The sequence below is a fragment of the Enoplosus armatus genome, chromosome 23, assembly GCF_043641665.1.
Source record: "Enoplosus armatus isolate fEnoArm2 chromosome 23, fEnoArm2.hap1, whole genome shotgun sequence".
In the NCBI taxonomy this organism is placed as follows: domain Eukaryota; kingdom Metazoa; phylum Chordata; class Actinopteri; order Centrarchiformes; family Enoplosidae; genus Enoplosus; species Enoplosus armatus.
This window is the reverse complement of record NC_092202.1, coordinates 2,328,289-2,400,377: the sequence shown is the minus strand read 5'-3', so window position 1 is coordinate 2,400,377 and position 72,089 is coordinate 2,328,289. Positions and strand designations below refer to the sequence as shown.

At 42.5% G+C, this 72,089-nt stretch overlaps 2 protein-coding genes across 4 annotated transcripts in view; both read left to right on the top strand.

Moving 5' to 3' along the window:
- exoc6b (exocyst complex component 6B) overlaps positions 1 to 837 on the top strand; it is a 74,390-nt gene extending 73,553 nt beyond the window's left edge. For both annotated transcript variants that reach the window (XM_070929584.1, XM_070929583.1), the window contains one exon: positions 1 to 837. This exon is cut by the window's left edge and continues 1,292 nt beyond it. The gene's annotated coding sequence lies outside the window, so the exon portion shown is untranslated.
- Positions 838 to 21,949: 21,112 nt separating this feature from the next.
- cyp26b1 (cytochrome P450, family 26, subfamily b, polypeptide 1) lies at positions 21,950 to 49,551 on the top strand. Of its 2 annotated transcripts, XM_070929777.1 has the most exons (7): positions 21,950 to 22,153; positions 37,444 to 37,668; positions 46,018 to 46,136; positions 46,419 to 46,575; positions 46,896 to 47,051; positions 48,513 to 48,797; positions 49,159 to 49,551. In XM_070929777.1, the coding sequence occupies exons 1-7, from the start codon at positions 21,950 to 21,952 to the stop codon at positions 49,549 to 49,551; spliced, it is 1,539 nt and encodes a 512-aa protein (XP_070785878.1). The 2 variants fall into 2 exon arrangements, with proteins under 2 accessions (XP_070785878.1, XP_070785879.1); XM_070929778.1 differs by lacking the exon at positions 37,444 to 37,668.
- The last annotated feature ends 22,538 nt before the right edge of the window (positions 49,552 to 72,089 follow it).

Genomic DNA, 72,089 nt, shown 5'->3' with positions numbered 1-72,089 from the left:
GAACAGTGAGGAAAAGTAGTTAAAAACCACATTATAAATAAATATAAATACCTTGACGTGAATATACGAATGCAGTTTACTCAACTCAGCTGTTGCTATAGTTACTGGATCAATATATTTGTAGGTCTACAGTGTGGGAACATATTAACTGTCAGTAACAGTAGATTTTTTAGAAAGAATCTATGTGAGATTTTATTCTTCAGGAAGGGGAAGTGAGCCCTTCCTGAAATCTAACTGGCTGGTCGGGCAGTTCTTCAATCCCCTTTATGGAGTTTCTCGTCTGTCGCAGACAACCTTTAATGTCTTCCAGGTTGCTCTCGCTCACTGTGGCACAATGACGGAGCGTATTGAATGTACATCAGTGGGGTTTGTCTTCCGTGGCAGAATGTCATTTTCGGTCGAGGCGTTTTAATGTTGCAGCCAGAAAAGCACTGAAATCAAGATCAGGTCTGGGAAAAAAATCACAATCAACAGAATGTTACTCTAGTGTCTACTATTGTCCAATAAAGGTGGATATTCACACAACATGGCAACCCTTTCCCCCTCTCTTAATATACAACCTGCGAACACTTGAATGGGCGACGCTGCTCAGATCTGGCAACCTTATTCACTCTTTAGTATCGTACCTGGAAGCACGGTGAGTGTTTAAAACGGGGGAAGTGGTCTAAACATGGCAACCCACTCCTCCTCTTTCAGCAAGACTTGATCATATTTTCTACTCTTCATGTATAAATAACAGGGTCTTAAAGAGGGGGATAATCCAATCTGGCAACAGCTATATAGTGAATAGTTAGAAAGGAACTAAAACTGTATAGAAACCATTGTACTAACGCTGAGCACACACACTTTTATGTCTTCCATAAATGCCAAACTCTGTGTGTGTGTGTGTGTGTGTAGTATGTGTAGCTACTTGTACACACACAAATGTTTAGTTGAAGCACAGCACGTAATTATAATTATATTTACACTAGATTATTATTATTGTTTTTGTTTTGTTTTTTTACTAATATGGGTCTCTTCGCTCTTTGTGTTGCTTTTTTCTTGAACTTGGGTGCAATAATAGCGTGTGTGTGTGTGTGTGTGTGTGTGTGTGTGTGTGTGTGTGTGTGTGTGTGTGTGTGTGTGTGTGTGTGTGTGTGTGTGTGTGTGTGTGTGTGATTCATGGGGCTTCATAAAGGGATTCAAACCTACAGTGTGTGTCTGAAGGGAATTTAAGGTGACGTTCGATGGGTCGCCATGTTTGATTTACTGAGCGACGTCGTGTGTGTTTCTGTGTATTCACTTGTGCATGTCGGCACTGTGAAGTCATTTATGCAGGTGTGTGTGTGTGTGTGTGTTTTTCCATCCATCCTTAGCTGTGTGTCATTATGTGTTCGTAAGGGAACGGGGCCGTCGTTATTGAATGTGCCTTTGCTGTATTTTGTGTGTTTTCTGGGTTTTTTTTTTCTTCTCCTGCCAATAAAGCAGCAGCAGCACTGTGGTGTTTGGAGTCTGGACACGTTAACTGAACGTCCGCACTGCATTTACATTCATATGATAAACTGCTGGATGTCTGACAAAAAAAAAAGTCTTAAAGCTCCATTTGCCGTCTTCTTCCAGAGCTTTCAGCCACATCTGCCAGTGACCTGGAGGTCTATTTGTGATTTTACCTTTTTCTGTTACACGCTGTTATTAGCTTTTCTCCAGTTAAAGTTAAAGTATCCCAGAATTAGGACTTCTCTTAATTACGAGGAAACTGTCTCATAATTTAAATATGTTTTTTTCTTGTAACTATGAGATCTGTATCTTTTATTTGCACTTTTGTTAAGAAACACACATCAAGAAAGAATTTCTCATATGAGTCGAGTTAACACTAACAAGCTCTCTGATTGGTCTGATTCAGACGTCCTCATAGCTAGCTTAGTTTTAGTTGCAGGATCTCGGATATACTTTTGTCTTACAGCAACAAACTGGCAACCCTCCGGTCACCTGCTCACCGCTCTAACCTGTTTGTCATCGCGCCGCAGATGTTGTTTTGTATTTTGTAATCAGAAGTCTGAGACAGAAGCACTGTACGCGCTGTATTAAACCACTAATGAATGACACTAAAGTAAAAATAGTAATAAAGTTGCAGCAAATGCCAACAGATAAATATGGAATAAAAGTACAACTGTTGAGGATATTTTGTCTTGAGTGTTATTTTCTGAAGTTTCTTTTGTCACTGATGGTTGATGTGCACGTTTAGATTATGTTCTGATCCAGCCGGTGGAGGTTTTTTATGTTGTAAACATTAACTTTAATTATTCTAATACGTTTTTTTTACACTTTTTTTTCCCCTCAGAGTTGATGGTACAGTAATGCCATTTAATGCAGATTTCACTGAATTTTATGTTACTACAGCGCAGATTTCCAGTTATTCGAGTATTTTGAAGTGAACACTGGTGCTAAAGATAAATGACATTTGGAAACAAACAGTGGAAATAATAGAAATAACCAGCCTTTACTATAGTAAAGGTGGCAATAACACAATGTAAAATATATAATACAAGCAAATGTTAAGCATTCAAATGTAAAAACACTCAAGTATCAGTACAACTGTAGTTAATTTCAACATTAAAGGTATCAAATGATATGAAATGAATTCATTAGAGGAACAAAATGTTATTTCTTACGCAGCGCTTTTAGCATAGCTGTTTTAAGTATCAAAAGTAAGTGAATGTACATGTGTATATATATTATATATAATATATATAATAAGGTGAGATTATTAACATGTTAGCAGCATTTTGATATACGTGGAAATGGAGCTGACTTTAACTTGATTAGTTGTCTAATAAATGAATAAATAAATGTAAAAAGTACAGCATTTCCCTCTGAAACCTTGTCTCCTAGATGATGTTGTGTTTTTATTTGTTTACATTTTGAGTTTCAGGTCACTTTGTTTTCAATATTTAAAGGAACAGTTCAGACAGAGCCAGGCTAGCTGTTACCCACTGTTTCCAGTCTTTATGCTAAGCTAAGCTAACCATGAAGTGGAGGCGGGACGTCGCTGACTTCACCTCCTGCAGCCTGCAGAGAAACGACAGACAGTAATATATTTATTACACAGCTAATAAAACAAATTAAAATGTATTCCAAACACTCGCCTCTGTCTCTCTCAGCCGCACTGCCCCGACTCTCATCTTGGTGACCTTTGACCTTTCGGACAGCAGGGGGCGTCTGCCGTGAGGGATGTGATTAACGAGGACTTTATGCGTGTGTGTTTGTGTGTGTTGGCGCTGCAGGTGGGAGGTGTGTGTGTGTGCGCTTGTTCAGTGGAGGGTAGCGACTCGAATCCAAAGCAACACAAACTCTCTGCATGCTCCAGGTTTCAGGTTTTGTGTGTGTGTGTGTGTGTGTGTGTGTGTGTGTGTGTGTGTGTGTGTGTGTGTTCCCAGCAGCCTTTAGAGGAGCGATGGAGCGCTCAAAGCTCAGGGATGCTTCACAAAAACCTCCCTCTCTGAACTTACTGAACTCTCTCTACTTTTGTTCATTTCCAGTTTGAAACATTTTCCGCACTGATTGAGCTGATTTTCTAGAAAGCCTCCTTCCGTCCTCCTGTTCTACGTCAACTTAACAAAATCTCTCAACAGAAAAGAAGAAGCTTTCGTGTGATGGAAGCTGCAGATTTCTCAGAGTTGGTGACGAGCCGCTTTATCACTTGTTAGGAGGAGCTGACTCTACGGATTTTGGTTCCTCGTTCTGGTCTCTTTAGCAGCCGTGTTCGGGTCACAGTCTGGTTGGCAAACACACAAAGCTGATGTCACTACTCTGCATCATCACTCAAAACTATTTTAAAGTCCTTACCTCGGTTTCTGAATTGATTTGAAATGTCTTTGACTTCAGTTAGTTAATGAACCGGTGCGGCTCCTCAGTCTATTTATCTAGTTGTTCCAGAAGTTTCCTCCAAAACTTTTTAAAACAAAATAAAATGCTAATGAGGCACGCTGTTTCCTACAGGACGAAAACAATGCACCCAACGCCAGCGGAGGATTGAAGCGCTGCAATATTTTAGGATGTGGTGGACAAACTTTTCTAAACATCCAAAGCCACTTATTAGTTTATCAGGAAAAAAATCCCTCATTTTTAAACCAAATGTTACTTTTTCCACTCAACTTTTTCAGTGTTACATCTGATAAACTGCATTATTATTATCTTTGAAGGACGAAGTGAAGGAAACAGAAGGATTGGAGGGAAACAAGAGCAGCTTTGGCAGCAAAAGAGAGATGAGAGTTCAAGGCTCTTTCTTCAAGTGCGTAAATGAGCACATTTGTCCGATCTGTCCGAAGTTTCCCTCTCTGCTGCGCACACAGTTTGAGTATAACAAGATGTGTTATAGTACGATAGTGTTTGTGTGTGTTATCTCATTATTATTACTTGTCTGACAGTAGTGTGTCTCAGATTCCTGTGGTCTGGCAAGTGTGAGAAGAAGCAGATCACTCTTTCAAACAAACACACGAGAGCATCCAGACTCCAATAAAACAATCTTCACGTTTCCTCTGCTGTCTTTTGTCCTTTTAAGAAGAGCCAAACACATCAAGAGCCTGGAAAAAGCAGCTGCATATATATAATACATTTATGGGTCTGTGTATGAAAGCTGCTACAGACTTTTGTCCAAAAATATACAATAGATTTGGTCATTACGATCATTAGGATCAGGATATCTCAAAAATCAAGGAAATTTAAATGAAGTTTGGTGTGAAGTTGTACTAAGTGACAACTGAAGGATTTAGAGAATTAAGAACATATTGTTAGTATAGGAAGCGTCTTAAAATGTAGCGTCTTCATTTAATTTAAATACTGGGTGTATTATTTATTACTATTACTATTTATCCGTTCCTTTCTTCTTCCTCTCTCAACATATGAGATCTTAAAAAGTGTAAAACATAACTATGATAAAAAAAAAAAAACATTTGAATACTTTTTATTATTTCATTTTATCTTGAGGTGCTGATCTCACTGTGACCTGCAGAGGTGAAAGGTCGTCAGAGGTCGTTCCTGGGGTTATGAGAGGTCATTGAGGACCACACACACACACACACACACACACACACACACAGCAGCAGCAGATTATCTCACCTCCTATCAGTGTTTCTCTCACACACAAACTATCTGTTCATCTTCTCTTATCAGATCTCTCCCTGTGTTTGTGCTCATGTTTGATCTGTTCCAGCAGACGAGGAAGAGGTGAACAGCTAAGTTTAGAAACAGGAAGTCATTGTATAACATACTAGAATAACTTCCTCTGAACACACAGCAACTACAAGCAGGTGAAAGAAGAGAGGAAGAAGCCTCATGTCCTTCCTTGTTTCCTTTCCTCCTTTACATCCTTGTTTATATTCGTGGCAATGGCAGAAATAAACTGCAGTTACTTTAATTACTTATGTGTATAATTGTACTTAATTATGCTAATTCAAAGCGGTTTAGCAGTTATACATATATCTTAAGTGCCACATAAAATGATTCATACATACCAAATCATTTTTATTAGCTTATTATCATAAAAATAACCTGGTTTTCCTTAAGAAGATAAGTAAAAAGAAAACAAAAATACATGAGTTTGATTACTGTAAACAATGTTAAGACTTATGTTACTCTCTTACTATCAGACTTTGTACGGAAATCAGCTGCTTTACGGCACAAATATCACAAATATCAAGCGTCAAGGGGAAGTGACAAACGATTACAGAAGTGCACTGGAAAATTAGCTAATTGTTTACAGTTTGTACTATATATTAATCTTAATTCATCTTCATAGCATACGGTTTTATTCAGTACAGGAGCCGGATGTTGTCTTGTTTTCTGGAGCTGTTTCACAGTTTATTGTCATTTATTTTATTTCTCATTTATTTGTTGTACATATGATGTTTGTAACGGTGTGTGTTCTTGTTCATGTTACTGTTATTTGTTTTGTTATTTAATATCAGTATTATTATGTATTTTTTGTTTGTTAACTTCCATGTTTTGTGCATCTTCAAATTAAAATTTTGAGAATTTAAATTTTTCTCCTCCATTTCCTTTGTGCATTGCATTGTGGGTAAATTGTGTACATCAACAGCACAAATCAAGCGTTTTCATTTTGTCTCTTTTGTCTCAGCGTGAACAAACTACGGTTTGGATTTGGGACAAAGCTGTTTTGTTGTATTTCTTTACGGCACAAAACAGGAAGCGGGTGTTATTCTTTCAGAGTAAAGTGAGCTAAAAGGAGTGAAATGTTGAAGAAAAAGCTCCCTGTCGTTTTCATCCTCTGCCCAAAAAGTAAAAAACATAAAATTGTTTGATACCATACACCTGCACGTGGCGGTGAAGCTTTCAACTCCGCCGTCACTTCCTGGTTTGCGTCTGGTTTGCATGTTGTCTGGCTCCTGTGAGTGAGATACAGAGTTAAATAATCAGTACATCAGATAAACTTTTCTTCCTCCACAAAGAAAGATAAAAAAAGATATGGAGAGAGAGAGTAAAACAAAACTGCCGCAATATGTGGTTGATCTGTGTGTGTGTTTTTAGTGGATGAACAGTTGGTTAATCTTTGATTTGGGTTTTCAAAAAGCTCAAAAACCACAAAACTAACCAAAAGATCAGTTATATTTTCAAAATAAAAGCTTAATTTATGTTTTTCACTTCTTAACAAACTGTTTCTTTACATGAATGAATCCTGTGTGTGTGTGTGTGTGTGTGTGTGTGTGTGTGTGTGTGTGTGTATAGCAGGGTCGACACACACACACACACACACACACGGAGGTCTAATGAAGATGGATGAGACAGCACACACACTTCTCCTCGCCTCCTGGTTATTGATGAGCCTGAGGGGTCAAAGGTTATAGAAACACCGACTGTGTGTGTAACTTTCACCCTCTCTCTTTCAACATTACTTTTTTTAGGATAAGGAAAAAAAAAACATTTTGGTTTTCTTCTTTTATTTGATTTGTTTCTTAATACTCAACTAAGATGCTGATAAAATAGATTATAATATATATATGTTTTGGTCCCCTCCTCTTTCCATCCAAACTATTAACTCGCACACATTTATTTGCTGTATTTACTGAAAAACAAAAATAAGAAAAAGTAGCCACTAAATCATTCAAACTGAAGACCATCAATTTTGTAGGCTGAAATGAGAACTGTCACTAAAAGCTCCAGCTAGCTAGCTAGTGCAAACTAATGCTAACACTGAAACTCTGTGACTTCTTAATGTTTCCAGCTGACTCGTTTTTAAAATGAGAAACCTGTAAAAGGGTCTTATATATAGATTATGTAATGCTAAAAGACTATAAGGCTAAAGCTGCAGGCTAAACGTTTGCCCTCCACTTAAAGATCCATGTAGGCTACTGTAAAATAATACTATAAGATAACACAGTGGTTATATTTATACTTTTATGTTCTAATTTTCAGACAGTATGCGTTACTTTCTTAACAGGAAAGATTTGAGGATAAGAACTGGCAGATGTGTTTGGCTAACGCAGGTTTAACTGCTAGCAAACCTCCCCAAACCAAACAGCATTAGCCTAAGCTAGCTAAAATTAGCTTCTTGGCCTTCATCTAGTGGATGCTCCAGTCCTGAACAGGCCTTTTTCTAACATAGCTTGTATATATTATATGCCCCAGTTGGAAATAATGTTACACTAGGTGATAACTGTAGCTAGTAAGCTAGTTAGCTTGGCATCCTAATGTTTGACACCACCCTCCAAGCTCTTTAAGGCCTAATTTGCCTAGTTATGGTTGCTAAGCTCTGATTGGACGCAGTTTTCAACATGAACATTATGTGTGCACTTTGCTAAAACTAGTTAGCGCAAAATATCAAGTGGACTTTGGAAGACCCCCCCCCCCCCCAGAAGATATTTGCTACACTAACTTGATTTAAAACTGGAAATGTCTCCTGAGCTACAGGACGACCACATTACTCATCTCTCCATGGATGCCCCTCTATCCTCTCATCTTCATCATCTCTTCATCTCTTTCCACAGTGAGTTTTACTAATATTCCCCCCAAAAATAGCTGCAGCCTGACCAGCCAACGACTACTGTGTGTGTGTGTGTGTGTGTGTGTGTGAAGCCCTGCCAGGTTTTCATTCCTTTTCTGTTCCTGACCACATATGAAGAATGCTGAATTATAATGGAGCCCATTATTAAGGCTTAGCAGAGACCTGATAGCTCTGTGTTTTGGGGATTGTTATGACGTGTGTGTGTGTGTGTGTGTGTGTGTGTGTGTGTGTTTGCTGGATTTTTCCCTGCTGGTATTCACAGTGAATACAAAAACATTAAAGTGTCGGGCGGCATTACTGTAATTGCCGTTTTAGATCTGATTCGATACAGACCTCTCTGGGGAAATTGTCGGAAATGTGTGTGTTTCTGTGTGTGTGTGTGTGTGTGTGTGTGTGTTTGTGTGTGTGTGTGTGTGTGTGTGTGTGAGAGCGGTAGAGAGGGAAACAGTTACCCAGCTGGGAAACTGACTAACTTATTATCGTTATGATTTCTGGGAAATGAGCAGCGTTAGTGAACTTATTGCTAATTTGTTCTTATTTTTTTTTACTACTATGGTCACGTTGTGGTAAATTAAGTTCATTGTGTTTCTTTGCATCATCAGCTGTGTGAATTAAAACGCATTACTTTACTTATTTTAACCCTTTAACACTCACCTAAATTAAATCAAAGTGAATTATTGTTACACGACATGAATCATCAATTATTGGATCGCTTTGAAGGAAGGTAGATGCATTTTTTTTTTAAGGTTTCAGCTGTATACTCTTATATTATTTCCATGTCGTAAATGTACATAACGTTGTTCTAAAAGTCTGTAAAAAGGCTGTAGAAAATTTATTTTTCCTGAAAGTTAATTTTTTGTAAACAATTTCTTATTGTATGTTTTTGTTGACCTTCTAGTTTTTCCTTCCTCAGGTGATGAAGGTGACTTCAGTTTCATTTCACTCATTGGGATCCTCATCGGCTTTATTCTTCCTGTGGTCCTCACAACACACATTATATCCATGATATAATCAGTCTTTTAATAATACAAATAATAATTCTTCTTGCCCTGGATCTATGATAACATAATGGGAACAATTAGCCTCCAAAAACCTGCAGATTCAATGCTTCATTGACTTTTTTCTGACTTTAGATGGATTAATTCTGTTGTTTCATTGTTGTAAGCAAACTTTAGATAATAACAAACAAAATGTTCCATCTTAAACGCGTTGAGTTCTTCCTCTTAACGAGAACGGTCACCTGCAACGCTGTACTTTTCAAAGTAGTCTGGACTTTTTCCCATCATGGATGATAAAACACAACAAGAGTTCGAGACATAAACATTATAAGATGAGTGAAGGAGAAACAAATGCACACACACACACACACACACACACACACACACACACACACACACACAGCTGAGTCATTGAGCCCAGATGTCTTTATTTGCCTCTTCACCTCCGTACAACAGAATGACTGTTGAAGTCAGATACAAACACTCGTAAAAACATGATTTAACACAAACACACACTCATACCAGTCACCAATTAACCATTGAACACACACACACACACACGCATGCTTGCAGTATCATGAACTCACCCTGCAGTGTACACACTCTGTGACACACACGTGACCTGATGAACTGTGTTTTCTAGCTGACGGCGGTGTTTCATCATGGGAAACTGATGCTACATGTGTTATCTATAAACCTCTGATTAACAACAGTGTGTGTGTCACAGAGCAGAAGAGTGTGTGTGGGAAATACGTTGTTGGACGCACACACACACACACACACACACACACACACACACACACACACACACACACTCACTCTGCACCCCCTGTGCAGTGCAGACTAATAGTTTTGGGATGTGTGTATCGCCTTGTTGGCACCGAACAGTGTGGCTGTCAGCAGGAGATCTGACACCCCGAGGACACAGACGTTTTATGGACGAGCCAGTGCGGAGCAGCGGGGTTACGAGCTGTTTGGTGCTGCCCAGTAAAATGCCAGTCTGCGGTCAGACGCTCTGTCAGGCGTAATCCACACCATCCATTAGCGAAAAAGAAAGGGAGACAGAAAAACTACTTTTATGGCAAATTCATACTTATTGCAAGAAAACAAATGTTTGGTTGTTTGCATGATGTGGTAATGTTGGCCACTTTTGGGGCATTTATGTACGCAAAACCATGACCAGAACTTTCCACTGATCTTCAAGACCAGATGAACGCTAGATGAAGCTGTATTGGAGTTATAATATGCGGTCATAATTTCCAATCAGTGACAAATTGATCACAACAAAACCATGGCTGATCTTAACCATGAAAAACCGAACCTGGCGGGTGTGATGGTTATTTCATAGTTGCTGCATCAGCCGCCATCAGAACATGTTGGAGAAAGTGAATAACAGATTTAGGTTACCATGCTAGCAGCTCTGTGATGCTGTAATTACACACAATGGTGCTTTGAGCTGAATGCTAACACGCTCACAGTGACAGCTAACATGCTGCTGTTTAGCAGGTATAATGTTTACCATGTTTATCCTACAAGTTTAGCATGCTAACATTTGCTAATTAGCGCTGAAAGTAGGCTGATGGGAATGGCAATAGTTCAGCAGGTAGTTGGTCAGAACACAAGGTATTTTGACCTGATTATGGTGCTAGTCTGGACCCTATCCCTGCTAGCTTAGCTAAAATTGTACAGAAAAACTCAAAATTTTGTATAGTTGCACAAGATAAGCAAGAAAGAAAAAGAGGAAAAAGCAGGAATGGGACAGAAACAAAGAGACAGAAAGACAGAAACCAAAAAAGATGACTTAAAGAGTAAACAGGGAGAAAGATTAAGTGCTAATTTGAAGGAAGAAGAGTCTGTCTTCCTCCTTTTTTCTGTCTTTTTCCTTCTCGTTCATTGTTGATTGTCTCGTCTGTCCAAGAGCAACCTACAGCACATATTCAGTGTGAACCTGCTCTGTCTTAGGACGTCACTGTCGTCACATTTTCCTCTCCACGCCTCGTTTGTTCTCATTTATCACGTTATTTTGCCCTTTAAACGCGCCGTCGCTCCCTCTCTGCCAGGCATCACTCTTCTTTTTTCACCAGAGGGGTTCATTTGTCACATCAAAAGGAGCGACTTTCATCCCTCAGTTTCGTTGCATCATCGCATGTCGCCGCGACGACCGACGAGGGTGGATTAGGGGCTGTCTCTCGCACTCGAACACAAAGAGATATTTTCTTAATCTAAACCATTCTCCGTCGCCACCAGTAGCGTAGTGGTTCCATGTGGAGCTTTCGACGTCCAAAGTGTCAAAGAGGAACTAAAGTTTGGTTAAATGACTCAGAAATCACAACAAATGGAGTCAGTGGCTCCTCATAAATAATGATAGCTTCATGTTATGTCTGAGTTCTCTGAGTTGAAGTTTCTGTCAAAACATCCCCGTCTCATCATCTTAAATTACAAAGTGTCTCAGCAAAAGATTCCCACGAGCTGAGACACTTCAGATTTGCTAATTTCAGCTAAATTAAATTCAGTTGTCGGGTCATGACTCGACATGGCCTTTGTGGAGTCATCTGGGAACTGCTTGAGCTAAAACAACTACTGTCTTCACCTACAAGATACTGTTCATGTGGTTCTGAACATAGTCTAGGGCTTCAAATTTTGAGATTTGTTGCCCCAGAAACAAATTGTAAATTCTTATCTAGACAGGATTTGAACCCACAACCTCATCAGTTACCAAACCTGCACATTTCTGAGCCGCATCAGCTCTCACGCCGATAATAATTCGACCATCAGGATCACGATAAGTCTGACTCTCTCAAGGGCAGGACTGCTGTAGTCAAGACCACTTAAGTTAAGTCCAAGTCTGATTCGAGGCCGAGTCCAGGTGCATCTTCTATGGAGAACAGACAGCCTCTCCAGTCTGCTACGAGGAGACTGTCATCCCATGAAAAACAAGAGCATCGGTCCAGCAAATGACCAAAAAACAACACGTTTATGCTCAAGCAAAGAGGCCGTAGGAACTATGACTCTTCAGGAGCAAAGGAGGGAGTAGAGTGACGTTATTGTGACAAAACGTCAGACAGGAGACCTTGTCCCCCGTCCTATCGATCTTTCCCTGCTGTTAACCAAACCAAACATGAACTATAGCGGTGTAAGATCAGAAAACGGATTGGTTTTTGACAATAGTGCCGTCAGATCAGAAAACGCTTATATTTGTTGCTCTTGAGGACATGGACTGACGACATGTTTTGTTGTTTAATCTGGAGGACTTGTTGGCTACGAGAGCAGCGAAAGACGTTGGACTGGAAAGGCAAAAAAACAAAGAAGAAGGAAATAGAAAATAAGACTGCGACCTGACTCGAGCACTCCAGCCCTGCTCAAGGGCTCATTAGCAGAGATATTTAAGGGAAGGGACATTACCCAGTCACTTCCCTCAGACAAGACTGAGGGTTTAAAACCCGTCCCCCCCCTGTCTTCCACGGCTGGAAACACACAGTTCTGATCAAATGAGGTCCTAATTAAGTTGTCGCACACCAACTTTGTGGAGCATCATAAAAAACAAACCACATCCTAGTTTTACTCAGAAGTCTTCCCACAAGCCCCGATCCAGAAAATTTGGCGAGGAGGGGGGACGGCCACTTTGTACTTAATTAGTTCAAGGAATCCGCATGCACTGTTTAACCACATTTAGTCACTGACCCCGTATCCTGAGGGCATCAAACCCAGCACAGATAGTTGTCTTCTTCCTACTAAATTTGTCCCTAAAGATGTGTCTTCTGTTCAGTTTGGGTCTTTGTCTTCATGAAGGCGCAGATCTTTAATCACTTTAACCTATCAGATAAATGTAATTATCATTTTGTTTTGATCTCTTCTTAACTTTCAGGTCTGGATCTGCCACCGGCGTTAACGAATCCAACATTCACAAAGTGTTTATTAACAGAAGCATGAGGATATAGTTCATTAGCAGCATGGCGAATGCATTTGAGTCCAAAACAAAGAGCGTAACGTGTAAAACCAACGTCTGCCCATTAAAATGAACCATTAGCCACATCTGTAGCTACTGAGTGACTTTAAAGTTTCAGTTCTTTCAGTTAAAGTTTCTGTTTCCATGTTCTTTCTCTTCATGGTGGCTTTCTTCTTGTTTTCTTGTTGTCCTCCTCGGCTCTGCCAGGTCATTCTTATTGTTTATTCATCACCGTTGGGTCTGCAGCTGCCCAGCTGTTCTACACACAGCTTTTATTTGGTTAATGGAGGTTACCTAAGAGCACAAATGATGATAAAATGTGCAAAGCTAATTGGTGCAGCCTGTGATTACATAGCGAAAAGTTCACTAACCCATTTGAAATTAATATAATAAAAGCCTTTCCGATGACCGTCTTTTTCCACAGTCGCAACGTCCAAAAACACATCACTCTGTGAAGCAAGTCCAAATTGACGTTTATTCCAATTTCATTATTATTTATCTGCCTATTTATCCTCTCAAAACCTGATTTCCCTCTAAGATTCTCCAGCATGTGGCTTTAAATATGAACTGAGTGCTTGTTTCTTGCATTGAAACTGTCTGACGCAACGATTGAGTGAAATATTGAAACTCAAGATCCAAACCTCGACATAAACTGGTGGTAAGTCTGTACTGAATGGTACTTTTTTCAGAGATGTACCATAACAGGAAAAAAATTGGCACTCATAAGAAGAGATTTGTTCCTTTTTGAAGCATCATAAAAGGGAGAAAATAAAGTCTCATGTGACATGTTAGTCTTCTTTCTGAAGGCGCCACGACTGTTTAAAAACAAACTTTTAAAAGGTACAAATAGTAGAGGTACAAAGGTAAAGTTGTTCCTGGTACCTGCTACAGTGACAAACTACTGCGTCCAATGTCAAGAAATAACTACGCTCACGTTTTTGTACACCAAAAGGTACAAATCTACTTTGAGTTAGTTGTACTTTACTGGAGTATTTCAAAGTTATGCCATGTAATACTTTGAGTCCACTGCATTTCAGAAGCAAATATTGTACTCGTTACTCAATTATATTTACAGCTATACTATAAACTTTGCAGATTATACACCCAAAATTTATGATAATCTTGTAAACATGATGCTTTGGTATAGATAAAACTTTATATACCAATACCAATTTATATATATACCAACATTATATGAAGTAGTAAAATACAACATTAAGACTAAAAACCCTTTCTAGGCCCTGAGTATGTGTGCTTTCAGTACATTTAGCTCATAATACACTTAAAACTTGTACTTGTAAAAGAGTTAAGTTACACTTTATTGCTTTAATTTCCTACGTAAAGGATCTGAATACTTCTTCCACCACCGGCCTCTCAGGGTTGAAGAGGTTAAACAACATATTTTGGCACCACCGCATGCCAAACTTGCATAAATTTGTCCTAATTCGTAAATGGCTTGTGCTCCCATCAACAGATAATAGCAACCCTCCGGCGCTGACCGATCGCACCGGCTGTGACTTCCCATAATTCCCTTCCCCTTGTTTTTCTGTTGGAACACCCACAAATCCAAAACACAAAAGCAGCAAACAACGGGCCGATGATGTCTGTTGAGCAGAATCGGTTATTTGACTTGTGAACCCTGCAGACGTCTGACTGCGCTGCCTGTAAATCAGTGTGTTACTGTGAGACTTGTTGTAAATCTGTGATTCGTGTGCGAGGTGAGTCAGTAGGCAGCATGAGATGATGTCGTAGCTCGCTGACCTCATAAGTCAGTGAGTGCTCTAATATAACCCAGGCTGTGGGGTCACCAGGGTGCCACTAATGTACATGAGTATGTATGTGTGTGTGTGTGTGTGTGTGTGTGTGTGTGGTAATGAGGTCATTATTGACTGTAAAATCTCTGTCTTGTTTTTGACTCTCTCAACTTTTTACATCGAGTCAACTTGAAATTTTATGCATCACATCTTGACTGTGTTTCACGCTATTTATTGTTTTTATTTCTTATTTTTTATTGGTTTTTCGATTTTTTTTTTTGTCTTTACATAAAGTTTATTTGTTTGTACTCTGCTTTTGTGTTCCAAGAACTTTTTAAATGAACACCTCGAGCTGCACGTTGCGCTTTAGTTTGATCTATTGTGCAACTTTCTTGGGTGGTTCATTGATCCATCAGTTTTTTTGGGGGATTTATTAGTAAACTGTTAATTCAAATGTATTGTAGATATTCACCGGGATTGTTGATTTATTGTCATGATGAGTATTAATATATTGTCTACAGGTCTTGTGTATGTTCCAGTGCATTACTTTACTACTTTGCGCTTTTGATGATCTGTTTTCTTGATACTCTACATCATGTTTCCCTCCAATGCATCTCAAACATAATAGATAGAGAAATAGATAGGTACTTAATTGATCTTTAGGCATCTACTAGCTTAAACACGCCAAAACACTAAAACACACAAGAATATAAGACTATAAGAAAAAAAAAACCTGCCAGAAGTACTACAGAGAGCTGTCACTATGATAAAGTATGAGGTGATTCAATAACAGTGCAAGAATAACATAAAATACAATTGAAGATAAATATATAAACAAATACAAATGCAGATTGTGCATAAGGCTAACATAGCCAACTGACAGATGCTAAGATATAATAAACAGATAATTCAGGAGGAAGAAACACGTGATCAACAAACATGGAGGCTGTTTCTGCTGGTCAGTGTTGGGCTGTAAGGCAACACTTAACACATTAGACTCTGACATTTTGGGGTCGACTTGTTCGCCGTCAGCTTGTGTTATGTTGCGTGTTCTTAGCCGTCCTGCTGAGCCGGCATTCAGGAAGCAAGCAACTCACTGAATTTACCGTAACTTTGCTACCTTTACTCACCTGTTGAAGCGTCTACAGGTGTGCAAAGATCACGTCCTATAAGACTTGTTTTGTTTATATATTTTGGCAGCTAAGTCATGTATGTATTATGAATAAAGCCGAAGTACTTCTTACCTCCGTTTCTCTTTCTTCTCTCCTGTCATGTGTGTGTGTGTGTGTGTGTGTGTGTGTGTGTGTGTGTGTGTGTGTTAACTTCCTGTGTCCCACTAAGCCCCCTAAAGCCTAAGCTAAACACCTCCGCCGTGAAAGGTCGTTCCAGGGTCATGAGGAAATTGAAAATACGTTCGCTAGCAAAACTCACACGCATCATCATACACTCACTCTCTCCCACACACACTGACACACTCTTTTATTTCCCTTGCCAACTGTCACACACACACACACACACACACACACACACAGTCTCAGCTTGGGCTAACTGAGGTAAGCGAGAGTGTGTGAGTGTGTGTTTAGGTAAAGTGTTAAAAGCTTAAACGGACATAGCTGAGGAATGTAAAGATAAGGCGTCTTTGCTTATACAAAGACACACACACACACGCACACACACACACACTCGCAGCCACGCAAAAGCGGTAATTATCCAACTTACACACATGACGGCGTTAATGGGCTAAGCACCCTCCAAATCTTCCCACCGCTGACCTGGACTGGAAACACTGGAAGTCTGACACATTACACAAGAGGTCGTGACCTTTTAATGGACAGATGAAGTCGCCTAAAGCTCCAGCGGACGGTTTTCAGGAGGGTTTGAACCTCAGTCATCACCTCGCCACAGTCTGTTCAAGCAGCAAGTTTGTGAATCAGCTTTGAATCAGAGCTGCTTTTATCCGCATCATCATCATCTCTCCCACTCGAGGTCTTCTTCCTCCACAAACCGACCCAGAACTTGATCCTTTTCTTTGGGATCAAAACTTTTAAATAAGCAAAAGTTGACGTGATCTACAGACCCAAAGACCTAAACGGTCATAATGAATGTGCAGCAGGTTTATGGAGCTTCAACTGACTTTATTATGTTCATGTAAGGATACCGAATATATATTAATATACATATACATACAGTATTTGTACCCGTGTCAGCCAAGACAGACCAACAACGTCCAGAGCGTTCAGGGCGGATCTCATCCACACCTGGTGCCTTACTGCTGGGGAGCTTCTCCACCATAGAGACAGTTCCCCCTCTAAACTGCTAAGATAGCTTCATCTAAACTTTATGAGGCCTGAAAAGGAAATAAATGTGCAAAATTACAAAACAAACAAACAAAAAAAGTTTGGAGAAAAGCAACAAACAAATGTGTGTGGCAGCACTTTGTCATCCATCATCTCTCAGATCTGTTTCATCTGAAGTTCAGAACCACTGGACTAAACGTCTGAACAGTACGTCGAGCAGTTAAAACCAGTAAAGCGTTGTGTAAGTTTTCCTCTGTGTTCATGGTTGCCAACTGCGTCTATTACGTCACCGTCATGGCCATAATCACGGAGAAGGATTTCTGCTCGGGTATTAGTGATATAATGCATGATCCCGTCTGCAACAAACATCCGGTCCAACACAGCCGCGGGGGGGCACGTGGTCAAGTGAACGACGTTTACCTGATCTGTATGAACCCCTGGCCGCCTCGCCACACGTATTCTCTGTAACAACAAACGTGAACTGACCTTAAGAACACGGTTCGTCCACTAAAACAAAACCGCATTAACGTAAAAACAGTCTCTCGTTATTTAGTTATTTACAGTAGAAAAGATAGAAAGGGCTTGATTCTGTCCATCTGCGGTGCTGTGACGCTATCCATGGTACTGACACTCCCACCGCTCCACTTAAAGCGCACTTTGATGTAGCTCCACAAGCTGAATGTGAGGCCAGGTTTCAGGCTTTTATTGTGAAACCCGAGGGGAAATCATTGGGATGAAAGGTGGCAAACAACCGCAAATGCACACGTCTTAAATTCAAACGTTAAAATAATGTCATAATGACAAACGTGGGCTCTTCATACTCACAGCGAGCGACCTTTTGCACTTTATAAACACAAACGTACACGCAGAGTCTGGCGGAACAGTTCCTTTTGCATAATCCGAGTCTTGTTTTGAAAAACAGGCTCTTCTGTGTATGAATGTGTTGGATTGTACCTTGAGGCTGTTTTGCAGGAGGATTTACATACATTACATTCAGTATCAGGTCACTTGCATGTTATATATGTATATATATATATATAGAAATGATGTGCATCTTTGATTGATGAGTGTGTTTGAATGTATTATTATCATGTTTTTTTTATATGTATTTTATATGTTTTGTAGTTTTTGATGGTTCTGCATTTTTGTTTAGTTTCAATTCAAGTGTGAAAACAGTTTTTCGGGGTGTTTTGTTTTGTTTTTGTCTGCTTGTTATAAATGTACGTACTTACTGCTTCTTAATGACTAAACAAGACACTTACAGAGTACTTGTAAGCATTGCTTTTTCGTGGTTTTAGTGTTTTTTTGGTTTTTTAGTATTTGAGTTTAATGTAATTTAATTTTGAGTTTTTAATGCTTTCAGGCCTGGAAAATGTTTTTATCTACTCTTTAAAAATGTTCAGCTTTTTATTGACTATAACGTGACATTGACGTAGTACATGAAAGGTAGTACTGTACTCTTTGATATTTGTCATCATTTATTTATAATTCATGTACTGAAAATACATTTTCAGCAAGATATGAAGAATGTTTGTGACCAAACATCAAAATTAAAAGGATCTTTCTCACCAATACTATGGTAGTTTTTCTTCTATTGCACATGGTTTCAGATCCACAACAGTAAGGAAGCATTCACTGGTTTTTCCTGTCACAATAAAAGACACTTATTTAAAGGAGATCAAGTATCTTAGTAGTAGTCACCTTCAAATACTGAGTCTTAGAACGTCACATGAAAGCATTTATACGAGTCTCAACTTGTCCTCTCAGACGTGTTTGTGTGTGTTCAGCAGAGTCTTTAAACTTCTAAAACTTAAACAAGGGAAAGACAAAACAACGCTGTCTTTCTGTCCCATCAATGTCCCTCTTTCCTCCTCTCTTTCTGGCCGGCTGCCATGTGTTTTTCCTCCACTAGGCGGCAGCATTGAGCCGCTGTCAGAGAACGAGAGACGCTGAGAAGAAGAGAAGGAACGAGAAAGAGAGAGGAAGACGTGGAGTTATCCAGTGAAGTAGTCGGGGTCAGAAATACCTCTGAGATCTGCTCCTTGTTCTGTGGTGAAAGAGGGAATAAAGGGAGACAGAGAGGAGGAGGAGGAGAGGGATGAAGAGGGATGAAGAGGAGGAGATGTTGTGTACACGAAGAAGCGTAGATTAAAACAAAGAGAAGGAGGGCAGAGCAACAGCAGAGGAGACTAAATAATGAGAGAGAGAAGAAGAGTAGGTGACGACTGAAATGATTTTGGTTCTTCACTCTCGATGTCTGAATGACCTTCTGCAGGTGTGTGTGTGCTGCAGCAGTGGGTCCCCACTCCGTCTCTGTTATATAGCCGGTAATATTCCTGATCACAGTCAGAGGACCTAATTGAAGCCAGTCATTTTCTTTGGAATGGAGGTGGCGCGGCAGCGTGCCGAGAGCAGCCCCGACTTCCCCCGAGCGCCTGCATCTGACTGATCTGATCTGTTTTCTGAAGGCTTAGGAAGGAGACGTGGCCCCCGGGAACGGGAGCCCGGAGTCGAACCCGTGACCTTTCGGTTAAACGGACGCTTGAGTCAGTCGGGTTCAGTTCGCAGGTCATCAGAGTTTAAGTCTTCTTTTGATTCAGAAAGTAGACGCAGGGGAGTGACAGGTAACAGAGGAGAGAGGTGGTGGTGGTGGTGGTGGGGGGGGGGGGGGGGGTGACGACGACGACGACGACGATGATGATGATGTGAAGCCGCTGATCAGGGAATTTAGACAAAGAATTGTTCAAATAAACAGGCTTTTAGAGAATTTAGAGAATAAGCATGAAGAAGAAAACAGACAGAAAAGTGAATGAATGTCTAAGAATGTTGGAAATCTTCAGGAAAGGTTTGGAAAACGAGTTAAAGAAAGAAAGAGAATGAGGGGGACTCTCTTCGTCTCTCTGAGGAAGACTCCTGCACCGCTCCAGTGCTGCGGTGTGAGTAGCCGATGAAGAGAATAAGGCGATAATCCGTAAATGAACTGACCACTGAGGAGTTATGAATCAGCTTGACACTCTGAGACCAACATTTCCACTCCTTCACACACATTTCAGTCACTTTGGCACAGAATCATTTTGGAAGCAAACGATGCCAGTTTCAGCCCGAGGTCCGCGGTTCGTGTCCCATGATGCACCGGGAGAAAGCACGAGGATATTGAGCTGGAGAAGCTGCCGATAAACTACAAATACGCACAAGACTCCGTGCGTAAAGGCGCGTCTTAGTTTGGGGAGAACCCGGATCATTTTACAGCAGGAACTTACTTTTTTTGAACGAACTCGGACGGGATTTGTTATTGATTTGGAGTCTAATGCCTCTACTAGCCGGTAATCATCAGCCCTGATGTGCGCGCGGCGCTGGTTTAGTCTGCAGGTGATTAGTTGGGGGGGGGGGGGGGGGCGCGCGTCCTGCACGGAGACAGAAGTCATAAAAGTAACTGCGAGCCCTGTTTCTCTCGCGCTCGCTCTCATTGGCGCTCTGCCAGCTCCAGCACGCTCCAAGCCTCCTCTCCTCTTGCGCCGCTTGCCGCTCACTTTACACCACCCCTCCTTCTGAGAGGAGAGAGGAGGAAGAGGAGGGGAAAGGGGAGGAGGAGGAGGAGGGGGTCCTCCAGGAGCTGAAAGAGGTGGAGCAGAGGGGAGGGATGGAGGGAGGAAGGGGAGAGGAGGAGGAGGAGGAGGGAGAAGGGGAGGGGAGTCTCTCTCCCTCTCTGGCCGACGCTGGAGTGAGGTGGGGTGGGGTTGGAGGGGGGCGACGGGAGCCCTTGGACGCCTATTCGCCTTCCAGTTGCCTCCGCACTATATAAACACTCATTGGTGCCTCTGGCTTGACGCACATACACACTCTTTACGCACGCATCCGCACACACGTACACACACGTACACACACACACACACACACACACACACACTGAGGGTGACTTGTATAGGCAGCCAGAGAGAGAGAGAGAGAGAGAGAGAGAGAGAGAGGAGCGCTCTCAGAAACAGAAAGGTACACAGAGAAGAGAGTGGACGACAGAAAGTAAGAGAAGTAGAAGGAGGACGGTGGCTCCTGAGCATCTCCTGCGCACCTTTTCAGTCCTGCACGCTCCCGGATCTTAAAGGTCTTCACTTTGCTTCACCTTCCTCGTGTTTGCTCCAGAGAGAGATTAAAACTTCTACAAAAGAGGCTTTTTTTTAAAAAACAAAACCCCCAAAAAAACATTTTGGAGTTTTTGGAGAGACGCGATTCCTGGAAGAGTTTTCGTTCATTTTTTCCCCCCAAACCAAGTATTTCCATCCCTCGAGAAGTTTTAAAAAGTAAAGCCCTTGTTAGTTCCAGGGCTCGGCTTCACTTTTTCCACGTGTCCCACGGTGTCCCAGCTTTTGACATAAACGTGTCACCTTGAGATTTTTGCTTGCCTTCAAGTTTCAGACTTTTAAAAAAAAACAACTTCATTTTAAGTCACTGACCCACAAACGAGACCAAAAATGAGATTTCAGACTTCAGGACAGTCCCCAGTCTCGTGTGATTGTTGTCCTAAATGCTTAAAGCATTAAAGCAAAGTGAGTTTTAATGGTTTTATTTTTTTCCACTCTACCAGCTGAGGTGTGATACTGAAGACACGGGGAGCAGCACAGCTCACCTGTAGCATCTCCTCCGCTCAGCCGACACGCTGATTTGCACTTTTGACGCACAGAAACGCCACTTTGTGACTCCTTGAAGACAGAGGGTCCATCTATCTGAGCGGGGAAATCGCAGTTCATTCATTCTGAAAACACAACCGCCTCTTGTCACTTCCAGAGGGGCTTTGGAGTGCGTAAAGGAGCGTTGCGCTTTTACGCAAAAACACTGTAAATCTCCCCGGGGATCCAGATCTACTCATTTTTGTCTCGAATACAAACTTTGAAGAAACTTCGGCGCAACTTTGAGCCGCTTTTTGAAAGTCGTCCAGAGAGAACGCCGGACTCTCCATCACCATGCTGTTCGACAGCTTCGACCTGGTCTCGGCTCTGGCCACTCTGGCCGCCTGCCTGGTGTCCATGGCCCTGCTCCTCGCGGTCTCCCAGCAGCTGTGGCAGCTTAGATGGACGGCCACGCGGGATAAAAACTGCAAGCTTCCCATGCCCAAAGGATCCATGGGCTTCCCTTTCATCGGCGAGACCTGCCACTGGCTCCTGCAGGTAAGCGCGTCCTCTGGGCTTGGAGGGGGGGAGGGGGGCTCGGTGGAGCGCGACACGGTGTCTGGGTCAGCGCGGGTCCCGGTGTCTGCGCCGGGGACAGAGCGGGACTTTATCCGTCTTATCTGTTTCTTTAACACTTTCTACAGTGTTTTTTTGACATCTCGCGGTCTGAGTTCATTCATCACTTTCACACTTTTCAGCGGGTTTTCTGCGCGCGCGCGCTCCTTCAGAGGGTCTCAGTGTGATGAGTTACTCTGCAGCGGGACAGTGAGGTCATCCCGACACCCACCTTCACCGAGTCTGTCGTTAATCCAGTTGGTGAAACAGGCAGCCAGAGAAGTGGAGCCTTTTCCACAGAACTCCCCATCGCGGTACAACTTTCATCAGCTCGGCTCAACATCCCATGATGCTCAGTGTTGCTCGTGAGGTCTCGTCTCAGCCCGGGGGCTCGCTGTCCCTGTAAAATAGTGTCTTTAGGTACATTTAAACTCATTCATTCTGCGGCTGCAGTCCGCGCGGCGACCATCGAATACTTTCACTTCACTTTTGATTAGTTTATAGCCCTGCAACCCCCCCCCCCCCCCCCCTCTTCCACTCTACTGTGGCCCCGTCAGGCGATCAGATCAGTTCTTTATTGTTATCGCAGACGGGAGCGTGTCGGGTCAGCCGGCCGCGGCGCGACTCTCCGTGCGCGGAGGGGTCGAGCTGCAGTCAGGCTGATAGGCGGCCGGTCATATCTGATAGGGGGGGGGGGCCGTCAGTGACAGCTGGTGTCTCTGTGCAGAAGCCGCATCCGCAACACTGCAGCACGTCTCGCTGTTTGTTTGGAATTCAAGTTAAAATGCAAAAATGAGAAGAATGTGCTTGTTGTTTATTTAAGAGACAGAATGAGGAAGAGAAAGAGGTTTCGTGGGTAAAAGGGTTAAGATGAGGGTAAAGCGCACACCTCCTCCTCCTCCTCCTCCTCGCTGCTGCGCACCGACGCTGCAGCTCCGCTCCCTCCCTCATCGTGGCCGCTTCCAGACTCCAAGTTCCCAGCATGCTGCGTGTCTCAGACATCATCCAGTTAGAGATTCCTCCTCTTGTTGAAAGGAGGACATCCTGTGACATGCACGTGTAGCTCGTAACTTTTCGAAGCTTTCAGTGCGGGATGCTGATGCTTCACTCCTCGGGCAAACTTGAGGAACTGACTAACTTCTAATTAGCATATTTGCTCCTGATCAATCAGGAAAAGTCCCACAATCCTTTGTGCGCAGGCGGAACTATGAATGTGTCTGAATGTGCGCTTGTTTAGAGACAGAGAGAGGACTGTGGATCAAAGAGGGCAGAGAGGAACGTTTATCAGCTGAGAGACGAAAGCTTCACCGGGCTGCACGTGAGTCCCGCTACTCAGCAGCCGTTGTCAGTGTGAACTGATGGCTCCCAGGAGCACGCGGGGGGGGCAAATAAAAAAAGCAACAGAGAGAGAGAGTGAGCGTGGGTGGGGGGCTCAAGAACAAAAGCAAATGGGGAGGGGGGGGGCAAAGCAGGGGCGCGACGAGCGGAGGCACGTCGGCCGTGTGCAGGGCTTGAACTCGCGGTGCTCCTCTCCGTTACATCTGACACCGAGTGAGACGCGTTCCCGGAATGCAACCGAGGCCCACGGCCAAGTTTATGGCGAGAGGAGGAGGAGGAGGAGGTGGGGGGAAAAGGGGGGGGGGGGTGTCAGTCAGATAGAGGAATGAAAGGCTGAGTACTTATGAGGACCAAATGTCCCCACAAGCCGAGCAAATTCTGGAAGAATCTGCAGAGTGAGGAGAGTTTTTCTCGGTCGGGGTCTTTTGCGTCTTTCAGGGGCCAGAATGGGACGAGGTCTTGACCTAATCTGAAAGTTAAGTAGTTAATGTCGTCACTGAAACGCCTCATGAATATTGTGAAACTACATGTATGAGAGAGGCAGAGATGCTGGGCTGATCATCGTCTGCGCTGTGGGAACAGGAACGAGGGGGGGGGGGTTGGGGGTCTGATGGGACCCTCTTGCCCGGATGCTGTCTTATGTTTCAGCTGCTCGATGAGACGACATGTCAGACGTGCTCTGAGACGAGTCGGGGAAGACGCAGCATTTGATTAAGTTCATGAAGTGGCAGACGTTGTGTTTTTGTACCATAACGGTCTCGATTAAGAGACAACACACACACAGTACATTTACTTCACTTCACAGGAGCATCTGATTGAGAGCTTCAGAAGTCCACTTTCAAATGATCACAGCGGGCTTCATCGTTCTCTACACTTAAAAAAAACAAGGACGGTTGTTGCGTCTTGCTTCGACTTATTGATTGAGACGAACTGTTCAGGTTAATAATATCGAGTATTCCCTTGGCTTGTTTGTTCGTGTATTTAACGCTTAAATCTGCAATAATAAAGATATCATTTTTGAAACATATTATCCCCTTTTAAGTTGAGATGGCAAACAGTCGCTCATTTCCAGTTAGGAAGCGACATTATCATTCACTGGGAGTCGTGTTTCTGGCTCCTTTTAGCTCTGTTTTTGGTCTCTACCGACTCCTTCAGCGGCTAAACGCTGCGCTACGTTCAGCCAGCTAGTTGCTAACTGTGTCTGTCTGCTGTTTTCGGTTGTGAATGATCAGTTTTTAAAGCTTTTAAACATCTGAAGACAGCTGCCTGCTGCGAGAGAGCGATGAGAGTGAACCAAAACAGCAAAGTTACGGACCGAAAAAGCTGAACAATGAGCTGAAACTGATCTTTGCTAAACACAGGCGACTCCTGGGCTGCAGATGGTGTGTTTGATTGTTTGTGTGTGTGTGTGTGTGTGTGTGTGAACGAGAGGCAGTTATGTAGGAATATGTCGCAGTCCGTATTCAGGTGCATCAAATGTCTAATTGACAAACAAACCGTCAAAAAGTAACTTTTTTTTTCTTGCATCTTGTTCAAGTTTCATTATTTTCTTTTTCTTTTCCCTCAACGTTTCGTCCAGATTTCTGACATAAACACTCTTTCTGTTAAAATGTGAGTATGCACACACACACACACACACACACACACAGTATATTTTTAACTTGACTCACGCAGCAGAAGCACATTTTTGTGACGGATCCATTTTAAAGCGATCTGCAGTTAGAAATAGTTTTATGGTCACTCTGCCAAAGAAATGTCTGCTCTCATTAGGAGCTGGAGCTTTCTGAAGGGACGGTGCCAAGCACACACACACACACACACACACACTGAAACACTACCTACATGGTGCAGATTCATGTGTATACCGAGACAAACACACATCAGTTATGCACCTACACACAAAGCATGGACGTCCCCTTCTACACGTGTAAATTTAAATTTAAAATGTCTGCAGTCATAAAAATGTGATTTATGAACACAAACATGAAACAACTTGTACAAAAACGTTCACGTGATGGAGCTACCTTTCGAGAGAGAAACATACAAAATACATTTCTGTTTTACGTGACAATTTGTTTAAGCTTTGCTGCATTTTTTGGAGGGATTTAATTACGTTGTGTAGAGTTTTACTACTTTTTTGTTTTAAAAAGTGCTCAAAGTGACAAATAAATGGCATCGGTTTTTCCTGTATTTCCTGCAACATTAGGGTCCAAATGAACATTGCTTTATACGAAACACACTGCAAAGATTTGTCGGATTTTAAAAATTAAACTCAAACACGATGTTGAAACTTCTTCACTAAGAGAAAGTTTCAAATCCAAGGTTTCTAAACAGAAACTGGCTGATTTTATGTCAAAACGTATTTGTCTGGAATAACGTGACGTGATTTATAAGTGCTGAACTGAAAGCAGTTACCATCTGCCGCCACTTGAGGTCCCCAAAGCGCAAAGTTCCCAGACGTGGTTTTGAGTTAATTGATGGTTTAAATGTGAACTTAAAAACAAACTTTTGGATTATGTACAGTTTACTAATACAATGTCTTAAGATTTCTGGGTAATGAAGTGTTTCAATCTTCCACAAAAAAAAAAACTCCCTTATTTGCGTGTCGGGGTCCGCCACAGCGCGAGTTTGACAGAATCGATATCGACACAGACTCAGACGTCCATTGATGTGGTTCCCAGTCATCGAGGGGAAACCTGTGATTCTGGATATGGCTTCTCCTGGTTTGGTCCTGATACCTCACACACACACACACACACACACACACAAATACACATGCAGCATGTGGTGCAGACAGGCTGGACTGAATCTGGGTCAGACCAGAGGAAATGAACACATGGCACAGAGACTCAGACTGTACTGTGTGTTCGTGTGTGTTGTGTGATTTAAGTTTGTGAATGAGCCTGGGCCAGACACACACACACACACACACACACACACACACACACACACACAAACAGTTGATTTCTATGCAGGGAGTGTTATCAGTGATTGTTTCTTTCTGATAAAATTTGGCCTTCAGCAGTTTGGACAAACTTTAGCATGAGCTCACATACACATGCATATATACAGCACACACACACACACACACACACACACACACACACACACAGTAATGCATTGACCGTCTGTCTGCCAGCCTGTCTTCTTGCCTCTGTCTGTTTTGCAGTGATGAAGTGTAAATGACGGTGGGCAGAGTAATAACAGTCCTGCAGACCAAACACTCTCTCATCTCACACAGTGATGACAGCTCTCTCTCTCTCTCTCTCTCTCTCCTTCTTCTTCTTCTTCTTCTTCTTCTTCTTCTTCTTCTACACCTGTCCTGCTGTCTCCGGGCTCTTTCTGGTAGCACTTTGACAAACCAAATTCCTCAATATCTAACAGGCAGCGAAGGATCGGCCGAAGGTAATGATTTCCTTTTTTTTTTTTAACCTTTAGTCTCATCTCGTGGTGCCTTCAAGTGCAGTCGTCTTTATGAGGACAATTAATTTGAACGGCCGTCTAATGTGGTTTTCATAACCTCGCTGGCGGAAAGTTTCTGGGAGCTTCAAGTTTTGACGTGTACGTTAAAAAAAACTCATTTATGATAAGCGCGCCACTGCATGTCTTCGGCTCTCCGTGTCCAAAATACAATGTCACGAGTTGCATTTGAAGGCAGCTTTGCACCAGAGGAGCACCCGGTTTATGGTTTATAATGTATAAGTTGTCAGATAGAAATTAAAGAGGTTTCACGTTTACGTTTCAACCAATCCTTTACTCCACTTCCACGCTTTTGAAAACGTGACTCAATCATACCTCAGTGTTATAAGTGAATGATCGTTATTGTTCTTTAACACTTGTCTTTTTAAACATCTTGCGCCAGTTTCTGTTCTGATTTCCATCGTTAACGAGCTCCAACTCCAACAGCAAGTGCCGATTTAAGAATTTAGAAAAATCTTTATGTTTGATCGATCTGACGGGGAGTCGGGCGGCGAAAGATTTGAATCCTAAAACTAACCTCATAGCCTTTTCTGGTTCACAGCACATGTGGGGTCTTTGTCTTTTAGCTGAGACAGAGCCGGGATTGTGAGGCCCGGTGGCTTCATCTATAGTAGGCTCCATTACTGCGGTCCGGCATGCTGTGTGCTGCATAACTGCGGTTACACAGTCCTGAGGCGAACACACACACACACACAGTAAATGGAAATACTACGACTATATGAGCTCAAAGTCACATAACATATAGTGTATGTAGATGTAACACACACACACACACATTCATGCACAGGAGTGTATGAGCTCATATTACAACACCAAATCATCAGCTCTTTCTCTTCTTTCTTTCTTTATTTCTACAAGAGTGGCAGGAAACTGTCAAGTGTGTGTGTGTGTGTGTGTGTGTAACAGTGTTAACATTCAAGGCAGGACCCTTGAACCTCCGAGGACTCTTCCTCTCACACCCCTCTAACTTCTTTTTAAAGCTTCTCGCCATCTTTTCGACACATCGCTCTTATTTTTTGTCCCATATTTTAGTATTTTTCATTTAATTTATTGAAGTGTTGAACACGTTACCGTTATTCTTGTTCTGAGAAGTTACCTTTTTTAAATAAGTAGCCTTCGTCCATCGCGTTACCGTTTTATCATTTGGCTCTAAATCTATTTCTGCTGTTCGTTTTCTCGTTTTCTTCCGTTTCTCTTCATCGGTCTTTTCTAACTCTCTGCACTTGAATTTTTAAAACTCGTCTTGCGTCTCTTCTTCCTCCATCCCCTATCTTTTCTCCTCCGTCTCTTCCATCCCTTTCACAGCCGCCCCCTCACCTCCCTCCATGTTTTGCTCATCTTCCTCCACTTTTGACTTTGGCTTTATCGCCAAAGGATCCAGCGACTACAAGAGTACATAAATAAAAAATGTAACTCTTTTTTTGGTGAAAGCGTCGCTCCCCATCTAGCTTTTATCTTTCTCCCTCTTCTTCTTCCCTCTCCATCCATCCTTCCCTCCTCCTCCTCCTCTTGTTCAGATTAGCAGGAGGTGCTGGCAGCGGTCTCCCTTGCCCCTTCTTTCACCCCGAGAACACACTGCTCCCTCCTCCAGCACTCTTGTCCCTGGCCGAGTATAGAGCCCGATGTTAAGCTCTCTTTCTCAATGAGTGTGTGTGTGAATCGCATTTATACCAGTTTGCGTATGTGTGTAAACGCTCCAAAGATAAATGTGGAATTATTCTTTTTGTTTTCTATTGTCGACAAATCTCACGGAAAGACCAAAAACCAACAATGTTTCTCAACACTTTACAACTCCCCGACGCTGTTTGTGGCACCTGAAGAAGAAAATATAAATATACTTTCATTTAAAATTACAAAAAGGCTCAGTATTTTCCCAAAATAGCTGTAGTTTTTAGCAAACATTAATTGAACGGGAGTAAATAGTGCTTCTGTTGGGGACTATTTTCAGCGGCGGACTGATACACATAAGGTGTTCTAGTATTTATGTATGTGGGATTGAGTCAAAATAAACTGCGGTGTGTGTGTTCAACAGTGTGACTCATTGTTTTTAATAGTAATAATAGATAATAATTGAATAATATCAGGCTGTGATACACACACACACAATATTTTTTAGGAGATACATTCATTGTACGTCTTTTATGGGATTTGTTGACAATGAGACGTCCTTGTTTCACACTGTGAGTCGCTTATAGGTGAGGTGTGTGTATGTGTGTGTGTGTGTGTGTGTGTGGGCAGGTATTAATAAAGTTGCGGGGACATAAATCTGTTCCAGCAGTCACATTGTGGGGACTCGCCTTCCTTATGGGGACGAAATGCAAAATTAGAGTGAAGACTTGGTTTCGGGTTAGGCTGAGGTAAGGGTTCAGGTTTAGGCACGTAGTGGTTATGCTTAGTCTCCAGGGAATGAATGTAAGTCAATGTAATGTCCCCGAAAGTGATGGAAACACGACCGTTTGTGTGTGTGTGTGTGTGTGTGTGTGTCAGGGTATTAGCTGGGGTCCCGGGGTGAGTGCTTAGAGAGTTTTGAACAACCATAATCTCCCTTCCTATAATGTCCCCGGGTCAGGGGCCAGCCCTCTCTCTCCCTCTCTCCCTCCTGCTCTCTCTCCCTCTCCCTCTATTCTTCCTTGTTTTTTGGCTGAACCATCCGAAGCCCTTCTCCGCTAATCCGTCCTTTTTTGAAAAACGAGCACCCTTCCCATCTCCCCGCCTCCTCCGCCACGCTCTGCGCTCGCTTTCTCTCGCTCCGTCTCTGGCGCTCACCTCTTTCTTTCACACTTTCTTCTCCTCATTCACTTTTTTTTCTCCTCCTTCCTCCTCCATTCTTTATCTCTCTTCCCTTTTTCCTCCTCTTCCCTTCCTTCTCTTCCTTTCTCTCATCCTGCCTTCTCATTTCTTCTCTTTCGTCCCTCTGATGTGGTGGCGTGACCGCAAAGGGACGGGGTTCATTGTCGAGTCGAGGACCTATCGTACCATTCAAACACACAATCACACACACACATATAACAACTCACACACTGGTTCCTTGGTATCTCTGGCATCGGCTGAATGATTGACACCTGAAAAGAAAGAAGGAATTCCCTCACAGCCTTTGACCTGGTTTCCTCTCTCTGCTCCTTCTCTGCTGCTGCTGCTCTCTCGCTTTTCATTTTTAACCTTTTTTTGGACCCATTTCTGGCTCCATCTGTGCGTTTCTGCATTCGGCGTTCAGCGTTTTGAATTCTCGGCCGAAGCATTTTGAGTTTCTGTGGGCGACGTGCTTTTCTTTACGCTACCTCTCCCGCGTCATTTTCCGACAACATTTGACTCGCCTGCTGACGAAGATGCGTCACCTCGCGTTGTTTCGTCGCCTCTAATCATTAACCGACAGCCTCCACACCTGCGATGAAGAGAAGTAACCAGTCAGTACATCTCCTCCCTTAGATTCGTGTATTAGGATTCAAGTAAATACGGAGGGCATTGAAGAAAACACTCATGCCAGATAGTAAAAAGAATTCAGTTTCCTAACACGCGAGCTAAACTGAGAGTCGATTTGCAATAAAACAGACGGCCGCAGTGGAATTTATGACAAATTTGACCGATTGAGATCAATCAAATCTACGTAAAGGAGCCGGTGACGTCACGACTAACAGTGATGCCTCCAAAAGGAAGAATATAAATTAAAGTAAAGCATTTATGTTACTGCAAATTATTTCAACAGAAGAATTTAGTGGATGTTTTTAAGCGGGTTACATTGCAACATTGGAAAAAAAACCCAGAAAATATCACCCAACATTGAGTTTTCATTCACGTGCATCATGCAGTTGATGCATACATAGAATATATCTGTCGCACAATACATCACATTCAATTACCAGATGCAAACATTCACATCACTTCAGCTGGAGGACGACAGCAGCTCCTCTGAATGTATCAGCATCACACAAGCGTCTGAGCCGGTAAATGACTCTTTATTTCAGAAATGCTGTCGTTCGTTTCCTGCTACTGTTTTCCCCCTCAGCCTCTTTTCTAGAAAAGCCCTCTGCGAGCGTCACCCCAATATTTCTGTTTTATAACTTCTCCAAATGTACACACACTCTCTCGCTGTGTGTGTGTGTGTGTGTGTGTGTGTGGTGGTTGAGCCGCGGCGTTGATCTGAGTAAACATAATTAGCTGTGTTTTTTTGTCTTGCCCTAATAAAAGAGTCATTTGTTGGACATTTCCACTGCGCTACAAAGAGGACATTTATAAGCCCGGGCCCAGGTTCGCCCCCAGGCCAACCCCAACAGAACAGACGGGGGTATTTTTAGCACGGCCGGCGCGCTAGCTAGCGCTGCTCGGACAGTGTGTGTGTGTGTGTGTGTGTGTGTGTGTGTGTGTGTGTGTGTGTGGAGAGAGAGAACAAGAGAGACGGAGGTTTTATGAGATTTTCTGTGATCGCAGTGGCAGAATTTCTGAGTGCATGTGAGTGTGTAATGAAAGGTTTTGTGTGAGTGTTTGGATGGCGTGTGTGGAAAATCCTCACTGAACCCCCCCCACTAACCCCCCCTCCCTCCTTTATTGAGGTTCTTGTAAAATATCTGATGAATCTCTGTTCAAAAAATATAAAAGGGACTCTGTGGACGCGGTACATCGCTGGTTACAAGAACAGCCCTGTCCAGACGGCAGACACACACACTTTCCTTCCCTTCACTGGTGTGTGCGTAACCTTTAACCCCCCGACACAACCTTCATTTTACCTTAAATCTGATCCTAAATCTTAACCCGCAGCTCTGTGACGCCTCAGAGTCCAGTTTGAAGCTGCATCCGCTGCTCTCAACCTGAACGGGAGAGAAAAAAGTCTGATTTTAAATTTGGACATATTTGGCTTTGACAGAGAAGAGGCCGTCGTCGTGTGCAGTTGGAGTGAGGAAGCGTGAGGTTGGAGGCTTTGTTGTGTAGATGAATGTGGGACTTTCAAAATAAGAGATTCTGTGGTGAAATTAGGAGCATACTGAAGCCTCGATGTCCCTGATTTAAACGTGACCCGGGGTCGGGGGCCGTTAGTGGCTCTTCCTCTTAAGCGTACTGGAGAACAAAGCAGCCTAAACATCCTAAAGACACTTTAATAGAGCAGTAATTATTAACTACAACGATCGTCATTAACAGTCAGTTTTATCGTACCTAACGAACCGGACGACTTAACTGGTTATACGGGAATTATTTAAAATAAAATTGACTAAAATACTGTTTAAAGTTAATGTTCATGTTCACAAAACTAGAAAAAATATACATTCAATAATGGATCTTATCTGTGGACTCTCAGTGAATTACACAAACAACAAGCACACAATTCATGTGACAACAACAACAACAACAACAACGCAGAAACGGCGCTTGATTTCTGGTCTCTTTACATACACATGCACACATCATGTTCTGTGCCTCCGCAGCCGGCTTCTTCTTCTCTTAGTTGCTAGGCGACACGTCCACAAGAAAAAAAAAAAAACTTTGTGCCCGCCGCCATTAGGAGAAAAACCTCTTTATGGTTTTCAGCTCACATCAGAGTTTGTTGCCTGTGACCTCGGCGGTAGAATCAGCCGTAATGTTGTGGTCGCAATTTTGGTTTCTGGGTTGTTGGTTGTTTTTTTTTTTTGTTGCGAAACTAAGCGAGTGTTTACAGCGAGAGACTTCGCTTCACTGAAGTTTGGAGGGAAAGTGTGTGTTCAGCCTGCGCAATCAGTGTGAAGCTGTGACGCCTGCGTCTCCGCGGCGACGTCTACGACTGTGTGTACGTGTGTGTGTGTGTGTGTGTGATCCCGTGTGCGGTTATGTACGTGTTCTCCTGCAAGAGAAGTGTGGCGTCATTACATCACAACTTTTCCATGCTTGCAGTGTGTGTGTGTTTTGCCAGATTTGGGAGGGAGGGGGGGTGTACACTTCTCACCTTTTATGCTAAATGTCATCCAGACCACACCCCTGGCACACACACACACACACACACAGATTATTTTAGTGTAACACATTTACGCACATTTTTTTTTTTCCATTTTCTTGTGGGGAATAAGACAGACGAAAACCTCCAGTATCCTGCCAAGATGTGTGTGAGTGTGTGTGAAAAGAAAATAGAGAGAAATGGAAAAGAGAAAATGTATGAAGAGATACACACATAATGCACGTAGCTGCACACACACACACACACACACACACACACACACACACACACACACCACCACAAAAAGTACACAATCGGCCCAATCTGATGCTGTATCTTGGAGTGTGAAAGGGAGCCTTGTCTGGCTGCCTGAGGAACTCCCTTCGAATTGGACTGTGTGTGTGTGTGTGTGTGTGAGTGTGTGTGTGTGTGTGTGTGTGTGTGTGTGAGCAGGCCTGCCAGGCAGACATACTAAACCACTCTACATCCATGTGGCAGCAAAATGTAGCTTGGAAAACAACCCCACTCTTACACGCACACACACCCCGAGGGCTCCAGAGGCCAGCCGGCGACCTGGTGTGTGTGTGCGCTAATGTGTGTGTGTGTGTGTGTGTGTGTCACAGTAAAAAGAGGAAGTGTACAGGAGCTGTGAAAACAGTTCAGGTCAACAGTTTGTACCCAGACAGATCGACCGAGAGAGAAAAAGAAACCGGAATCTGCAAAGGTGAAGGAACGAGGGATAAAAGACCGAATGAGTCCTTGAAGATATTCACAATAAAAGACAAATCGACCTGATTGGCCACATTCAGGAGGCTGTTTCCAGTAACTAGGATGAAAGTCAATGGCAGAAAAAGTTTCAGCAATCTGAACAGCGGGTTTTAAATGTCCGGCGTTGGTGTGAAATCCCTCAAAATCAAAGAGCGGCCGCTTCTAGTCGCCATTTTGCACCAGGAATAAATGCATCATAGGAGCAGGACGTAGACCAGAATGCATTGCAGCTGTAAGAGGAGATGCATATTGAGTAAATCTTTATAGGAAATCTCCAAAATGCACGGTGTAAATAAAGTAACGTCAGCGCCTCATGAAAAGGTCTTAACATCTGAAGTAGCTTAAGCGCAGTGACAAACACGGTTACGGAGGTGGTGGGTGCGTGTCGGGCTGAATGCTAATTAGCAGCGTTTTTCATCTATAAAAGCAGTCTGGCAATCAGAGTTTTCAAAGCAACATGAAACGGCTAACGGAGCTGCAAAGAGGCCGAAGCATCTGTGCTCAATTTGGGCCGAGTTCACACAGAGAAAACGTTAAGATGTGAGGTGCGTCGCAAGAAGGGGAGGACGAGATGAGCTGCGCAGGCGAGACTGCAGACGCCTCCGTGTGTCTTTGTTCGTGGCTCGACGAGGTCTTTCGCTCTGCGTCTTTTCAGGTGTTTTTTCGCTTTGCTTTCTGCGACAAAGAAAAAAAACCGCACCTGTCCACTGAAACACGTGGAGTTTAAAAGCGCTTCTGCGATTGAGTCTTTGTGTGAATTAAAGCCTCAAAAAACTGCAGTAAATGATTCATTAGGTCAAGAAGAACAGCAAACTGAATCGACCCTGGATTACAACGTTTTTTTACTTTCTACAAAGACCTGCACAATATAATAGGTTAATATGAAGGAAAATGTTTATTTCAGGTGTGTACCTCCACACCCGCAGTATTGTTTATTAAACTTACTGGGATGAACAAGAATACTTCAGAAATAAAGGCAACAGAGCACATGGCCCACCTTCAAAGCAGACATCTTTGTTTCTCGGGTTGATGAAGTGTTTCCATTATTTTGGAACAACACTCTGCGGCTTCGAGGCTTTATAAACATCGTGACGGTAGCAGCTAACAGTCCTACGATCCACAGGAGGAAGCGGACGATCGTTTCAGCACCGAACCGACAGCTTCTGTTCATGTGTCGTCGACACTGGTTTTGTGTTTCCTGCTTCCTTTTTCACCAGTTCTTGAAGCGACAGAAGCCGCTTTTGATTTGATTGCATCAACTGTATCAAGGCTTCGCTGCAGGACTCTGAGCCGCGAATCACTGTGAGGATAAATGTGTAGCGCTGCGCACACACACACACACACACACACACACACACACACACACACACACACACACACACACACACACTGCTGTGAGAAGTGTGTCTCAAACAGGAAACAAACTACCTGCTAAAATTAGTCCCTGAACACACACACACACACACACACACAAACGTATGCTTCATACACTCTCTCTCACACACACACACACACACACACACTGGTGGTTTCCTGTAGTGTGACGGTTACAGTAGCTCTTCATGTGACTTCCTGTTATAATAAAACGTTCGCTCGTATCTACATGATGTTTTTAAAAAGCACTCGATAATGCAGAAATATAAATGTGGGACCTCATAGTGCTGTTTACATATGTTACCCGTGTGTGTGTGTGTGTGTGTGTGTGTGTACATATCTCTTTCCCCAGGAGTAAACTGGGGTCAAACCAGTTAGTGTTGTCACGGCAATTTGCAGTTCGGCCTCCGCGTGTTTGTTTGCTTTGCGCGCTTTTTTTTTTTTTTTGGGGTGAATTTTATGAATTTGAAGTGTGTGTACATGCATGTGTGTTTTAACTGTATGTGTGTGTGTGTGTGAATGATGTGTTTGTCTGCGAGGGTTGGTGTGTGTGTGTGTGTGTGTGTGTGTGTGTGTAACACAGTAAGCTGCCCTCCGGCTGATATATATTCTTTTCACTCAAACAGCCCATTTACAGTTCTGGGGTCGGCTCCCTCTCGCTCTGCCGTGACCCGGACCGTTTAGAGGTCAGCGTCAAAGCTGAACTCAGGTCAGCTCGCTAACTGACTCCAGCTCCGGTCCTCTGGGGGTTTACTGACGGCCGGGCTGCTCAAACCGCGGGGCAGGGGCCCCGAAACAGGCAGTGCGGCTTCTTCTGGTGGGTCCCAGAGTAAAAAAGGGGGCAAAGATGTTGACTGTAACCTCTGCAGCAGGAAGTTTGAAGCATTACAAGCCCGTTTTTATTGCTGTGGTGTTTCATGTGCTCTGGTCTCTCTGGATCAGCTGTCAACTGTGGCGTCTTCTTCTTTGGATTCTCTGTAGATTCAGGTTGAGTTTCTGTCCGCTGTCTCCTGCCTTGGGATGGATGGCTATCTCTGCTCTTCTGCTCTTCTTCTGTTTATTCCAACTGAAGTGGAAATGTGAAACAGATCCTACATGTAGATTTGTGTCCATTAAATCTGTTCGTACTAGATAAACATCAAAAGTGTTGAACGATATTTCAAGAGGCTGAAAAAAGGATGAACTGAGGCTGAAACTGATGAAATCCTTGAGGAACCACATCGAGATCTTTTTACATTCCTTCACTCGCGTCTTTCTGCAGGAGAAATTTAATTTACTGTACTTGAAGCCTGAGCTGAAAATGTTTTGAGAAACTTTAACCTCGACTGTTCATCGGTCGATGTTGAAGCCGAACTCAGATCACATCCTGAAGGCATCCTGAATCAGCTTTCATTGAATTAATCCTCTGCTACCTTCAGCGTATATACGAGATGATGGAAACATCAGTAACTTTTAGCATGTGGGGACTCACCAGAAATGGTCTGTTTGGGCCCCAAACCACAGAGAGAGAAAAAATACGTACTCAGAGCTTTTAGAGGTGAAGATCAAAGCTGGAGGGAAGGTCAGATCCTAAAAGGCAGTTTGAGATTAATAACAAGCGTAAAAATCAGTCGTGCAGAGCTTAAACTTGAAAGGTTCTGGTTTTTCTACCATCAGCATCATTTGGCAGCTTGTTTTGTTACAGATGGAGGAGAAGGAGCAGAGCATCCTCCTTTTTCTTGTTTTTTGTGACACTGAAGGGTTCGTTTGTCCGTTCTGGTCAAAGTGAGCTTAAAGAAGGAGAAACAAAAATCTTAGGAAATTAGAAGTCGGAGATGAGGGGGATCTCCACGGACCGGAGGGGCAGGAAAAGCATCAGCTGAACAGGGTGGAGTGTTTGGGGATTTCCTCGAAATATTGTCCTCTCACACCTTCTGCTGTGCGTCTCTTCTGGTAAAGGGGAATTCCACCTTTCTGCAAAAATTCACATCGTTTCCTCGGCAGTCTCCCTCATCTTTTTCTTTCGCTTTCTTCAGCCTCCAAGGTTTTAAGTGTCCCTGCCTTCTTACATAAATAAAACTCTTCGTGAAGTGAAAATGCAGCACGAATGACGGCATCAGTGATGGTGATATGATTAAAACACCGGGTGATTTAAGGTGAACAAAAAGCAGATCTTTGCTAATATTGTCGGATGTTTGATGGGCTAAAAATTTAGATCTGAAAAGCAGAATCAGCTCCAAGTGAAGCAACGTTTGAGTCTCAAATACTGATCAATAATCCTACAACACTCTTGCAGAGTTATTATTGTTTGTCTGATGGAAATAGTTACTTAACCTTTTTAGGACACCTCTCTCTGTTTTCGTTAAAAGCCTGGTCTCCTCTCTGTCCCTCTGTCCAGGGGTCGGGCTTCCACGCGTCGCGGAGGCAGAAGTACGGCAACGTCTTCAAGACCCACCTGTTGGGCCGCCCGCTGATCCGGGTGACGGGCGCCGAGAACGTGCGCAAGGTGCTGATGGGCGAGCACACGCTGGTGACGGTGGACTGGCCTCAGAGCACCGCCACGCTGCTGGGACCCAACTCGCTGGCCAACAGCATCGGAGACATCCACCGCAAGAGGAGGAAGGTCAGGACGTGCGCACGTACATGGATACACACACATACATGTGAGGGTAAGGGAGGGGAACATGTCGGCATCACAGTCACGCTGGTAACTGCACGAAGAAGGACTTCCGTAACCCTTTAATGGAAAGGCTAATACTACATACATGTCTCGCTCCACCTTTTGAAGAAACACTCTAATAAGTCAAACTGTACCTGCAGCCACGGCCGAACATCTTACCGCTTTTTAAACTCTACTTTGGTTCTCCACACCGCATTAAATCTGCAGCAGAACTATGGAGGAGTTCATGTCTAATAAATGATGAAACTGAGGAGAGAATTTACTGGAGGATCTGCAGATTTAGTGGGTTTAGACTGGTGGTAGAGGCTGTGTAATGTGCAGGTATAAAAACACACTCACAGTCATCTGAGTCACCTGCTGCACAATGAGGAAGGCAGGACACACTCTTCCCCACACAGACACACAAACAGAAAGAGAGAGTATCAGTGTAAAGCTATCCCGTCCTCTCAGGCTTATCAGCAGCGTTCTGGCCACTGAAGCGTGAGAACGACTCCTCCGTCACTCCGTCACTCCATCCCCTCCTCCACTCATCTGCATGGAGAGAGAGAGAGAGGGGGGGGGGGGGGGTCTTCTCTGCTTCCTTCCTCCCTGATTCTGACTATTACCTCTCTTCTCTTCCTCAATCTGTCTTTTTCTGTCTCTCTGTACTTCCTCCCTCTTTCTCTCTCTCGTTCTCGTTTCTGTGCCAGGACCATTTCAGGTAATCAGCCACTTACCTCTCCCTCTTATTATCCCGTTATCCCCGGGGCACATACCTTCCCTCTCTCTCTCTCACACACACACACACACACACACACATACACACACACACACACACACACACACACACATTTGATGCACATACACACAAAGGACCAGAACGAGAAGAACAAGAAGCAGAGTCTGGTGTGTTTTCCTGTAAATCAGTCTCCAGTTTTCTCTCTCTGGATCCTCTGGATGGGTTCGGAGGCGGGGTCAGGTTTCGTTACCGTGGTGCCCGGGGACAGTGAGGGGTCGGCTGGGTCTAATCTGGGCTCTGATCCCCTCTCCTCTCCCTGGAGACCCCTGCACTAACCTCATGTAATGACCCCTGATTAGGAAGGCTGCCTCCAACACAGCACAAAGAGGGGCTTTCTGTGGGGGCCCAACACACACACACACACACACACACAGCCAGATACAGAGACGGGTACAAGGTCGGTAACGTTGCTCATAGTCGTAGGTTTAAGCCCTGCGTTGCTAAGCAACCACACCGCCAAAGTGCCTTTGAGCAAGACGAACAATCTCATACCTGCTTCTGTCAACGACCTCTGACCTTCCTGATGAAGGGTCACATTGCAGAGGTTGACTAGACTTTAAAAGACGCTAAAAAACAGACTTGAATACACTCGGCAGCATAGCAACATTACGACATCCCCGGTTGTTCAATAGTAATTTTCCATATTTTGACCAATAATAAAATCTTACGTCTTCATATAAATAAATGTCTAAAAGTTGATTTAGCATAAACGTATTTCAACCTCCATCCAGTTCAAATGCAAACTTTTACATTTTTCTATGACACTACGAGCTACGTCCCCACACTGACTGAGGTGCACCAACACTTCAAGTGACTTGATTGGCCCTTACAGTAACGCATGTTGCTCTGTGTGTTCAGACAGGCTTACAGTGTTGCTCAATGGCGCCTCGACAGGGGAATCAAGTCACGACATTATGATTACAGGGGGCCAGCACACAGATAGAGAGACGGAAAGCGTGGCACGGAGGGCAGGGAGGTCAGCTGGGCTGTTTTCAAGGCTTGTGTGTGTGTGTGTGTGTGGGGGGGGGGGGGTTGGTTGGCAGCTCTCCCTCCTGTTTTCTGGGTAATAAAACTAAGTCAACAGACAGAAGTGAAACAACATCAACTGAGAGAAAGAATGAGCGACTGGCTTACTGTCTGACCCACTGGACCAGAACTGCTGCTCTGTGTGTGTGTGTGTGTGTGTGTGTCGGCCCTCCTTGTGGTTTTCGTACGGAAAAACAATCTTCACACAGCACATTAGCCTTTGGTGGATCAACGGAGCCAGCCAGTTTCCATATAACCCCGTGTTAAGCTAGGAAACCAACTCCCTCTAAAGAGCCACAGCGGCCTGGTTTTCCACTACAGGCCAATCAGGGCCAAACGGGGCCAGCCAGGACTCACACATCATCGTTGTCTGAAAACAACATCAAAAAAGGTTTATCACTTCATACCATATCAAGGCTTTAGTCCCACGGGCTCGTGGACAGTCAGGAGCTGGAGATGCTTCAGAATTTGGAACCAGTGAGTCAGTTATAACAAGACTTCTATAGGCAGCGTTCAGTACTTTAAAGACACATTTCTTCACTCATATCAAGGAAATGGGGGGAGGGCATCCATATTCAGTCGACCTAACTCGAACGACACAAGACTAAAGTACATGTGACCTTTCTTTGCCTCAGTTTACACAGTAAACTAAATATAAGATGAACGGCCCGGTCTCTCTCCGCCTGGCTCGGCAGTATAAACTGACAGAATACACAGTAAGTGTGCCGTAGTAAACATGCTGAGATGGCCTCAGTGAGACCTCACCTGCGGTGGAAAAATGTCCCTTTATACTGAAATAACACTGCGTGAATCCAAGTTAGGATTTTTAAGGCACATATGCAAATACACAGCGTGTTGACTGTGGCAGCCGCTTCATTATTTTCACCCTTCTGACGAACCTCTCACTCTGTCTTTTCTGTTCCTCCGCTATTTAAATTCCTTCATTCCACCTCTCTCCTTCCCTCTCCACATTTTCCTTCCCCCTTGTTTTTCTTCCCTCCATCCCTAAATTTAGGAGAAGCAGAAACACAGAAGGGTGAGACAGGGAGGGAGATCGGACGGGAATAAAAGATTCAAACCGACCTCAACTTAAATGTCACTTTTAACGCGACATCTTCAACCTGCTTCCTGTCTGTGTGTTTTACATGCAGGAGGTTCAGTCCAACTTTCCCTTTCTGTCAGCGTGCTGCTCTGCATGCAGCCCTCACGCCTCTGTGTGTGTGTGTGTGTGTGTGTGTGTGACGGTGAGTCTGTTTCCTGTGTTTCTGCTCATCACCAGTAGAGGGCACTGCCAATTCTAACTGAGCTGCAGCCCACGCTGCCCGTCCCCTCTTTGCTTTTACTCGGTTTTATCAGTCTCTAAGGTCAAATTTAAAGAAAAGATATATGAATGGTGAGTTGTAGCAGAGTTTAAACATAGTTTTTACAGGGAGGGGTGAACACAGACCCACAACCACGCATGATGTCCCACTGTTATCTTAAGGAAAGCTCACGGCTGCACTTCAGATGATTTCCATATTCCCACTCCATCTGAGGGATTACACGCTCCTCTATTGGCTGGGAAAAGCTCTAACTATCAAAAATCCAAATCCATGCAGAAATCCACAGTAATACAATGTTAAAATACTCAGAAATATGGTCAGGAAATATACTAAAAAGTACTCATTATGCAGAATGTTATATTATCATGAATTTCGTATTATAGGAATGTTATTACTGATGCCTTAACATGTAAACAGTATTTAATGTTGTAGCTGGTTACAGTGGGGCAAATTAAACCTGATTTAAACACTGTTTTGGTAGTTTAATCTATAAAACGCGTTATATTTTATTTGTTCCAGCCACCAGTAGCTAACTAAAGGTGTCAAATTGATGCAGTGGAGTAAAAAGTACAATATCTTCCTCTGAGATGTAGTGGAGTTAGAATGTAAAGCAGCATAAAGTGGAAAAAACCTAAAAGATTGTACTTAAGTGCAGTACTTTTTGTACTGTAGAGCAACTAGCGACTGCAGGGATGTTCAGTGGAGTAAAAAGAGCAATATTTGTGAAAACTCAAGTCTCGTAAAATGGAAATACTGGAGTTAAAAACCAGCACTGAGTTCAGGCTTAAATAATGTGGTTTAGCCTCCTGTGTGACTTGTGTTGTAACATGAACTTCACCTGGCTGCTCTGACCTTTTTACATCTAAAGCTCTTAAGCTCGCCAACAATTCTCCTCTGATTTGAAGTGATGATAGAGGCGGGGGGGGGGGGGACGTATGGACCGCTTGTTTGACTAAGAGAAAAGAGAGAAAAGGAATAAAAAGGATTTTAAAAAAGGATGGATGAAGGGGCAGGGAGAGACGGGAAGAGGCGGGAGAGAGAGAGAAGAATAAAGGAGTCTTTACATGTCTGTGGAACCAGCAGCTCGCAGCACTTTCACATAATTTAAGACATATGGACGTTATTAGGACGGCCGTGTCTGTGTGTGTGTGTGTGTGTGTGTGTCTGCGACTATATCAGTGTGTGTGTGTCAGAGCCTGGTAGTGTGTGTGCGACAGTGTGTGTGTCTTTAAGCCTGTGTGTTTGCGCTGCAGGCTACAGAAGACAGTCACGTTTTTGTGGTGCAGCGAAATGACTATTTTACTTGAACAATCCCTCACCACCGCCCCCACCGCCCCCCCCCCCCCACCACCTCCACCACCCCCGTCCTGTGTGGAACTTGGAACGTCCCAGAGTGACACTGCATAAAAAACTGTGTTTGATTGGCAGCCAGGCTGTGTAGGGAGATACCATGCGCATGTGTGTGTGTGTGTGTGTTTGTCTGACCTGTAGTTACCTTTCAGAGTCTTGGCCTCACGTCTGCCTGCACACACACACACACACACACACACACACACACACACGACTGACTCACTCACTGGTCCTACAGTAGCTCAACCCTGCTGCTCCCACTCTATTTATGTACAGTCTGTGTGTGTGTGTGTGTGTGTGTGTGTGTGTGTGTGTGTGTGTGGAGGAAAAGGCAAAGTACTCACCCAAATTGACCAATTATGCATAATCCAGCGCAGACGGGTGAAATAGCTGAATTCACAGCGTTACACAACCTCCGCTGGCTTAAACAATATTTTGTCCAATCACCTTTCGATGTTTTGGTTTTTCTTTTCTTCTCTTTTTGAGATCTTGCTCAACATTTTCTGATGATTCTGAAACACGTTCGTCCAGTTTTCAAGGCGAGGGATCGACAAGCTAGCTAACAGCCGGCTCGCTTGCTGATGAATAGTCTGCGTCGCGGAGCCATTGATGTGATCTAAGTAAATCCTCAAATGACAAATTAACCAATCAATTTACTGACGAAGAGACCCGTAAAATGAATGAATGTCACCGACCAAATCTCTAACAGACGTTTAAACAGCTTCGTAAACAAATGAGTGACTGACGAGTAATTGACTCAATAAATGACTGATGGACCAGATAATCAGTCAGATTACTTTAATGACATTAATGATTATTTGACGGAAACAACTAAATGTTAGTAACCGACTTAATGACATACAAATAGGCCAGATGTAAATATGCAACCTTGTATGAACATGTAACCATAGCAACCCCCATGGGACAATAAATAACTGGGAAGACAGTTTATAGATACATCACTCCCTTAAGTTTCATCCAAATCCAGTTTGTGGTCTCCAAAAAAACCCCCCCTCATCCTCATACAACTAAACTGACCGCCCGACAGACAAAAGAACGGCCATGACAGCCTTTTGTTTTGTTTTTCGTCTCGGACTGTTTTGAGGTCAGTTAGTGTAAGTAATCCCCTGTGGTCGGGATTTGAGAGCAGGTCATGTAAACTGATCTGTGACCAGCAGCCCCAGGGCGCGGCAGCAGAGGAAATGTAGCGCTGCTAACGTCTTGGAGCGCTCTGTGATCTGCGCTAACCACTCCCTAACACACACACACACACACACACACATATATATATTGCATACACGTAATTCACACATGCACACTTTCATGCACACAGCAGCTCAGTGGACTATTGTTCATTCATTCGGAGGGAAGCAGGGTTTGGTAGGAATGATGAGAAAGAGGGAAGAGGGCAACAGGGGAGAAAGAAAACGAGAGGAAAATGAGGTAGAGGACAAAATAAGAGTACGAGTGCCCAATTGATGGTTTGGTGGCTGAAACATCGACCTCAGGAACCACATGTACCCTCACTGGCCTGGGCTCAGATCCCACTAGAAGCTCCTTTCTTCCCTCTCAGCCTCCATTATGTCTCAATGAAAAGAAGCAGGAACACTTTGTCTTTATAAACATGCTACTTCAGTGTGTTAGCACATGGCAGATATATTCCAAATACACAATCGAGTCATTTTCTTCGGGCGTGATGTGCTTAAACTGCCGTAAATCCAGCAGAAGTTCACTTTTAGTGCAAACACAGTGTGGTGCACTGGTTTCCCAAAGGTTAATTCTGGACAGATGCCACTTTGAGAAAGTGTCATCGAGGAGACTCAGCATGTAAATGTACCAACATCCCATCATAGTTACTAAAAGTAAAGTGTACATTGTGTTACGTGTAGTTTAGTTTATCTGCATGGTTATAAAAAGTAGAAGGAAAGTCATAAAACAAACCCACAGCGATAAAATAAAAGGAGAAAAAACCACAGACAAGATGCAATTATAAGTTAGTGCAGGTTAGAAAATAGAGAAGAATAGAGAAGCTCGTGAAAAACACTTCAAAACAAACAAAAAAGGAAAGAAGGCGAAACAAATCTACATGCAAAAGCTCTGCCCGCATCTTAACAAGCATTTCCAGAACGATTGTAAGGCTCTTAAAGTGAATTGAGGGGCTGATGGACCAGCCGCCGATCATTCGACAGAAGAATTCACGTCTAATATAAAATTTGCTTGTTCAAATGTTCCAGTCTCGTTTCATTGGGCAGAAAATGCAAACCATGTGTACCAGTCGCTGAACTTTCTCAACAATGTGCTGCATTGCCTTCTTGTGAATAAAAACCCCCAAAGTTTTTTAACTTCTGTGAAACTTCAGTTGAAGAAATTAGACGGTCGTCTACGGTTTTTAACGCCGAATTCTTTTAAAACTTAATGCTGAAAAGCTCAGCTGTTCTTGTTCATCACTGAAAAGTTTACCTTTCGCCCAATCAGCAGTGATATTAATCATCCTCTTCCACATTTAGAGCAACGTTGTGACTGTTTTAAGGAGAACTCAAAAGGCTGAATGCATAAGAAAGTTTATTTATCCAAACATAGCTCAGTGTTAGTGATTCATATTCATATAAAAGCCCTATTCTAGTCCAGTCCGCTCTCCTCTCTAATGTTCTACACTTGTGAATCATTTCCAAGACTGTTTTAAGGGCAGTTTCAGAGGTTAAATCAGATGGAATGTTATTTGTCCAAACAACACTGACGACCGGTGACTGATTCATACTAAAAAATACTACGAGCAGCCAGGAAAGACTTAACCCCCCCCCCCCCTCCTCCTCTCTCTTGCTCTTTCTGCCTGTCATTCTAGTTCTGCTGACTACAGGGGAAAACCTCCACAATGTATAAGTCTCTGCAGAGGGGGGAGCCGGGGGGGTGAATAAGGAATGGGCATCACAGAATGTGAATAACAATGAACACGCGATGGAAAGTCTTGTCTAGGTATAATTCAGTATAATTCAAGAGGGATTGATTGGTAGAAACTGTTGCAGAGATCTGACAGGAAAGAGAAAGACGGGTGCTATTAGGACTAAAGCAGTGCCGTCTATTTATATAGTAGTAAACTGTAGCTTTGTCCTTAAAATCTGCTCGTGCCACCTAATTTAGTTCAATCCATTCATCCTGAGGGAGAAATGAATGCCAATATACCAAATTTCATGGCAATCCATCCAATACTTGCTGAGATACATTAGGTAAAAGTCAGAGGATCGCCAAAATCAGTAGGCGTCATCCTTTATGCACTGTGGATATCTGTGCCAAATATCATCCATCCAATGGCTAACAACAACATACATCCCCTTTTTAGTTATCCAAATATGTCTTGCACTGAATTATTCATCTCAGTGAAATATTTGAGATGTCCTGAGGACTAACAGACAAACAAATGGGACTAAAAACCTCCGTGGTGGAGCTAATAAATGTAAATATTATAGCAGAATAAACTTTCCTTAAACCCTCCAGCCATCTGTTCACACACCCTGTCAGTCAGGATTTGTCATGCTCGGAGGTTTCTGAAAGATACTCTGCTTGTGTGGGTGTCTCAGTGTAAGAAGGACGTACACAGTCTGTTTGCTTAATCACTGCTTTTGTCCTCCGCTTGGACTTGAACTAGTTCAAACAAATTCTCTCTGTGCTTTCTGTCCGTGTGCCAAGTCATAAAATTTATGAGCATTTAATGAAAAATCGGGTGGATCTCTATCAGTACGGCATGTGTCATGAACAGACAGGTGCAGTCCCAGTCAGCATTTTAAATGACACCGTATGCCTCTTGCTCTGTCTCTCCAGGTGTTTGCCAAAGTGTTCAGCCACGAGGCCTTGGAGTCCTACCTGCCGAAAATCCAGCAGGTCATCCAGGAGAGCCTCCGAGTATGGAGCTCCAACCCTGAGCCCATCAACGTCTACAGGTAGAGTGGGGGTGTAGAAATGTACTCACAAGAGATGGAAATGTCATTGTTATTGTGCTTAGAAACTGTGGTAGGATCGTGATCTTGCTGCAGGTAGAAATGCCATCATAGTGGGTCGAAATATTGTACAAACCCATAGAAACACCAATACAGCGTACAGAAACCTCATCATGATGGTAGAAACATCACAATTAAAAGTTCAGGCTGAATGCAAGTGAGGATTTATTGCATTTAGGTGCATCTTAATACGGAATGAGGTCCTGATTGGTTGTCTTTCCACAGGGAGAGCCAGAGGTTGTCGTTCACCATGGCGGTGAGGGTGCTGCTGGGATTCAGGGTGTCAGAGGAGGAGATGAGGCATCTGTTCTCAACCTTCCAGGACTTTGTTGACAACCTGTTCAGCCTGCCCATAGACCTGCCGTTTAGCGGCTACAGGAAGGTGTGTGTTGACATCCTCTACTCCTTTTTACCCTTTAGCCAACGTTGTCATCACTTAATGTGGCCCTATTTGTTTGTGTCCCAAAAACAAAACTATTCTCTTTATGCTGTTGTTGTTTCTGGTTCTTTCACTCTGTTTTTTACTTCACTTTCTATAACTGAAGCATTTTTTGAGTTCTCAACATCACAAAAGGAACATAAACTGATTTGAAAAAGAGTAAGATTGAAATTAATGGTCTGCTTTTAAAGAATTGTTGGTATCTTTTAGTGACAATTTATATAAAAGCAATGAGGCTAACTTTCCTTTGTATGTGTTTGCAGGGTATCCGTGCACGAGACACCCTCCAGAAAAGCATAGAGAAGGCCATCAGGGAGAAGCCGCTGTGTTCCCAGGGGAAGGATTACAGCGACGCGCTGGACGTCCTGATGGAGAGCGCCAAAGAGAACGGCACCGAGCTCACCATGCAGGAACTGAAGGTAATGCACAAAAACCACCTGAGTAGGAGGAGAAGGTGTGCAAACATGCGCTGCAGAGACGCCACTCGATCACACAAATCACCTAAGCAATGAACATAACTTATGATACACATCTTAATGTGAAATCTGACTGAAGGGATGCTAAGCTGATGCCCACAGGCAGACAGCAACAGTATAAGACACACACACACACTCATGGACAGGCACACCCTCTATTTACCTATTAAAGTAATTCTGAGGAATTCTGTGGAAACTCAACTCTCTCTTGCTCTCTGTGGTTTCTGGGTTAAGTCCAGGGCCAAAAATAAGTCAACACTCCCCCTGCTAGGGGTCTGAAAGAGGCCTCCTGTACGCACACACTCACATATATATATATAAATACGCACACAAAGTGAACTGGGGAGCCCCTGTCGCAGAGGCCCAGCTGAAGCACTCTCCTGCAGTTTTCTGACGCACGCATATATAACACACACAGGTAGGGCGAGGCAGAGATGTGTTTTGACACAGATGATGGCAGATGAGAGGTTTATAATCGTGCTGCCCAGCCTCAGTGTTATTTATTCCACTACCTTAATAATGAGCCCGGCATGGCGCGCTAAATGTTGTCCTTGGATATGTACTTCATATTTCCAAACACAGTACTTTTCAGGAATTAAAAACAACATACTTTTATTATGTATTGGCTTTTGGCATTTTCTTTGGCCCTGTGTTGTTACGAAACAAATGGCAAGCTTGAGGTGTGGGGTGGATTTGTGCCCAAAGTAAGGTCGAGAGCCCACGTTGAGTTTGCTCACAATTTGGCTTAATAATTATTGACAAAAAAAAAAAAAAAAGATTTCACATTTTGAAAAGTATAAATTAAAATGCCACTGAAAACTCTATGACATACAGGGTGATAAAATCTGATTTCTTCAATCATAAATTCAGAATTTTGCATTTCTACGACCTCAGAAACAGTAATTGTGGCTATGGTTGGGCATTTGGCTAATATCCACCCTCCCTCAGCACATAATACTACCATCTATATTTCCACTCTTTATTCAAGTGACAAGCAATTAGCCCATCAGAAGCTGTGGGAGAATCCAATTGGCTTGCCCACAAGGTAAAGACAAATCAACTCGTACGCCCTCAGTACAGTTCTGCACATTTACTTTCCATATCAGTCATTGGTTTTGGAAAAACCAATGTGTTTAGAAAGTTTCATATTTTCTAAACCCTTTGAGGAGAAGCGAAAGAATTGCTCATCCTATATCCAATAGTCTGTTGGATCATCTGATACAGTGGAGACTAAAACATCTTAAAATGAAACAATCTGAGGAGGGTCTTTGGTTGAACTGCTCACAGCTCTTAGACATAGAGAACTTGTGAACAGGGCTCTGAAGTAGACATTGCTCATCACATGCCAAAAGCTTAAGGAACCAGCGCATCAACGCACCGTATCGTACCTCTTTCGCTCCACAGGAGTCGACCATCGAGCTGATCTTTGCCGCCTTTGCCACCACGGCCAGCGCCAGCACCTCACTCATCATGCAGCTCCTCCGCCACCCTGCCGTCCTGGAGCGCCTGAGGGAGGAGCTGAGAGCCAGGGGTCTCCTCCACAATGGCTGCCTCTGCCCCGAAGGAGAGCTGAGGCTGGACACCATCGTGAGCCTCAAGTACCTGGACTGTGTCATCAAGGAGGTGCTGAGACTCTTTACGCCCGTCTCAGGGGCCTACAGAACCGCCATGCAGACCTTCGAACTTGACGTGAGTAGCCCAGTAATAGTCCACATCTAGCATCTTTGCAAGTTTTGTGTTTTCTGATTTGACTACTGTCTGGTTTCAACTGCAATTTCTGTCTTTTAATCTACACATTGGTAGTTCCATTGATTAAGAATAAGAACATCAAACCTATCAAACTACAGGAAACCAAACAGTCATGGTCTCTACAATCCGCCATCTCATTTCCAACGAATGGTTCATTAGAAGAACATAGTCTTCTAAGATCTTTATGAAGAACTTACAAACTTTTCCAGCGTTGATTAGACCAAACAAATCCACCTGCAGTCATGATTGCACCCTTACAAATCTGCTCACTGGCTTAATTTCTCTGTCCTTCTGTCTCCAGGGAGTCCAGATTCCAAAGGGCTGGAGTGTGATGTACAGCATTCGGGACACCCACGATACCTCAGCTGTCTTCAAGGATGTGGACGCCTTTGACCCTGACCGCTTCAGCCAGGAGCGGGGAGAAGACAAAGAAGGACGCTTCCACTACCTGCCCTTTGGCGGAGGTGTCCGGTCCTGCCTGGGCAAGCAGCTCGCCACCCTCTTCCTTCGAATCCTGGCTATTGAGCTGGCCAGCACAAGCCGTTTCGAGCTGGCCACCCGGCAGTTCCCCCGCGTGGTCACGGTACCCGTGGTCCACCCTGTCGACGGGCTGAAGGTCAAGTTCTACGGCTTGGACTCCAACCAGAACGAGATCATGGCCAAGTCGGAAGAGCTGCTGGGAGCGACTGTTTGAAGGCAGAGGGTTGATGAGAAGGGGGGGGGTGAGTGATCGAAGAAGTCTTTAGGGAGAAGATTGAAGGAAGGAAAGAAAGAATTTCAGAGTTATTTTTTCTTCTCCACCTTTGCTCTGCCAAGTTGGAGGATCCTTTTCAGACTAAAAGAAAAGCAGAAGGCCTCGTCTCTTGTTACAACTGATGATGATCGGGACTTTCCTCTGAGAAAGGAAGAAGCTGCCAAAAAAGTTCTTAATTATGCTCTATTCTGTGTATTTTTTTAAAGAAATATACAAACAAAATGTATGTACAAAAAAGCTATGTAATATAATTTGATAGAGAGTGTGGGTAGTGCACAATGGGAGAAAGAGAAGTATGGTGGTACTTTTGGTGAAATGAAGTGTTGAAATGAGAAAAGTAAAAGTAAAGACGGTTGTGGAAGGAAGGCGAGATGGATGAAACAGGGTATAGGATGAAAGAATATGATATTTTAGCATTTTGCTTGTGCTTAATCAAATGCAGTGAACCATTTCAGTTGTCTAGCAGGGTAAAAGAGATGGATATATAGACTGAAAGTTCTCGATTTTCACGTCAAAATTGGTAGATTTTGAGCTGGAATTCTTCACGGTGCCACCCAGATTCAACTCATGTTTTCTGCTTATTTGAAAAGGATTTGAAAGAATGACAGAAATCAGTTGTGGCTTTGTGTTTCATCAAGTCCAAGATCATCAAGATTCAAATTATTTACTAGCTTACAGATGCAGTCTGCACAAGGGATCATAGCACATTGGGTAGCAGGTTGTGACGGATAGACTGTGAGCTTGTCAGATTGGCTCTGCACCAATACTTCAAGCCAACTGTACCATGATGCAGTACATACTTTGACCAGCTTAAATTTGTACTGCTAGTTAGGGTCAAGTATCAATTCAGGCAGTGAAGGAAAGAACTGCGCTTAGAAATGATGGATGTAGTTCAGGTAGGGAAGATATACTGGCTTTGGGGCGGAACACATAACATTTTGCATTGATGTGAATGGGCAATTTGTTTCACTTGAAAGGACATTAGGGTGGCTTTTACAGTCTCCAAACTTCAAATATATTCCTTCTTGGGATTCCAAATTACAAACCCTAAAACATCAAAGTGATTAAGAGACAAAATGCAAATGCAAATGCAATGAAAAAAAAAGGACAAAGGATTTAGAGGCTTTGTCATCCTACCGTGTCCTATTATCTTTATCCTGAGTGAAAACCTTGCATTACGCTCTTCTTCAGTCTCTGCTACCTACAGATTGCCCACCAGCATTGACTCAAAATGTTGCCCATATATATATATATATCCCAGTAATCTTGGTGGTGTGTGAACTCAGGTGCAGAGTAGACATTGTGGTGAATAACAAATAAGCCTTTGCTTTTTGATATTTAACTCTGACTGACCGCACATAAATAATGTCACTTACTCACTGTTTAAGTTGAGCTGGACTGATTACTTTTTGTAAAGCTGTCAATTACTTTACTTTCTGTCCACAGAAACAAAAAAAATATCAGGGGTTTCCAGTAGTGCTTGCTGTCACTTGATGTATTATCTTCTGCAACCATTTTGTATCCCCGCAAGGAAGCTATTTTGGTGGTGCAAGCAGAATCAACCAACAGGAATTCCCAATTGGCATATCAGAAGATAAAAGTAACTGAATCAAGGTCAAACAGTAATGAGGTCCAGGTCTGCTTTGTAAACTCTCTGAACCTGTGCTAAGATACATACAAACTACACTTTCAAGTTGCATTGAGACTGTACTCTCTCGGACGGTGACGCAACAAGGACATGATAAAGAACTCAACTTCCTGAGCTGGAGGAGAAAAGACAGAGGGATGAGGTGGAGGTGGAGAGGAGAAGACCTACATACATGCTGCTTGAGTGTTGCTTTGTCATTCTGTTTTTGTTTATTTGTGTGCTGTTTTTATTATCCGTCTCCTTGGGGCAGCCATTTTGAGTTCTGTGGAGAAGGTGACATTCCGTCTTGCTGCTCCTCCAATCAACGCTAAGAATGCAAAACAAAATAAATTCCATGGTTTAAGCAACTTTATTAGCTAAAAGAGATTTATTGTTTGAGGTGATTGCACAATCAGAACTCTCAGAGCTTTGTGTGTTCCATAATTGGAGAGGAATATTGTTTTTCTCATTTCCCATATGTGGAAAGCGTCTGCAACGGAACTCTGGGACTTATTAGCGGAACTCTTGGACATTCTAGAATCCTTGAACAGAGTTTTAAGTTCCAAACCGAAGCTTGAGAGACAAGAACCAATGAGGTTTCAGGGGAGGGCAGGGTCACGCTCAGAGGGCTTTTTCTTATTGGACAATCCTGTTGTCCGGTAATCCAGATGGATTCTGCCTGTGCTAGACATTGTTCACTCTTTCTACCAACCACACCACTGATTTCTTCATGATAAAAAAATATAAAAATAGAATTTTTTTGCTGCTTTTCTTGTGTACATTTTCTAATTGAGAGTTCTAGATTGCAATAGTTTGTATCGAGTGAGATTTGCCATTTCTTTCCCTTTTTATATATATATATATATATATATATACATATATATATATATATATATAATTTAGCTGATTAAAATATTTGCATTTTGTGAAAGCAAAAAGAGCATTAATAGGTTATAGTGTATATTAATTTGTACAATATTCCTTTCTTTAGCAAGCCATGGGGAAAATCAGCTATTTACGTCTACTAATAACCTAACATTAATGTTATTGTACAATTAATATTGTTGTTATAAGATATTTGAAATGCTATTTTTTATTCTATTACAGATTTAGAGTTTTTAGCCTAAATGAGAAGATCTTTGGTAAATATTGGATGTATTTAGAATGTTATGTATTTCAGTTATATTGTAAACAGTGTTTAAAATGTTAATATTGTTGATTTGATTACTGTAATAATTATTATTTGTTTTGTTATTCAGACTTATTATCACTGCATTTTATTTGATATTAATTATGGAAAACAGAAAGCACTTGCGAGGTATGTCTATTTTTTAAGTGCCATGCGACTACACTTCCCCTTCCTCTCACCTGTTGGTTTCTCTGAACCTGTCTTATGTCATTCTGTACATAATATTTGTATTTCTTTTTACAGGAAAAACTTTTCATTTAGTTTAAATATGAATGTCGTGTTCTACTTTCTTCCTTTCCCTTTTTGTTACCGTGATTGTTCAATGTACTCCTGTAATAAAATATAAAGTAAAAAGATATCTGAATAGTGACTTTTGTACTGTTCCCTTTCTTCTAGCTAGCTAAAGAGAAAAAATACCACAATTGGAAGATCCAGATATCCAAAGCACTTCCAGAATTGGTAAAGCATGCATAAATACTAAAGTGTGTGTGTTTTTTCAATAAACCACATGAAACAAGCACACAAACAAAAATAAAAGTATGTGCACATCCGGCATGCAAATCAAACAGATGGCAGGCAGCGTTTATATGCTGACAAGCTTGTACTGAGTACTGAAAGCACTAACATGTAAATCAGAATGGCCAGAAAACTTGTGGATGGGGAACAAGTGAGACCAGGTGCTGGTTTAAATAAACTGTTAATGGCAGTAAACGCTGCAGAGTTGCATCTTTCCATCAACAGTATTTTTTATAACTGACACGTACAGTCTTACCTTTTATACATTATTTCTGCTTTGGCAGTGACGTAAATCTATAACTCTCGTGTTATATAGGCTGCTATGATTGCTTACCACAGACTGGATGGATATCCCTGCAGTATTGTTTCAAAGCTCTACTTATTAAAAGATGTCCCTTCTGCATTTTTGAGGACAGGTGGATCAGGAAAGCCACCATAGCAAAAACAATGTCTTGTCTATAAACTAAGAGGTTTACGCCTTCTTATACAGGGAATGTCATTTGATTAATATCCAGCAATGACTGGTACATCAATAAACCTCTAAAGTCTCTTGGACTAAGGTGACATGAGCCACATCATCACACCTAAATCTTTTGTGAGAAATAGCTCAGCCTATTGCTTAAAATAAAATAACACAACATTGGGAAGCAGTGCATAGCTGTAAAAGAAACCAAACGGGCGACTGTGATGTCTTGTGTTTTTTGCTGTAAAGAACTCTTTAAAATGAGTCTTACAATGAGCCTCGTCATGTGGGGAACACACAGAAACCGGAGGTCTGGTTTCGACTCTCAGCACAATGACTGACTGATGTCTCAATGTCTCCATATCTGTTTTTATTCCCCAGCCAGCAAATCGCTGGTTTGTGAACATCAAGAAGAAACAGGCTGTGATGTTTGCCGGGAGTTTTGCTTTAGCTTGATGGAAGACAGAAACAGGGACAGAGGAAGAGAGAGAGCTATTACAATGAGCACAGATGTAAAAAAAAACCTAAAACCAAACTATACACACTACAAAGACATGGTTTGAGTACACACACACACACACACACAACCACGGATAAAGAAATACAAACGCACACGAGACATCATGGAAATAAATGATAACATAGACACATATTCACAAATGACATGAACACACACACACACACACACACAGCTTGTGGGAAGAACAAGGAGTTCAATTCTGTTTGTTTGTAGCTTTGCCGCCAGGAGAGACTGTTTGCCACACTAAGTACTCCAAGATGAACCACTTCAAGAGAACCAAGTGTGTGTGTGTGTGTGTGTGTGTGTGTGTGTGTGTGTGGACATTATTTGATGGTTTTGGATCAATGTTCTGCGCCTCTTTAAACACTTCAGTATACATATATATATTCTGTATTAGCATGTCTGTTGTGGAGTGTAAGTGTGCTGAATAAGTGTAATCTGTATTTACAGGAAGACATGCTACCAATAGTAATAATTAACTTATGAAAGATAAACCTTCTGTTGCAGCTGGAAGCTATTCTCTTATAACTTCCAACACTAGACCTTCATGAAGACTTCATGAGATAAGTTCTAAATGTTGAGGATTAAACCATCTGCAGTTGTTTGCAAGCTTGAAACATTTAAAATGACTTCTTCCTAAATGTGTACCAAGAAATCTTCATACAATAGGTTTTCCTTCCAAAACGAGTACAGAGTTTGGTTATGTTAAGACAACTAGAAATACTTGGTTAACATTAGGGAAAGATCAAAATTACCATTAAAGGAAAATTCCAGTATATTTCAACGTGGCATATTTACCATAAATGTGTAAACTGTGACTCTATGGCTCATGCTAACTTTGTACTTTGGGGAAACGACGGATATCTGCGCAAACCTCCCACAGCTTTCCAAATAAACATGACTTTTACATGAATCATTTTGAAACACTCGTGAGTCAAACTGAAAGTAGCAACAACAACAACATGTCATTTTTCATTTTGAACTAACAACTAAATGCTGTAGACAATCTTGACACAAGTGTGCAAGTGTGACCTTTCTGTTCTACGTTTGTGAGGTGAAAAGATGGCAAGAAAAACAAAGAACAAAGAAAAACAGAAAGGAAGGAAAAGACAAAGAGAACGTGGCAGATGATTGGTGAAAGGGGAGAAAGCAGAGAACTGGTGATGAAAGACAGAGAGTCCTCTCAGCTGTGACTCTCATCTCGTCCGAAGGATTAAGCCACGGTCATTATCCACCGGACTGGATGCAGAGGCACACAGCTGAACCCTCAGCTGCAGGTACGAGGGATCATGAGAAACACTGAGAACAGACAATAACCAATCAGCATGCAGACTGAGTCAACAGCGTCCGACTGCTGTGGGAGCAGATGTGTGACGGTCCATATCAGGACAAGATGATGTGGTGAAGATAAAAGAGAGAAAAATCAGAGAACAGAAACTGAATAATGTTAATCACAAACTTCATGCAGGACTCTGATTTAATCCAAATCCTGTGTCTCTGAGCTTTTTACTGCAGGTTGCATCAGTTACTATGAAATTAGAAACTTTAAAATTGTAATCTACATTGAGAAGAACGCAGAAGATGATAGAGATTTCACTTTGTCACCTCTAATTGCTTCTCCATCCTAAACTCTGTAACTTGATCCTGTCTGTTTACGAGGCTTCTGCACTGTTTTTCCTTCATTTTTAGCCCCTCTGCTGATGTGGCTCTGGGCATGGCGACATTGGTATGTTGGTCTGACAGTCGGTCCACCGCTTTGGTCCAAACTGAAATATCTCTGTTTGATGGATTGCCATGTACAGACATTCGTATTTCTCACATAATGTATCCTCCTGACTTCTGGTGACATCCATGCCCCCCTCAGGATGAAGGATCAGGTCAAATTTAAATTGTCCAGTACTTTGGTTTATGACCAAATACCTCCAAAACTGATGACAGCCCTATTGGCCGCAGCTCTACTTTCTGTTTAGCGCTAATTAGCTAATATTAGCATGCTAATCTGCTAAACTAATATGTTGAACATGATGAAAATTACCTGCTAAACATCAGCATGTTACTACGCTGACAATAGCATGAAGCTAGTACTATAGCATAACTCAAAGTAAAGCCTCAGAGAGTCGCAAGTGTGGTTGTAGACTTGTTTTAAATTGTATTCTATTTTTGGGGGGAAAACAAACTCTTATTTGCTATAGTTGACTGAAAACCAACTGACACATATCAGACTGTGATTAAGGTGCTGTTTGTTGAAGGATTACGTTACAGCTCACAATGATAAAGAGATGGCTGCGTTTACAGTGACTGTTATTTCCTGAGATGTTTCGTGGCGACAGTTTTAAACATGACAAAGACGTTTACGGAATTAACATTAACACATTTGACTGGTGTGACTATATTCAGTAAATAGCTAGAGACTAACTCATGTACACTAAGAGCTTAGTAACTGCATTATGAAAGGTTGGTGTGACCTAGCAGACAGGTCGTAGCGTACAAGTGTGTGTCAGTCTGGCTTCCATGTAATTCTTTCCTGTAATTCAGGAAAGAATTACACGGAAGTTTAAGGAGGTGCCAGCAGTTTCAATTGGGTACAAGTGCCCGGGGCAAAACTGCTGTTTAAAAAGTGACAAAGATTTCTCATGTCATCTAGTTTCAGTTCTTCATCTCAATGCAAACACTGTTTCCCGTAAGAGAACATGAGTGGTTCTTCATCAGAAAGAAAATGAGTGTGCAGAAACTGTTGGCACCAAGCTGCCAGCAGTAGGAGGAAATGTCAATCTCACATGACTCGGTACATCAAAGTACAAAAAGTAATTATTCTTTTATTACATTTTGAAATCAACGAGAGGGTGATTGTCTGTTTGGGGACAGTGTCTGCTGTGAGAAAAAAGACATGACAATCTTAGTGGGATAAATGCGGTGTGCCTCTTTGCCAAAGTGCTAAACCTGCAACATCAAATGTCCTTAAAATCGTCCGGGGAATATAACAGTCTAATGAAATCGTGTGTACGTACACTTTATTTGTTCCTGTCATTGTGTGCACTTGGCTTTGACTGCAGGTGTGTCCTTGTACAAGTTTCAATATTTCCTGGAAGGCAGACATATCTGTTGGTAAATCGCCACGTGTGTCGGTATGCGCTGTGTGAGTTTCCTCACTGCACCTGGTTTGTAATTTCTTTATAAAACCAACTATAGCTCCGACAGGCAGCGCACATCTGCATCCTGCTGCTGTTTGTGGATGACAAACTTCCAAGGAAAACATGATTGACAGCCCAATGCTGCTTCTTCAAAAGAATGATTTAAGATACATGACATGCTGCTGTTTTTCCTTGCTTTTACCAAAAGAGCTGAAAAGTTCTTTCGCAATCAATATCAAAGAATATGTGCAGAGATGAAAGTTATTTGGATGTTTGCCTTCTTAGACCCGTCAAAAAACGCAGACAGGTCCAACATTTTTCATGTCAAGGACTTTCGAGTTGATTCATGTAATATTTTGTTCCAGATATTTCCATCTGAGGAGGCTGCACCCTCCATCCACCCATCCATCCATCCATCCATCACTCCACAGTCTGTGTACAGCCAGACATACACAGAAAGAAACTCGGCCTCAAAGAGCTTTATTTGTCTAGATTTTCAGATAAATTCTGCTGCATAAAATCTGCCAGTTCTTCATTGGCTGTCAAATGAGAATAAATCTTGAGAGAAAACTTAAACGAAAGAAACTTTAATCAACAAAATAATCATCTAATTTTTAGCTTGATATGATAACGATTTGAAATCTCTAAAAAAGAGATAAGAGTGTATAATGCACTGCATTTCATTGTAAATCATGCATCGCCAACATGTTTTATCTCAATGCTCATAAAGAGTAAGAGTAATAATGGCGTAAAGCGTGGTGTGAATTAATATCATATCGAGTGTTTGGTGAGCAAATTTGTGAAAAAATGATTAAGAGAGAAATAGTCTTTATTTTTTTGAACACTTAAGTATTTGTACTTAAGTACAGTTTGTCATTTCTGTACAGTTTACATGGATTTAAAATCATCACTGTTTTTTTATCAATGTTTACCACTTTTGTATCTTAGTTTAGCTTGTTAGCATGCCAACATTTGCTAATTAATTTTGACATTATGATGGCGCTACATGAAAAGTAATGGGATCCCTTAAGTTCTTTGTGAACTTTGGTGATGCCACGACCTATTTGGTGTATATCTGTATCAAATTGCATGGTAATCCATCGGACTTCACTCTGAACCACAAACTTAATCCTGTAGTCCAATAGTTGAGATATTTCAGTGACTGAAAGACTGACAGACCAAATGAGTGACCAACATTGCCATCCCTAGAGCCGGTGGCTAAAATTGATCAAAACAAGGATTTTCTAATGTCATGCATACTGAGGATTGTGATACAAAAAAAACATCCGTTGCTCTGTTCTCTCATGATAGAGTAATTGAAGTGTGTAATTTTGCTGAGGACAAGAGGAAGCCCTGCCAATGACCCTTAGAAGTCCCCAAACTCTTTATATCCAATTGGCAACACATATCATAAAGTTATTTTCGCTTTCGAACAACTGAAGTAGTGTTCGGTTAAAACTTCCTTGTCTTTTTACGCCTTCTTTTCCAGTAGAGGAAGAAGAGAAAGTGTGAGAAAAGGTGTGACTCATTGAGAATTAGAAGGACAGAGGGAAGAAACTGTTGCATTAGATGCCTGGCACAATAAAGAAAAACAAAACTAAAAGACGGCGTAAGAGAAAGAGAAAAAAGAAAGAGTGTGGGCGTGAGAAGAAGAATAAAAAGGAAGCCACGTTTGTTAACACATCGAAAGAAGGAAGTGTGAAAGAATGAATGACAAGAGGCGTAGGTGATGATGGGAAGATAAAATCATAGATGAGCTGTGGGGATTACCACAGGTGTGTGTGTGCGGGGTCATGAACCTCAGGTGAACTCATCATGATGCGTCTCAAGCCCAGCAGGTGCAGGAGTCACGCTGAGTTCAAAGAACAAGCACAGACACACTCAAAGACACTGTATTTCAATACTTGTGAGGACCTGCAAAGACATAATGCATTTCCTCAACCCTAAACATCACAACTATATGTCTAATACAAATCCTTAGTCTAACCTTTACCCTAAAACCAAGTCTTAACCCGTTGAAAAAGCAAAGTCCTCACTTTCCAAAAATGTCCTCAAAATGCTTAAAATTCTAATTGGTCCCCACAAAGACAGAAGTACAAGAAATACACACACACACACACTCTAAAACAACAGGACACATATGTGGTACAGTAGCTTGAACAACACATAAAAAATGTATTTGCTTTGTGTGTGAAGTGAATCCAAGGCATGTTCCTCCTTTGATGTGAAACCCACATGACCAGACATGAAAGCCAACTGGTTCCTCTGGTATTCTGTCACATTAACATAATATTCACCAATTGTCTTATAGTGCCGAACAGCACCACCAAACTCCAAAAATGTAGCTTGAGTGTACAGGGAAGAAAAAAACACTGCACAGACATATAAACAGAACAAACAATTTGTTATTGATATGATACATAAAAATAATAAAATGCAATGTATCATCAAATAAAATGCATTTTGTAGGGGAATACAAAATGGGAACGTGAATATCTCTAAATGTAAGATTGTAAAATCTTGTAAAAAAACAGTATGCAGTATGCAGTAAAAAAAAATCGAATGTGCTTTCTTTTAAGAGTTTAACCCGAGAGAAGCTGATGATGAATTATTGATGAAGATGGTAATGAGGTTAGTATCAGGTTCAGACAGTCCATGACATCACTGGCTCAAGGGCTGTGTGTTGGTACAATATGTGTGTCCAGTTTCTGCATATCCACTTACGCATGTCCGTGTATTTACCTGATATGTCAATATATCAGTATTACTAATATATTTACCTGAGATATTTATCTGCCAAGTCAAGCAGACCTGGATACCTTTGTGTCCATTATCTCTCCATTTGGCTGTTTTCATGCCACAAATTTACAGTAAATCAGATTATCCCAAGAATTTATTTCCCACTGGACGAAATAACCCTTAAGAACATTACTGATTCTCTCCACTTTAATCTGCCTGATGAAATCAGTTTGTCCAAAAGAAAAACATGAACGAGGACAATCACACAAATAAGAATTAAATCCATGGGCTCAATGAGGACAACCCGACATGCCAGTAAAAAGAAACACGATCTCTTCATCTTAATAGTGTTTCCTCATAATCTTTCTGTAACCCCCAAACCACAAGGCAGGGGGTCAAATGTTTCCATAATCAATCGAGCTGATTGATAAGGGAAAGCTGAACGGCATATAAATTTACAAGTCACATATCAGCAGGGAGATGAGGGCTAGATAAAAAAGGGAAAGAAAAAGAGGAAGGAGGTGAAGAAATATGGAAAATGGTGGGAAAAAAGGAGAAACAAAGAAAGAAAGAAAGGTTTTGATGAAGCAAGGATGGACACAGCGAAGAAGAAAACCAAGAAAGTAAAAAAGGAAGAGGAGACAAAACAAATGGAGGGAATTAAAAAACAAAACAAAAACAGGGAGTATGATAGCTTTTGTCTCTGGAGCTGGGAGGAAGAGAAAAGGGAAAGATGAAAAGAAAGGCCAAGAAGAAGAGAAGCAAAGATGACGGGATAGGAGAAAGAAGCAGCGATGAAAGGAAGATAGAAAGAGGATGATGAGAGAGAGAGAGAAACAATAGGAGATAATGGGGGGGGGGGGGGGGGTAACATAAGGGGGAAAAAGTAGGAGGAGGTGTGCATCAGATTAGTGTCTTGGCCCCGTCGGCTAACCTCCCCTATCAGCCCATTAACATCGAAATTGTTGAGGAAAACTCCATTTCTTTATCTGTGCCATCACACACACACACACTGAATATTTTGACTACACTTGCCCTCCAGTTCTCGGGCTCTTATCTGCTTTTATGAAGGAACAATGGCTTCTTTCAGCCGTCTGCCCTCCCTCTCTGTCCAACTCTCTCCTTCTCCCCTCGTCTTCCTCAGCCTCTCTCCATCCTCGGAATGCAGATTTCCGACCACAGGGTTTGAAGTCGGGCTGGAGGGGAGCTAATTATTATGGAAAAGAGAACAAGACACGGACGGAGGGAGGAAAAAGAGATAGAGAATCGGGAGAGAAGGGGGATGGGGAGGGAGAAAGAGACAGACAGATGTAGAGGGGGAGACAAGGAGAAGAGCAGCACTGTTGTACATTAGCAGAAGAAAGAAACAAACACAGAGAAGTGAAGAGTTCATTTCCCATACTTTATATGTCCTTTAAAGGGCTGGTGGGCAGCTGGGGCTTATCCCAGCATGCTCTGGGCACGAGGCAGGGAAACATCTTGGGTTCTCATCCACCTGACTTGTAAGTCTTTGTGGAAGTAAAGGACAGACATCAGGAATAGGTCCTAACCGCTGAGATACCATACCACCCCAAGTAAGCTCAGGTCTAGGCCCAAAAACACAAAATCAAGTTGGGGAAATATTACAGTTTGGACATTGTTTAGTCTGGTTGAATTGGACAATGGTTCGTTTTCCTCCTTGGCACGATTTCTTTGGGCAAATCTTACATGGGGGCAGAGCAAAACACGCCGAGACCCTTTAGAGGAAGTGGTCTTGGTCGCGGTTTGTTTGTGGATGGGAACGTGATCTGACCCAACTGCAGGTTTGAGCTGATCGACTAGCAGCTAGATGGACCTGGACTAGCAACTAAGTACGTTACCCTCTTGATATTAGTGCAGACAGGCCCTTCTTCCTGTGAGGCTGTACTATGTTAATGTTAATGCTCACAATGACAACGCTAACATGCTGATGTAACATATTCATGAAGGTTAACATGTCCGTCTTAGTTTAGCGTGTCAGAATGCTAATCTGTTAGTTAGCACTAAACACAAAGTACAGCTCAGGATAAAATGCTTCCTGCGTTTATATCAGATTGATTTAGAAACATATTTAACATCACAATTTTAACAGCTTGTTAGAAACTCTTTTCGCAGGGGGAAAAGAAATAAAAGTGACTGACTTCGACTGGTGTCTGTCCAACAGAGTGAGACAGAAGAAGAGAAAATATAACCCTCCATCAACTATGCGTGACCTTGAAACAAAATAGTCCCAGCCTTATAAATGTGTTGACACTTGAAGAGTTAATTTACAAACCCGGCATTTCCCACACAGTGCTAATATCCAGGCGGCCCGCCCAGGTAAATGAACAGAAGCCAAGTACATGTTATAATTCAGTTTGGGCTCTTTGATGCATGAAGCTGGTGATTCTCATCAATGAAGATTTCAAGCAGTCAAGATCTTAATGCTGCCAAGTGCTGAAAGTTTTGTCATAGAGCTACATGTTCATAATTTATTTCACTGCGTCTGTGCTGCTCGCAGTGTCTGCGCCAACACAAACTGAATGGAGAGACAGTTTGAATGGTAGCCTCAGTAATGACAGGGAAGTAGTTAGCTGATGTCATTGCACTGCCATTAGCTAATGCAGTGCTACTATAGCATGGCCGAAAGTCATGCTGTCTCTCATGAAGAAAAACATTGCTCTGTTTTTAAAGGAATAGTTTTAGATGAGATATTAGATGAGAAGATCAATACCACTTTCATTTCAGTACGCTAACTATGAAGCTACAGCCAGCAGATGGTTAGCTTAGCTTAACTGTAAAGCCTGGAAACAGTGGGAATGCTAGTCTGGTTCTGTCCAAAGGTAACAAAACCTGCCTATCAGCTAAAGCTCACTAATTAACATATTTCGTGCTTGTTTAATCCGTAAAAAATAACTATGTAAAAATGCCGCGTTGCGGCTTTATGGGTGCTTATGTGATGGACTATTTCTTGGCCAGGTGCAGTTAATTAACCTAATATTTAACGAAGAGATGAGAGTGGTATCGATCTTCTTATCTGACTCTCCACGATGAAAAGCATATAAACGTATTTCCCAAAGTGTCGAATTATTCCTTTAATATCTTATTAAAGCATTTTTTGATCCAAAGTAACGGGTAATGGGTGAAAAACTGCTGGTCCTCTGGAGGAGGGAGGTTTTAGTGGTGTGTTGCCTCAGTATACAACAGGTTGGCCCACACTAAATATATCAGACCTTTTAGGGTTTCAGGTGTTGGTACGTAAAGCAAGTTATTCTTTATTATTAAGTTGAAGGCTGCATAAAGCTGATTCATGGGAATCATGAGGGTTAGGCTGTGGCTATTTCCTGGACACAGTGTGTACCAGTGCAGGTTCAGCATGAAATTGAAAAAATCTCAGTCTTTTTTTGTCAGCATCACTCTGTCTCCCTCTCTTACGGCAGGTGAGCTCAGGCTCAGTGCTGCTGCACGTTTGGTCTTGTCGTCGTACTCAGCGTCACTTTGGGCTCAAATGTCTCATCAAGATCAACTTGAAACTACGCAGCACCTGCTCCTAACAGCAGCATCAGCGTTTAGTTTTGTAAGTAAATAGATAAACAACAACTACAAAAGGGTAAAAAAGGGATAAATGAAAGACTGTATGCAGATTCTACCCAGCATTCTTTTCAAAATGCCACGTAACAACTAAGCTTTAGCAAATCTCATGGATTCTAATCCTACTGTCAATAAATCCGCCCCCCCCCCCCCCATTAAAGATCTAAAATCCCAGATCTTCTCCATGTATTGTTGGAGAAGAAAGCGATGGGGTAAAATATTATTGTTGTCATATTGTTGGCTGGGGAGCAGAGCGGGTATGATGGTCTTTAATGTAGTAACTGAGATGTTGGTTTGTGTCCCAGACCTCTGCTGAAGTTCATCTGATGCCACGAGAGACTGGAGGGGGCTTAAGATGCTGGAAAGCTGGCGAACGACGAACACACACACACACACATATACGTAAATACATGGAAAATCACAGCACACGCTGAAAAAAAATGATTTAAAGACTCGGGCATGGGGATACACATACGCACTAAGTACACAAAGACAAACATATACCGTGTGTTTGTCTTTATATCGTATGCACACACACACACACACACACACACATGTGGATGGAAACTAAATGTGCATGTGGGATTTATACACACAAACACACACATCCATCAGGGAGCGTTTTCTCCCAAAAGTCATCACTCTTTTTGCAGGCAGACCCGTTATGCAAATTTGTGGTGTGGAAGGGAGAGACGCTGCTCTGTGATTGGTCCATTAGCTCAGCTGGAGTCCTGGTATTGACTCACTGCAGAAGAGAAGGAGAGAGAGAGAGAGAGAGACGAAGTAAAAGACAGTTAAAAAAAACAACAAAAAAAGGAAGAAACAGAGAAAGACAGTGAGGTCAAAAAGTTGAAAAAAGAACCAAAAGAACGTCAAAGACGATGAGAAAATATTAGACGAAAATGGAAAATAACAGGAACAGGAGAGAAAAGCAACACGGACAGGGGAGAGAGGAACTAAATTTGTGTTAAACTTTAGACAGTAAGAGTAAAGAGAGGGCACCAAAGAACAAGAAATGAAACGGAGACGACGTCTGCTTCATATAAAGACATGTTTTACAAGGTTTAACAAAGAACCAAGTTACTGCCATTCATATCGACACACTTCCTGGCTTTGGGTTTGGTCAAAGATTTACAACTGCGAGTTGGACGGAAATCAGTTTCAATGGTTCAACATTGGTGAACTTTCACACACGTATTTGCACCGTTAGCCGATTGCAAACCATCCAGACGGTGCTGACCTTTAAGGGAACGAAGCTCTAATATTATAACAGATGATTTGCAAGTATCACTTCATCATCGACCTTCAAGCACCAGCTGTTTCATGCGCAAATGATTTTTTGGCCTCGGCACTTGGCCTGACCTTTCACGGTGACTTGAGTGCATGAAAATGTAGTGAATGAAGGGGATGCTAAAGGTTCAAAGACAGACAGAGACAGGAGGAGGTCTGAAGGAAAGACGGGGACAGAAAGTGAAAAGATTGCAATAAGGACAGAGATCATAATGAGTCAAACAGGCATCTCAGGCTCAGCTGTTCTTTGGTGACCAAAACCAAGCGATCCTCCTACCACCCCCCCCACCACCTCTCAACACGCACCACCCCTAAAATACATCCTCTCCCTCCCATTGAGCTCCGAGGGGGAGATATTTGCGGGGAGCGCCTGGTTTTAAAACAATGTACGTTCCAGTTCGCTCCCCCGTCCCTGCACAGAGACAAACAAGACTGTGGTCCCTTCCCCAGAGACCAGTGTGTGTGTGATTTTGTGAAGTTTTCCACAATAATCAAAGATGCAATCAAAGATGGAATGAGAAGCGAAGACAGAGAGCGAGAGAGAAGCTGAGTTTCTGTCCACTGAACTCTAATGTTTCAGAGTAGAAAAGCAGAAGTGCACGTCTGGCTTTACTGCCAGATCAGTGATGTTGCGGTGACCGCAGCCTTGTGAGGCGCTGATCCGTCCAGAAGCATCTTCAAACACAGTTCAGCTTTCTATGGCAATAAGCATTAAAGGCTACCTGAAGGGAGCATAACGACACCATAAACAGTTTCCCATCAGACGCTTTCTTTCAGCCCAGTATCCTCAGAGATGATGTCCATGTTGGATGATTCTGCATCTCACAACTGGTGTCCGACGCCAACGTTCAGCGCCAGCTTTCGAAGTAGAGTGCAGGAGTTTTCATCCTGTCACAGACCTGCAATTAATGCTCACATTTTTATTAAATCTTTCCCGAACCATAGCCATCCCTTTCCGCATTACTCGCGTATATTTGTCTATTGCCAATGTGGGGAATACACATTAATGCAGCTTTAAGAACTTTGTGCAACTGATGAACTTCATCTGAAGTCTGACTTCTGACTTAGGTCAGTCTGTAGATAGTCTGTCTTTGTCAAAGCAGCTCCAGGTGTTGACTAAACCGAGGTTTAGATCACATGTTGCTCCATGAGGTGAGCTCCAAGTGCCAGCGTGATCCGTCACTCTTAAGGTGCCTTCAGACGAGGAGCTTTTAACGGGCGCCAACTTGTTTGCCGACCAGATCCAGTGGCTCATTTCCAGTTTCCTTTGAACCGTTGCGCATCCCTGTGAGTGATGTGACTTAATGTGGAACGAGTCCACGAGTCTGCCGTTTGGAGATGCTCCGAAGCGCGTTTGACATCCAGCGTCCAACTTCAAAATACATACATCACATTTGTTTTTGGAACTTCCTTTCTTTTCCCGCAGACTGCTCTCCTTAGAGGCGAGACATAAAGGAAGAGCCAGTGTCTGACTGTCATTTCACAGATAGTAACAACAGTGATGCAGCGTAACTACACTGTAACTATGAGAGCCGTATCCATGGAGATCTGGATGTCTACGAAGCAAACAGTAGGGGCTGGGCGGCAAACAACTGTGGCAAAGTGTGAAGATTCGAGCTCAAGCATTGCATGACGCACACTAAAATGTTTTCAAGGTCACTTGGAGATAAGATCAATTCTGCGTGAAAGCAGCAGTGGAAAGACATTTGAAGGAATAAGTGTGTAGACGACATGCTGCTGAGTACAGACACCTCACTGAGTGCTAACACATTCATTTCCACTTGGTCCCAGTCTGAAGGTTTGAGATAGATAGAAGGCCAGATGCCAGTTTAAAAGTGTAACTGGTATTTCAGTGATCCCTGAATGTGACATTACTGAATGGCTGGTTGCTGGTATTGTCACACACGGTCACGGCTCCTCGCTGAATCTGTTTACAATTTGTAGCCGGAGCAGAATTTAATCTGGGTACTATTGTATTTCATGCCAATAAAGCGCACTGGAAATGAAAGTTAATTAAATGACTGAAGAATGAAATGACAGAGGGGGAAAAAATGAAAGTGTCAACGAGGGTATGACCTGAAAGTTGGAAGCTGTGAGCTACAACAAACCCTGACGACGCAAGTTTCCAATTTACACTAATTATTACAAGATGACGAGAGAGGAGGGGGGGTGTTCAGAGCACAGCGCTGGCAGGTGTGTGTTTATGTATGTGTGTGTGTGTGAGAGACGGAGGGGAAGTGTGTTAAATGTTTAAGGGGGCTGATGACACATTTGTTAGAACGGAGGCCCATAATAAACTAGAACAAAACAGAGAGGAAAAGACTGAATAAGAGGAAAGATAAACACATGGACAGCCGGGGCACTCGCAGTGTGCTGGGTTCAGATTGTAGTTTTGGTTCGACAAACATTTCTTAAAATAATAATAAGAAATGATATAAATGTCGATAGCCACGCTAACAACTCCGCAAGGCTGCGACAGTGATTACACAATAAAAAAACTCAGTTGTTAAACGGTTCAAAATTATCAACGTTAAAGTTTGGCTCAAAAAAAGAAAGTTATCATGACTTTAAATGACATTTAACCATTGTTTCAACAGGATTTTAGGGGCCATATTACATGTTTATGTATGTTTATTTATGTTTAAAATCTTCCTTTTTGCAATGGAATTCAGCCAAGTTTCAATCAAGTTGTCTGTTCATCTTTTAAACTGCAAATCATCAAATCAATGCTAACTGTGAACTTGTACTATGACCTCACCACTAGTGGGACGACTAACCTCACGTTCGGCCTGAGGGTGGCGCCAGAGACGGGCCATGGGGGTCCCCCGAATCAAGAGGGTTCATCCTCTGCATGGTGGCCATTTTAGGACGTCTCAGGCACAAATTTTGGTTCAAACATTCATCACTCCCACTTTTCTCTTCGGACAGATGCTGGCGCTATAATCACACACGGCTTTCTTCACTAGACCTCTAAAGTCGCGCTCAGCCCTTAAATATAAAATCTCTTAAAAAGTAAACACAGTTCAGGACGGCAACCCGAACTTAACTTTCGTCACGTAACTTTATTGTGTTCTTTGGAGAACTGTCGCCTTTCTCAAATATGATTCACATTTGATTTGACAAAATGATATACTAATATATATACTAACATATATATATATTTATATATATACTATGATCATGAACTGATGAGCCGATACTCTGCAGTTGCACACATCTGTATCACTGAACATATAAAGCATGCAGTGAAATGAGAGAGACCCGGCTGAATGAAAAAACGGGTAACACAAGGACACAATCAATAAGAGGATGGATGATGATGATGGTGATGATGAAAGCTCAATGTCCACTGGGAACGTTGACGCCACCGGCCTCTTTCTCATTATGTTTGGGTTTTTTTTCCCCAAAGGAAACACTATGCTGTTATTTCGACAGTGGACCCTCTCCCAGCCTGTATCAGTGTGTGTTTGTGTGCCTTCAATCCTGCTATTTTCACAGGGATACTAACAGGATTTAGCTGAGCCATTTGACCATTAAGCTAATTATCCTCCGTCTCCACACACACACACACACACACCAACCTCCAATCAGCATTCCGATATTCGATCCCCTCCACCTGACAGCTTCCAGCTCCTTGTCCAGAAAAACCGACCCTCACACACACACACACACACACACACACACACACACACTCAGGAGTCAGGACGTTCCCGGCTATTTTCCTAGACTGGCATCCTGAGCCCATTCCCAATTATCCTAACTACCCTGAAAAATACACACATGTCGGCAAACAGACACATAAATACATGCATGCATACGATTACAAACGTGTATTTGTACATGAACACACACTGTTGGAAGCCTCTTGCAGGCCAGGCTTAAGCTTGGGTGGACATTCGGTTTGTGTCCAAAAGCAAATTAACATAACTGATACAGTTAAAATGTCAACAAACATTCACAATGGAGCCTTTTATAAATCGCAGCGTGAGAGAGAGAACCGAGGGAAGAAAGGGGAGAAAGAAGAAAGAGAAAAGTTAAGAGAAGAATTAGTGTAAAAAAAGAAATGTAATAAAGTGGAGAGAAGTACACTGAGACTTAAAGGGCCTGTGGAGAAAGAGAATGAGACATGACTGACAGCATGGAAGAACGTAAAAACACTCAGGAAACAGAAAAACGATTTGTAAATTTGCGTTTTTTTTGCTGCAACTTTGGTGAACTTTGCCAACATGCAAATTTGCACCAATAGCAAAGCTGTCCTGAGCCCCAGAGCACAACATGGAGGACAGTACTGTAGCTTGTCAGCTGTGTTGCACCAACCAGCCTGAATGAACCTCCTCTGTCGGAGTATAAACTGCTCGGCAGCAGAGGGACGGTTGGCAGAACGTCATGAGACGCGAGCTGGTGGTATAAATGCGTCTTTTGAATACATTTTGTCAACTTTTCTCTTGTTAGCGACCAAGCTAATGAATTTCCTAGCAGATAATTAGCAAGCTTGTTGGCTTTTTTTTTGTCTCTTCAAATACTAAATGTCGGGGGGGGGGCTCAATACAGAGAAAATAGAGAGACTCAGGGAGGTATTGTGACTAACTAGTGCTAGCATGTTCCCGGCTATTAGCGGTTAGCCTGCCAGCTACATTCGTTCACCACCTAGCCCTGCGAGTAGTCCCTGCATAACCAAACCTCTGTGAGATGAATTTCAGCGGTGGCCTTACGTCTTCAGAAACTAAAGTGAATAAGTGGAAAGAAGGAGAAGTAAGTGGAGAGACGCCAACAGAGAATGATCAAAGATGAGACATTTGGTGAGAGCATCAAAGAATGAAATCAAACACAACACATGGAAATGTGATTAAGATGATAGAGATAGAGAATGTGCTTCCATCCGAACATTCCCATGAAGATTTCAACGCTTTCAATTAGAAAAACTAATTTCTGAAACTCAAAAAGTCCTCGTTTGACACATAAACGTTTTTCTGCCTGATTTATATGGAAAAATGTTTTGAAGAAGATTAAATTAAAGGACACAGTTCTATTAATCAAAGGGAAACATCTTGAAATAAGTAAAATGGTCGCTGTGCTTTCCTAAACAAACAGTGCGCCTGGTGATGAAGAGTCCTAACAGGGATGCACACGCTGGACCATCTTACTCAGAGCTGTGTGGAGAATGGAGAAGAAATTACACCCTTAATATAGATAGAAATCCATTTGTGGTCTTCGCGTGATCGACCCAACGAATGCTCCACTGCGAGACAAATCAAATGTGGCTTTGGAAATGTCTAAAAGGTCTGTAAAATATGTCTGCTGCAACCTCCCTGAAGTGTAAAGCCCCCATTTATTCGCTTTCATGTTTAGATGAAAGCGCCAGCATGCACAGTCCCACTTTTGAGAAGCTTTCCATTTTGACCGGGGGAGGCTTTTATTTTGAAATAGCTCATGAGGCCTATTTATTTGTGTCAAGCAGGTGATTGAAACAGACCTATAGCCAGAAGAGAAAGTAGACATATTTATCCTTGGGTTCACATTGGACAGAGAACAGGTCACCGGTTAATTCATGCACACACACACACACACACACACACACACACACACACACACGTGTACTGTACTGTATATGCTTACAGAGTATCAGCAGGAAACAGCTCAGGCTTTCTCCTGCTGGCTAACAGCTTTAAAGCCAAACAAGATCATACATTAATGTGGAGAAACAATGCTCCCACTGTGCTCTGCAGACCCAACACTGTCACTGAAACTGTGCGTGTGTGTGTGACTCAGGTGTGTGTGTGTGTGTGTGTGTGTGTAAGTGTGAATTTGGGTGAAGAGTACGAGCAGCACCACGGGTACATTCAATTATGAGTGTGTTTTTGCGGGTGTTTTAGTTTAGCCCATACACTACATGCCAACAGATGTTTAACCACACATTTCGTGCTCCTGTGATGGAGCGTGCTGTTACTATAGCAACCACCGGCCATGCCTTGCTGAGGTGTGTCCACACTCTGTGAAGAAACTAGTTATTGTTATTCACTGTCTTTGTCAACAACCACTGCAGTTATTTCTTTTAAACTGTTTCGGTGTATTAATTATACGACAGTACGTAAACAAACTCGACGCAGTACAACGAGAGAGCGCTGGTGAAGAAATGCACTTGCCTCAGGTTGTCCATCATCCACCTCAACGCTGGATATTTAGGAGCGACTGGGATCACTCGACACGTTCTTGCCAGGTATGTTTTTCACCCGGGTGGTGAAGCCCCCGTCCACCACTGCAGGCACGTCCACGAAGCGTGCCGAAAGGGTCTGGCTGCGACAGACTAATCAGGTTTGTGTTCACAGTAAAGCGATACGTGTTTTTGATTGATGACTGTTTTCACTCTTCCCGCCGGCCTCGCCCGCAGCCCGGTGGACGCCCGGCATGCGGACGCAAAGCAAAGTGGTTTGGAAACTCGGTTTGTCATCGATTTGAGAAAAGACACAGTTTCTCTTGATCATTTCATTCACCTTCATGACAGTGAGAGTCACATAAAATAAGGTAACATCCCATCATGCTTTGAGTGTGACGTCCCTCCAGTTTTTCGTGTCTTATTTTTATAACACACTTCCTGTTTGTGCTCGCTTAATCGCAGAAGTTACTTTGATAAGAGCACATAACAAACAAGCCAATCAGATCCTTTCAATTGGTTTGATTTGTGATTTTCCACCTGTGATGTTTTTGACTTTTTGACAATAAAAAACATCTTTTTTAATCTTCTTTTCTATTTTTTCTGGTGTTTGCATCAAAGTGTTTTTCTTAATTATGGTACCACATGTCTTTCCTGTAAATGTGACACAACATATTTTCACATGCTATAACCCCTCTGCAAAGGTACTGTATGTCCTTGCTCTGGTGTTGACTGGCTCAGTTTGACCACAGCAGTATAAATTCAATTCTCTTTATTGCCAGCAAGTTGCTGGGTAGTGTTGGACATCATCAACCTGGAGATGATGGCAGTAGGAACAAAAATGTGTTGCTCATAAGTACGCAAAGATGGAGTACCTGGAGCACCGAAAGCCCGAAATCAAATTGGATCATAATGGCACAAAGAATGACCTTTTGTGATCTTGGGAAACCTCCAGAAGAGTGTCGGGAAACATTTCACATACAGAGAAGACAACATGATGACATCCGTGTTCCAAAAATAAAAGAGTACTTATCAGTACTTATATATAAAGAAATGCGGTTCTACTTTAAACAAGTAAGAACTCTATTATGCGTTCCTAGTTTCATGACTCATCACACTACTCATCCAGCAAGCTTTCTACTTTGTCAGAGACACCAAAATCCAGAGGAGGCGACCTTGGATCCCCTTAAAGAGTCAGCGTATCATTGTCAAGTACAAAGGGGACAAAATGTCGTTTTCACTTTACAAGAGTGATACAACCAGA

Excerpts from the sequence above, each read along its gene's own strand:
- cyp26b1 (XM_070929777.1), top strand. The coding sequence starts at position 21,950 with ATGCTGTTCGACAGCTTCGACCTGGTCTCGGCTCTGGCCACTCTGGCC. Across the intron at positions 37,669-46,017 it reads TCCACCGCAAGAGGAGGAAG|GTGTTTGCCAAAGTGTTCAG; the intron begins GTCAGGACGTGC and ends CTGTCTCTCCAG. Across the intron at positions 47,052-48,512 it reads TCACCATGCAGGAACTGAAG|GAGTCGACCATCGAGCTGAT; the intron begins GTAATGCACAAA and ends TTCGCTCCACAG.